Source organism: Zingiber officinale, chromosome 4B, assembly GCF_018446385.1.
Source record: "Zingiber officinale cultivar Zhangliang chromosome 4B, Zo_v1.1, whole genome shotgun sequence".
Taxonomy (NCBI): Eukaryota; Viridiplantae; Streptophyta; class Magnoliopsida; order Zingiberales; family Zingiberaceae; genus Zingiber; species Zingiber officinale.
In genome coordinates, this window is record NC_055993.1 from 120,621,671 (window position 1) to 120,691,980 (window position 70,310).

Genomic DNA, 70,310 nt, shown 5'->3' on the forward strand with positions numbered 1-70,310 from the left:
CCAGATCCTTGAGCGGATTGGTGTTGTTGTATATCGACTTGAGTTACCCCAGCTTTAGCAAGAGTACATAATGTCTTTCATGTTTCTATGCCGCGGAAGTATGTTTTGGATCTGATACATGTTTTGAAGGATCTTATAGTTCCCCTACAATCTAATGCGACATACAAAGAATTCCCTATTAGTATTCTGAATCGTAAGGAACATCGATTACGGAATAAATGCATCCACCTTGTAAAGGTTGGGTGGCAGCACCACTCCGATCAAGAAGCAAATTGGGAGCATGAGGATGATATGCACACCAAATATCCTCATTTATTTTTCCTCAGGTATCAATGCTCCTCAATTACTTAAATTTAGGGACCAAATTTCTTTTAGTAGGGGAGAATGTTAAGTATTAAAAAAAAAACATGACAACCACCATACCACCCCATACCTCTTTCATTTCTCCCTTTCTTTTCTCCTCTTCCCCCATGACTTTTCTCTTTCTCTCATTCCTTCTTCTCTTTTCTGTTTCTCTTCAACGACAGAAGAGAGATCACTGCAGCCCCTCTTCTTCTCCAGCACAAGTCCTCCTTCTCCTTCCTCTTCACCAACAAGCAAGAGGAACGCGAGCAACAACCCCTCCCTTCCCTCTCTTTCTCTTCTTCCTTGTTCTCCTACATCTGGGCAGCACCACCGGAGCTTGCTAGAAAAGGAGGGGAAGGAACCCTAGCTGTTGCCCTCTTTTGGCAACAAGAGCAGCAAGTTGTTGCTCTCTTTTCCAACCAATCACAACCGCTGTCAGAATTTCGCCAGAGCTAGCCGTGGTCACGCCGAACTCGCCAAGGCTACTGGTAAAGAGAGAAAGATCAACCATTTCCGTGTTCTTTTGTTTTCAGCCCTCCCTTCTTCTCCGATAGCTTCAACAATAGCACCCTAGATGTTGCCTTTCTTTTTCCTAGCAAATACCCACTCTTGTTGTCCTTGATTCTTGGCAGCAACCGTTGGAGCACACCGCAACTTGTTGGAGTTGCCAACAAAGAGAGGAAGAGAACCCTAATTGTTGCCCTCATTTCCAGTAGCCACAACAATCTTTAGAAGGTATACTTTATGCCTTGTATTAATCAATGTGTAGTTAGGAGGGCTATCTAGATTAGAATAGAGGTTTCTTTTAGGAATGTGAAGTGGTATGAGCTAACGAGATCAAAATAATTCACCGATTTCGAATCATAGACAATATTTAGATTTTAGGTCATTATTCTTATTAGATAATATTTTGATTATTTGAGTTATGTTTGGTATTATGTTTGTAGACATGAGCTCGAGAGGAGCACGGTGACCTACCGACACTCGAAGATTTTGCTATATATAAAGTCGGTACATCTCTCTTTGACTCCTATATTTATCCTTGTGCATGAATAAAGTACTAATGAAATTATATATATTTGTATAATTATTTTCAAAAGGGAATTAAAATGATATTACAATTAGCGAAATGAGTTAAAATAATAAAAATCATGGAGGGCAAAATTGATATTATTTTTTGTTCACATATGAGTTCATACTGGGATTAATATGGAAAGAGTTGTTTTAAAAATTTAATGAATATTCTGAATTACTCTTTTGATACCTGTCTTTTTAACTTGCTTGACCTTTCATACTCTATGCTTTTAATAATCTACCTATTGATACTTGTAGTTTTTATCTATGAACCCTAGGATGATAAATTAGCATACTTGATATAAAAATGTTAACTTGATTGACCATTTGTTATGAAAAGAGAATAATTATGATAAATGGATAAAATGGAATCCTTAAAGTGAAATAATAAAGACGGTAATAAAGAATTAAAAAGTGAAGACTATGAACCTAGTTTTATACCAGAGCTTTATATTAGAGTATTGAACCACCCACATGTTATTGTGATAGTGCGGGGGTCGCAGTCCAGAGTACCTGACCGTACATCCGAGGCGTGGTGGCGTGCTGTATCCCTCGGTCAGTGTTTATTATGTCTTCCACTGGTGAGGGCTGATAGCCCGTACATCAGATGACGTATGCAACAGTTTTATACTCTGAGGAGGTTTTTAGCTTATACATATGACATTACACTCTGATGATATTGGCTCTAGTGATTCACTTTTTAGTTGATCTATCATATTTACCCATGTTGATATTGTACCATAAATGACATGCGCGACTATTGATTAAGGGGGGTGTATTCAATGTTGGACTTTTAATTACTTTGAATGACCTTTGTGGATTTTAAAAGTCTAGATGTATTCAATCTAAACTCTATAGAAATCTAATGGTATCCAAATTGAATTTTTATAGAGTTTTAAAAAGTTATGTGATATTCAAACTCGACTTTTTAAAACTCTATGAAAATCTTTTGGTATCCAAAATGTTAATAGATTTTCATGGATTATTTTAGAATTCCTTGGATATAAATTTTAACTAATGAGAGCTCTCCAAAATACTTGGTACAAATTTAATAAATAAATAAGATTTGAGAATTTATCTTAATTGATGATAATATATGAAGATGAATTTTAATTCTAACAAATAAATGTTAGATGATCATAAATATACAATTATGTATATTATAGAACTTAAAAGAAGAAATAAAAATTGAAATAATAAATGATACCTCTTTGATTTATTAAATAAGATTAAATTCATGCACATCTTTCATGATTACCCACTTAGCCATTTGACTAATTTTCTCTACATTCCTTGACCTCTAGTTTTGTAGGCACAGAGATCCTTTTGATATTGTAGTTGGTTTTGGAATTCCATAGAGTTGCTCAGAGATCTCGACGTGCTGATTTTTCTAGTTTGTCTTACTTTTATTACGTTATATTTACATTTTGTAATTTTAATTCAGATGTCATTTATTTATATAGTCTTGTAGTCTAGAAAACTATGATATATATATATATTTGTTATTCTATTTTGATAGTTCCTAGGGGTTCTTTTTATTATATCGTCACAAAGTGAGGTACCGAGAACTAGACCCCCGATACGCGATAGCACTGTTCATCCACTGTTTCAATTCTAGAAAACCTAGAATCTATTTTCCGCCCAAAAACGACCGAAGACGCGATCAATAACCCTAGCTTCGAAGTAGTGATTAATAACTCTAAAAATTGAGATTTTGAGATCGAAGAAGAAGGAAATTGAAGTGATTTGTTTTAGTTCCCTTCAACTTTCGCGTATCTTCTTTCGCCTCTTTTTGGAAACAAATAGATAGAAAAAGGGAAAGGTTTTTTATACAGATTTCATGTTAGAAGTGTACCCGGATGTCGCTCTTACGAGTTCAGGTTCGATGTCGGATCGTCAAGATTCGAATCTAAAATATACCATGTGGTTGCCCCACTACACTCACCAGTCAAGAAAAAAATCATAAAATTAAGAATTAGTTAAAAAAATAAATTTAAATTAATTTATTTTTGAAATTCGTAGTTAGGTTGGATTTTAAATTTGAAAAAATATGAAATTATCACATTATTTATTTTCAAATCTCGAATTTTCTTTTCAAGAAAAGGAGGAGCTCTATTTTTTATATTATTTTTTTTGATAAAAATCAAAAGAGTGCTTAGTTAGCCTAATGCCAAAAATAAAGATACTATCATAATTTTTTTATCAAAAATATTTTTATTCTAATATTATTATAACCGTCATAGCTATTACAATATACTACAGCTACTATAGTTGTTGCAATGTGTCTAATAAAGTTTTTTTTCCCAACTTAATAAATATTGCTTAAACTTAAAATCATCTTAAACAATGTAATAGTCACTTAATAGCGACTATAATTATAAAAAATAATTAATTGATATTATAATGTTGTTTTTAGAAGAGGGGTATGATTTTGATTTTAAAAAGTAAACAGTATTTTTTTTTAACGATTTTCATAATCAGAGAATCTTTTAAATTTTAGAGAAATGATATTTTTAAGAAAAAATATCAATTTTTTTTTTAAAGATAAATATATAAATGATAGGACTTATAAAAATAAAATAGTGGATCCCATCATTTATGTGTTTATTCTTAAAAAATTTTCATAAGATTTTTTTTTTTTTTTTTTTTAATTTGTATCAAAACTCTAAATTTTAAGGTATTTATTTTGAATATAAAAAACAAAACTAGTTTCCTTTGGCAGGTTAACGGATTCTGTCAAGTTATGACTTATCCGACAAGGAACCCCGCGTTATCGACTCGGAACTGGCACGAGTGGACTCGGACTCTTCGAGAATCCCATCGGATCCAACGTCACTGGTGCACTTCGTACTCACCGTTGCGAGGATTCCCGCTTTTCTTCTCAGCGACATCGGCCGGCGACGACAGGTGTTTCTTCCTTCTCTTCGTCCTCCGATTTGATCCAGTGAGTTATTTGTAAATCTTTCGTGGCATTCTTCTTCGCTACTCCCTCGCACATCGTTCCATACGCTTTTCTTGGTGAACGTCATATGGTTTCTAGGGTTCTCATGCCTCCCATAAGATACTCGATTGTATTTGTTAGCGTCGATATTTATTGGTTGATAGGTTGGATTATATGTTCTTCCTACAGCTTGTTCAATGAACCCAGTAAAGCGTTTGCCGAGGAGTGTTCATGGTCCCCTGAGATCTAGCGTACTTATGTTTGACTTGCCGAGAGTGGTGGAAGAATTGGTGAACAATAGTCTAGATGCTGGTGCTGCTAAGGTGTGGCCATAGTTTCAATTTCTTACAATTTCTGTTTGTTCAGATCATGGCACGGCGACTAATTCACTGTTGCCCTTGTTCATTCTCTTGCGCGATATATGTGGTTTATTACTTTACTGTTGCCTCTAATTTACTTCTACTTCCAGGTCTCTGTTTTTGTAAATGTGAGAACATGTTATATCAAAGTAGAAGATGATGGTGCGTGAATTTACTTCTTTCATCATTTTTCTTTTTATTTCATCTTTTAGAAATACTCGCTGAAAAGGTATGTGTAACCTTTTCTCTGATTCCAGGTCGTGGTATTTCGAGAGATGAACTGGTCATCTTGGGAGAAAAACGTGGTCTGAAATTCTCTCTCTCTCTCTCTCTCATCTTATGGGCTGATGAAAGTGCATGTTTTTAGTGAAATTAGAGTTCTATCTGTATACCGGTATTGGATACCATTTGGAATTTTATTGGATAGGGTGTGAATTGAATCTGACCAAAATTTGTTGATCTGGATGAAAATGTTTTAATATATTTCTTATATGTCATGCTTCTTTAGCTCATTGGTTATACTTTTTTAGCACTATAAGCAATAACTTTTAGCTTTCAGCTGTGGTACAACATTCCTTTTGCCTGGCAGCATCCTTCCATTGAACAATAGGATAAATGGAATTCATGTTTTTATTACTTTTCTCAGTTATAAGAGTGCCAAATTAGATTTATATTACATATGTCCAATTGAATTTGATGGTTCTTGAGCATAGCTTCATTTTTACCAGTTGCCTCCTCGATTGCTATAATTCTCATTCCTATAATGTGCCAGCTCAATTCTCTATTTAAACCTCTCTCACATGAATCACTTTAGACTGTAGAATGTAGAGGACTTATTAGCTCGATATTTTGACTGCTAAGATAAAGAAGTCTTATCGTGTGCCAACAGCAACTTCAAAGTCTGCTCTCTTGGATGACATAAAAGTTGGCAGTCATGGATTAGGTTCTGAAGGAGACATGATGATCTCACTTTCAGATATTTCAATAGTTGAAATTCGAACAAAGGCACGAGGGAAGCCCAATGCATATTGCAAGATTATAAAGGTACTGATTTTGCTTGATTATTGGTTAGATAGAATTGGACTTAATTTCTTCAATAAAGTATTTTAAATTGCCAGGGATCAAGGTGCTTATTTCTTGGAATTGATGATCAGAGAGAAGATGTTGGCACAACAGGTAGTTTCCTTCCCCTGAGAGATCCTTCTAGACCCCTTAATTTTAAGGGATTAAACATAGTTGATGATGGTGATGATTATCTTTCTAGATTATCTGAATCAGAATTATCAAGTTTGTGCTATCTGTTGTAAATTTTAAGACTCAATTTATCTAATGAAATACTGAATTCTAATTAATCCAGCACCAGTACCCCAGTCCTAAAATGGTGCCTTATGGCTCTCTCTCATCTCCTGCAGTTGTTGTTCGAGATTTATTTTACAACCAACCTGTTAGGAGAAGATACATGCAATCTAGGTTGCTTTCTTTGAACTTGTGCACCTTGTCTTGTAAGTTTATATGCTTGCACTGTTGGCTACGTGTTAGACAAAATTTTAATTGGGAATCTATCTTTTGTTTCACTCATCAAGCACACAAAAAGTGATTCATTGTGTGAAGAAAGTTATTGTACGAGCTGCTTTAGTCCACCCACAAGTTTCTTTCAAACTGATTGATATTGACAGGTGCATCTTTTTACCAATAACTTACTGCATATTTGTATATTTCTATCCAGTTAAATGTTCTTCTTGTGGATTATGATGCAGAGAAGATGAGCTACTTAACACAGTGCCTGCCTCATCTCCTCTGCCTTTGGTTTCTAGTATGTTTGGCGATGTATCTTGTTCACTTCGCGAAGTGGGTTTCTCTGATGATATACTTATGCTTACTGGATATATTTCTCGACCGGGCGAAGTTTTCTCTACGAAGGTTCATACTTAACTTAAGAAAAACAACATTGTGTATCTGATGTATATTTGTTAATAACAGACATTGCACTTTTTCAGGTTCTCCAGTATCTATGTATCCTTTTTTCCTCTTTGGTTCTGGTTAAACTCTTGACAACTTGGCATTGCCTTCTTAATTCTATTCAGATGTGAACTTGAGGTTTGTCAGCAAGGGTCCAATTCATAATTTGCTCAATAATCTGGCATCAACAGTTATGTGTTCTTCAGCTCTTCATTCTGTTGATCATCTTCTGCAAGGCAGAAAGAAACGAAAAATACAAGCTAATCCTGCATTTATACTTAACCTACACTGCCCTTTTTCTCTCTATGGTATTCATTCTGAACCATCAAAGACAATTGTTGAATTCAAGGTGCTAGCTCTTTTACACGTTCTTAATATTACTTGTGCAAATGTTCAATTTTTTTCTTTAACATCTTTGACCTTTTACTGCAACAATGAAAACCTCCATGTATTGTTCATTTCTAAGTTCTACAAATTTCTAACATCATACCTGCGAGTCACTTCACTTTGGCTTCTATATGATTAACTTTACATGCATCAACACACTCAATGCCCCCAACATCAACAAACAATATTAGTCCCAGCATGTGGTTGGCCATTGAGATTTTTCTCCCTCTAGTGAAATTTATGCAAGGCTATATCACTGTTTATATCTAGATATCTTGAACCACTTCTGATGATATTTTTTAGATTTCTTTTGGTCTCTGTATATATCCTAGACCTTCAACTAATCAATTCAGTTTGTTTAACTATATAATCTATGATCATCTTTGAAATTTCTATACTCTCTTAATTTATTTTATCCTATTTTATTTTCTAGTTGATCTAATTGCTTCTGGTGATAATATATTTTAACACCATCTAAAAAAGCAGTCTAGGTGACCACATGTTCTGCAAAGGATCGTATCGCATAAAGCACATGCGGTCCCCATGTGGTTGACTTGAATATGCAGCACTAGATGGTCTATGCAGTCCATGTATATGCACACACAAAAAACTGAAAACTAGGTTTGTTCGTAGTTTCAGACCTGTTTATTTTGTTTGTCCAAGTTGAGAGAGCTCTTGAGTCATTGCAATTTCATTTTGACATTTTTTTCTTTCTTAGACCTTGAAAGGACATCTCTTATGAAACATCCCTACTTTTCTTGTGTGACCTTAAACATTAGTTATAGGTGTTGACTTTTTAAGTGTTGTTTTGAAGGATGTTATTTCATAAGATACACAGTTAAGGAAAAATTTATAATTACTTTACTTGGATGCGTTTGACTAAATCTTTATTCATTTTTCTGAAATGTTACATCATGGAATAGTCTAGTGAAGATTTATCTCTTTATAATAGATCATCAATTTGTGCTTTTTTTTCTTTTTCTTGAACTAGTGATGGGTCTGAACTCTTTATAGACCTGCTTGCTAATGCTTTCTGAAGTAGAATTTCTTTTGCATTTGACTTGGACTAATTTGGTTAAGTAATATTTACTTTTTCAGTCAATAGATGCAATTTTTGGAAGGTGTAGTTACATCTTGCTGTTTCTTTTTAGGACTGGGAAAAAATCTTAACATTCTTTGAGGAAGCTGCTAGACATCATTGGCAGCAACATTTGGCACCTCCTCAGCAAGGTGCTGCTCTTAGACATGCACTTGCAAATTTAAGGAACATGATATTTTGTAAGATGCGCCTATTGCTCATCTGTTGTTTGTCTACAGGCAATTCTTTTCCCCAGCAAAATCACAGACCTAGAACATGTAAAGCACAAGATGAAGGTGTATACAGTGTTTCTTGATAAACAAATTTTTATTTCCAATGGCTGGATGTGTGCTCGATTAGTTTAAGGCTGTATTGTGCCATTTTTTTTCCTTGAGTTTTTTTCTCTTTTTTTTTTTTTTTTTTTTTTTGCAAAATTTTCTTTAGTGGTTGACATGTTAAAATTCACATAGTTGAAGTTTGGAGTAAGTTCTTTCAATTGTTTCCACTGGATATTGTTTTCAGAAACTTCCATTAGAGATACTACGAAGGGTGTTAGCTTCATGAAGAAGAGAAGCAGTTGCCAGATACAACAGAACTCTCCCCAGACACAAATGACAATCCCACTAGGTTTTAATTCAGAAGATACTGATGTTTCTCAAGATCATGAAAGGTCAAAGAATGATCTCAATAATTTTTTTAGGAATTCTGAATCATGTCAATTTGAAATTGATAAGATCAAGGAGTCAAGTCCTCTCCAAATTTTCAAGGAAAGTGCAGAAAATTTGCTTGATTCGACATACCATAACATCACTTGCATGGACATTGATTCTTATAAGGGTTTTAGCAATTGTTTGTTGCAAAATAATGTTATTTCAGATCCCGTACCTCAGTTTGTAGATGAGCATGATATGCTAAATTCTTGTTCTAAGTACATGTGTTCTAAAGAAGTAGGAAACTCGAGTGAGGCGGCAGCTTCTGATGCTACTTCACCTAAGTTTCAGGATGCCAAAATAACATATCAACAAGTTGAGTTTTCACCTCCCTTTTGTTCTTTGCTCAGCAAATCAGGTACTAAATCTACTAATGGCTACTCGTTAATGAAAAATATGAACTATGGCTCGCCATACTACTCAAGGCATAGCGAATCGAATTGCAGTATTGATTGGTCAAGAAGTGACTTGTCTTGTGAGGATATAGATCTCATGATTTCTGGTTATAACATTAAGCATTTAAACTACAGAAGTACATTTCCTTGTGAAATAGTTGATGTCTCTATTCCTTCTTTTCCAACAGTTAGAAAATGCCAGACAATTAGGCATCCTTATGTCTCATCTAGTGATTTGATCAGCCCTTATTCCTTTGGTCATGATTGCTTAAGCAGTTCCCAGGGGTTTGATATTGGTCTAGGAGAGTGGGCAATTAGTCCCCATTATGAAATTCCTGGCTTATGTGCCTGGCCTACAAGATCAACTGTGGAGGAATTTGGTCCTAAAAATAGGAGCCCTTCAGAAAGCAAATTGATGCCTTTTGAAGGTTATGAAAATTGGCCTTGTCAGAAATCAGAATGCAAAGATGAATGTCTGAGTCTAACTCAGGATAGTTCAACTGTTCTTTTTCCACGCGAAAGATGCATGGCAACCAAACTGGACTGGAATTTCTCACCAAGTCCCATGAGTAAAACACACAGTTTTCAACTTGCAGATGATATGGACTCGGAAAATGTTTGCTCATTTCCTACAGTAGCTAAGTTGGACTGGAATCACTCTCAAAATCCGTTGAGAAAAACATATAGTTTTTGCCCTAAAGATGATATGGTATTTGACAATATTTGCTTATCTGGTAAGGTAAATGATGATATTAGCTGCTTTTCAATAGGAACTTTGGATTGCAATTACATGGAGGATAAGCCCAAATGGGATGCTGTGCAAAAGGATAGTGTGAAGGTAGGAAATTTGCAGGATGCCCAAGAATTTCAAAGTAAACGTTTACCTTTGAATTACATGGAAAGATCAAGAAGTCAGTCAGCTCCTCCCTTTTACAGAGGCAAGTGCAAGTTCTCTGTCCTTGGTTGTCCGACTACCGTAGCTGTGAAGAAATCTAGTTCTCCATTCTCCAAAAAATCAATTGGTATGACAGTTATTTTTTAAAAGTATTTTCTTCTTTGCTTAAGCCTGTTTTGGTGCTGCTGGCATTCATGGATTATAGATGTGCTTTTCATTTATTTCTGAATTATAGTAGTTTGTTTTTATATCTGGCAAATACTACATGTTCACCAGGTGATTTGTCACACCCTTATGCATCTCAGCCGCTCCTGCAGCCTTTCGCCTCTGAGGATTGCCTGCAAGATTCCATGTAACTTCCTTGTTAATAGTTTTCCTTTGATGTTTGCCACTTGAACGGTCTTTTATTAATTTCATTTTTTATTATTTTCCTTAATTAGAGAACCCAGTAGTGAAAAGATAAACATTTATGATGTAAGATACCGCTGCCCAGACAATGCAATCAATGATATACAAGAAGATTCAACATCTGTGTTGGTTAAATGGCGTCCTGGAGTTTACCAGACTAAGGTTTAATATCCCTGATTTGTCAAGTTGAGTTGATTTATGATGCAATCGATTTGTGATGAATGAACAATCTTTTCTTCATTTTTCTTAGGATGGTGGCAGTTCACAGAAATCTTTCCAACAGGCTGATGATATACTTGACATTTCTTCTGGTCTCCTACATTTCACTGGTGACTCATTAGTTCCTGAATTAATTGATAAAAATTGCCTGCATGATGCTAGGGTTCTCCTTCAGTTGGACAATAAATATATTCCAGTGATGGCTAGTGGAAATTTGATGGTCATTGATCAGGTATCAACTTTTCCTTTTGTGAAGATGTGGTGAAAATGATTGCTCAACATTGTTAATGTTGCAAATGGATTATTGTTTAGATATTGCAGAAGAATCATCTTTCTTGCTACCATCTGTGGTGAATGTTTTACTTATTCACACCGAACATTAACAACCATTTAGTGTCTTTTATTTCTCACCACTGGTCAAATCTTGATGTTCATTCTCTTGCTAGCTTACTTATTGGATATTGGATGCATAGTGATTGAGGTGCTTTGAGAGAGTAAACTTTTTATGTGCTTCAAGTAGCTTGCTTGTGCTTCAATTCTCTGTTGTACAGGTGCAGGTTAAATTATGGTTTAGTAATGCAATTTGATTTGCAGGATTGGTCCTGTTATACCAAATGTTGTTAACTTGTTTTTCTACACTCGGATATATATATTTTATTTGAACATAGCAATATTTAGGTTTATTGACGATCTTGAATTTGAACTAGAGATATTTGGGTTGGTTATAATTTGAGAGAATCTGACCCAAATGTGACAAGTCATATGGATTATGCCATCCACTAGGGAGTATTATTAGAAGACAGTCAGAAATTAAGGAGATATGTATTTGTATTGGAATTATGGGCAACTTCCATGTACTCCCCTTGGAGCTTCAAGCATTCCATGTATCCCATATCCCGAATCTCCACTTTGGTCTAGTCACTTCACTAAGCTCATGTGGCAAATTTAAATCTATAAAATGGTAAGGAAAAACAATCTGTTCAATCCATTTGAGATTTTGAAAGTGTTATCATGCAGGTTTTTTATTTTCCCTCATTTCATTAACATAATTGCCATGCCCTGGTTGTTAAGGATCAGTGGTCCAGCTAGAGGGGATGGGGAGTGAAGAGATGTTGCACAATTTTCTCCCAAGTGCGTGCATGTGATGATATCAAGATAATAAATAATATGCAGCAGAAATAAAGTAAAATAGACACAATATTGGAATAATTAATATAAAGTGGTTCAAAGACTTGCTCTTACATCCACAACCGTTGTTGCATCCGATGCTGACACCCTTGATAGAATCCACCATTGTGTTCTTTAACTGAAGCGATGGAGGAAGCCTCTAAAAATCAGGGATGAAATCTCACGAGCTAGCTAAAGAGCTCTACAGGAGGATGAAACCTTGCCAAGGAATCAAGGATGAAAACTCACGAGTTAGAAATCTCATTTGGTATCTTTGAGACTTTAAATTTTGCTTCCAAAGCTTCCTTATGATCTTTTGGCACTTCAGTATTGACGGAGAGTAGCTAGAAATAATTTTGTGCAAGTTCTGACACCAAAAGAACCACAAAAATTTGATTTAAATTCAGCTTCAACAATCATATCCTGTCTACTTAATTTGATCTATCAAATCTTAGGTCAGCCTAACTTTCGTTTTCAAATTGTTGGTGCAAACATTTCAAATCTTATATTGACCTATAAAAATCTTAGATCACCTCAGCTAATCTAGGTAGTTGACCTAATTACATTATGTAATTTAGCTGCGTAGACTGCTGTGTAAGCTGACCTAGTAGTTCCCTTGGGTTAACCTTACCCTAGTTTGACTTAGCAAAACCTATTGTTCAAGCAGTGTTCTAAAAATCGGACTAGGCGGCCGCCTAGGCGCTAGGCGCCAACCAACCGCATCGAAAACATGCTAGTCGACCGGCCTTGGTGCCTAGGTGGGATTAGGCGGCCCTAGGCTCTGATTAATTGATCGAATCGTCGATTTTCATGATTTATTTTAGTTTGAGGTTTTAAATTTAAAGCCTAATTTAAAAAAAAAAACTGAAATGTAATTTTTTTTTATAAGCTTTAAACTTTAGTCCAACAAGAAAATCGATTTGTTGGCTTACCCTAGTAGTTAGTACCAAACTTCATCTTCATCGTACTGAGTAACCAGAGCCGGATAAATTAGAGTGAATGAAGAAGTCCACATTTATGAGAAATTAGAGAGTTAAAAGGTTGGAGAAATCGATTTGAAGAAAAATTTGTTGTCGGGTCTTTCCTAGCGACTTGGACGCGATTGAATTGAAGCTTGGTCAAAGTCTCATCCATTGGAATTGTCATTTTATCAGACAACTGCGAAGAAGCTCTAGAGTGAGAGAACTTCGCGAGGATGATTTTGCATCCGAAGAAGAGGATCACAATGATAATATTGAGTTGTGTCTGATGAAAAACAAGTTGTTGAAAATTATAGAGAAATAGAACAAATTTGTGATATTTTATTAGATGTGTAATTTTATACTCATTTTAAATTTGATGTTATTGTGTTGGAATTATAGAATGTGATTTATTATGTACTTTATGTTGATACCGTGGAATCTGCCTTACAGCGCCTAGTCCCCGCTTAAGCGGCCTAGGCGCTAGTCTGGCGCCTAGCGAATTTTAGAACCTTGTGTTCAAGTTACTTCCTTCTAGGCAATTACAAACCCTCGTCAACCAAATAGAAGGTGTTGGTCGACCAATTTCTAAGCAAATGCTCGCACTCTTTAGAAAGCACCATTAAGGTCGACCTAACAAAGACCCTAGATCGACCTACCTTCATCTTCTAGGGTAGGCATCTGATAAAGACTATCTAAGACCTAAGTTGGCTAACATTTGAGCACTAGGATAAAAGGTTGTAGCTAACCATCTCTACCTATAAGTTAAATCAAATCATCACAATGTTTCTAGCCGAAACAAACCCAAAATATTACAATGATCAATATTGTGGGTCTTCAGTCCATCTCTAAACTTGATCATCCTTGAGGTTAAAGCTCTACACGGCTCCATCCTCAATCCTGTAAGTCCATCAACCAAGCTTGCTTCACCATCTCCGAGATCAATATGATTAGACATGCACACTCGTAGGAGATCATCAAATGTAAACACCTAACTGAAAGTGTTTAACAAACATCAAAGTTTTGTGATTAATTCTAATCACAAGGGAGGAACGAGTTCCCCATCACTATTGATTAGGGGGTAGGACTAAGGAATGAAGTATCGTTTCGTGCTGTTCGGCACGAACGGTTTTTACGGTTTCACCGGGGAGGCGACACATCACTGGCGATGGTCTCAAGCAGCAAGGATGCATCGCCGGAAGCTTCCGGTGCCGATGGAGTCGTCATGGGGCGCCTGAAGAGTTGTGGGCATTTGAGGCGTCGCAAGGCAACGTTTTTGGTGCTGCCAAAGGCGTCGCGGGACGGTTCCAACGCCGTCGGAGGCGTCCGCGGGGCGTCGCGAGCGTGTGGCGTTGGTGTCGGGTTTAGGTTTAGGTACTGTACAAAATTAATATTCCTATTTAAATAAATCAAACAATTCCTACCTTAAGTGTGATATTTGAAAGAGACTTTCATTAACCCTAATTAAATTATCTCAATAAAATATATTTTAAATTTTAAAAAATAATAATAAATTTTATTAAATAATATTCTGAAATTGTTTTTTATGTTTTAAATTTTATTTAAAAATTCTAATTTTTTTTAAAAAAATTCTATTTTTTTTTAAATTCTAAAAAATTATTATTTTATAAAAATTTTAATAAATCAATTTTATATTCTACTTCTTTTAATTATTTTATATTTATTTACTATTTTAATGTTTAATTTATATTTTATTTTTTTTACTATTTTAAATATATATATTATTTAAATTATTAAATAAATAAATAGTTAATTTATATAATTATTATATATAAAATAGTATTTTGTATTAATTTATATAATTATGATTATTTAATCTGGACATTGGAGAATTATGAAGGTTACCTAAGCAAAATATTACAAGAACCCTTTTAGTATTAGTAAGATAACATATTATAATGTATTAATTTTAATTTGAGTTATTGATTGATCAATTTTCTTTAAAAAAAATTATATTTAATTATTTTTTCTAACAATATTGAGTTGTTTAATAATGGGGAACTTATATAAAATCAATATACAACTTATTTTTAAATTATACACAATAAATATATTTATCTAATAATTATTATATATATATATACCGAAACTGTATCGACACGATACGATACCGAAACCGTATCGTTCCTGTCTGAAACCGAAACATTGGCACGGGTCGAGATTTTAAACCTTGAGTATGACTGACTTGGAGAGCATTGATTGAAGAGGGTTATTGCATACTGCTAAACTCTAAAGGCTAAACTTAGGGGTGCAATCGAGTCGAGCCGAGCCGAACTCTTGAATGTTTGAGCTTGGCTCATTTATAATCGAGCCGAGCTCGAGCTTTATTTAACGAATATATTCATGGCTCACGAGCTTATTCGAGCTTTTATCGAGCCTAAACGAGCTTAATAAATATAAATCATAAATTTAAATATTCATTAAAAATTAAATTATATATTTAGAGAAAATTATAATATTATTATTAAATTTTATAATTTTATTCTAATAAATAAATTTAATATATTTATCTATATTTTTCATAAGTAGAGTGCAAAATCTATAAATTCAATATTAAAACTATTATTTTTTTATTTAAAAGTTGCTTAATGAGCTTAACGAACGTGTTCACAAGCTAACGAGCCGAATATTACGAAGCTTGAGCTTGGTTTATTTATCTTAACGAGCCTCATTAAACGATCTCAAACGAGCTTTTATCGAATCGAACTTCGAATAGCTCGCGAGCGGCTTGGTTCATTTACACCCCTAGCCTAAACTCAGCTTTCTATGGTTGATAATATAAGCTACGAGAGTGAGACTTAATGGAAGAGAAAAATATGAATAATTGGCCATAGCCGTTCTGCCTTGCCCTAATTTTGCCTTCATCTTGTTCTCCAACATATTTGTATCTTTTATTTTTTATATTTTAACTGATACAAGATGGTATAATACCCAATATCAAATATGTACAACGTGCAGTTGAAGTGATAGTGTACTCACTCTTTGTTTAAGGAGGTCTTGTTAGTCTGTATTCATTTACCTGTAATGTTTTACTTGTTATCAGCATGCAGCAGATGAACGGATTCGTTTAGAAGAACTGCGTCGAAAAGTAAGTTGCATACTGCACTGAAGTGCTGAGCATTTTCAAATTATGTAAACAGATACATTATGTTGTTCCTCAAACTTATGATTATGGGCGATAGGTTCTGTCTGATGAAGGCAGAGAAATTACTTACCTAGATTCAGAGGAGGAGTTGGTGAGTTGGCATTTGTCTTATTGCTAAACTCTCTCCTTTTTCTTGAGGCTCTTCTTTGATTAACTCTTTTTGTTAGTTAATAACTTCTTGTTTTTTTTTTCACTGATAACTATTAGGTTCTTCCTGAGATGGGGTTTCAGCTGTTGCATAAGTATGCTGAGAAGATAAAGGCATGGGGTTGGATTTTTAATAGTCAAAGCCAATTGCCTGAGTTATTCCAGAAGTAGGACCTTATTTATGTTATTTCCTTATCTTTCTGTATAAAGAAGAAAGAAAGCATTTTGTTCTGTTTGTTTTGCATGAAATGTCTGTTTGTACAAAAATATTAAACGAGGTAAAATTTTCAATAATCTTTTTTTTTCCAGAGGAGATTTTTCTGTGTCGGTGCACAAAGGGAATATTTTCCCCTTCTTTGAGGCTCTATTCAGCTGATGATTGGCGGACGAGGGAGGGATCGTAGACTAGCATAGAGGGGTCATTGAAGTGAGCAAAGGGGTGCTCGACGATGCACACAGACTCGTGAACAAGGGTGGATGGTGGAGTGAATGCTCTTCTATGAGGGTGGAGGTCTCGCAGACCGAAGGGGAGCTCATCAATGACAGTGGAGGGCTTGTGGACAAGGGTGGTAGGTAGAGGGGTAGGCTCTTGGGCAAGGGTGGAGGGCTTGCAAATGGTGGGGATAAACTGCCAATAGAACTCGATTGCAAGTTCCCAACAATTTAGTTCAAAAATGAAAAGATGCAAATTAAGGGATGACAGTGAAATTGCTCCTATGGTTTAATGAGCAAGAGCCATTCAAGAATTATATGGACTCACAGTTTCCCTACCTCTGATCTTTCTTCATACTTGTTTTGTGTAACTTTGTTGCAACAGTGAATTACATATTCTCATTGTAACTATATCATGTTTTTTAATAGCATTTTTGTCCATCGACCCTAAGTTTGGTGTCATATATTTATATGCATATATGGACTAAATAACCTATTTTGTTTTTTCAGGAACCTGAACCATTTTAAAAGAAACCAATGTGGTGTTACTCTTGTTGCCGTGAGTAGCCTTGCTCTTTTAGTGCAAACAAATCAAATATATAATTCCAAGTAATTACATGTATAATTATACATTCCTTCTACACATGCATGGCTTGTTTCTTCTCATGTAATGATGCATCAATTATTAGTGAATTTGTTCTTGTTTGTAACAAATTATTGATGCTAAATTGTTCTTTTAATATTAGCAATCTCGAGTTACGCCAGTTGATATGCATTTTGATATTTAACTTCGTCTGTCTGTCTTATTTAGTGTTGAATTAGAGTTAGCCAAACCACAGGGAAGTGTTGCATTTCTGTGGATATGATGCCCAGATACTTCTTGCCTATGATTTTGCCCTCTATCTTCATATGAGATTTATGGTGTCTCCACTCTATACAAACATCAAAATAGATGAAATGAAGACTGCAAGATGTGGGAAGGTCTTTTAGTCTCTGGTCTTTGTTGTGTTCAGGGAGTTCACCTCCGTTGGAGCAAATGATGAGCTTTGACATTAGATTCTTTCCTCCTAGAAATCACATAAGAATCTCAATCTTAGTAATCATGCTGAAAATCTTTATTATCCTCAGGTGTAACAAACTTTTGGTTAGCTTAGATCTCAATACTCAAGTGGAAGTTGAGTATTGATTGACAAGATCATGTAGCTTTGCTGAAAATTAGTCTTTTAGAACTTTCCAATGCCACCTTTAGTTGGTTTTATGTTGTCTTTATTATTATGAATCCTTTTGAGTCAGTTTTTTCTTCATTACACTTTTCATAAGATTGGTATGCTACCTTCAACTGATTATGTCTATTCTCTCCCAAATAATTGCACATTCTCAAATTGTCATGCAGGTGCCTTGTATCTTAGGTATTAATTTGACCATCAAGGATCTTCTTGAGTATATCGAGCAGGTATTATTGATTCTTTTTCTAGAACTTCGTTTTATTCCAAGTTGGATTCATCACACTTTTCTGAGGTACTTTTTTATGTTTATTCTCATTACTCTTGCTGATCAGAATGAAATTGTCTTGTATGGTATGTTATTTGGGTCCATAATCAACTGAAGCAGTTCTTCCTCCTGACTTATTCTCGTCTTTCTCCCATCAATGCAAGTTAACCTTCACAACCAAATTCTTAAACAAGTAACCATTACCTTGTAGTTAACTGCACTAATTTTGCTACTTGAGAGAGTTGGTAGCCTTCTGTGAATGAATCAGAAAGATATATCAATCATAATCAAAATGATGTTTCTGTCAAATTCTATTTGCACTTGGAAATCAAAGAAATCATTTCCACGGACCATGGCTAAACTACCTGTTGTTGAGTCACTGAGGACGGGTTGGCGGGGGCACTGGGGACGAGCGTATTCGTCTTTTTTTTTTTTTGCCACCACTGAGGAGCTACCAGTGAATTGTATTGGACAAGGATTAATGTCTCCATGCCATGCATATATAAACCATTTGCCGATATAATCGGAGTCTTACTACCAAGACAAGCCCAAGTCATTTGGTTGATGATTGGATGGACCTGCCCTCCCCTGTTTTTGGAGTATTTACTAGAACCTGATTCCATGATGTTGAGGTTTGATTTACCTATGTTGAAAAGGAGAGGAAAATGGTCACAAAATTGCCTTGCCCTATACAAGTCATTTTACATTTTTTGGCACCTTCCCTCCTTCCTATTCCCTTGCTAACTTTTCATCCAAGTAACTCTTGCCTAAGAATAGTTAGGTAAAAAAAGGGCAGCCTGGTGCACGAAGCTCCCGCCATATGGGGTCCCAAGGAAGGATCCATTGTACGCAGTCTTACCCTGCTTTTTGCAAGTGGTTGTTTCCATAATTCGAATTCGTGACCTTTTGGTCACATGGCAACAACTTTACCGTTGTGCCAAGGCTCCCCTTCTTAACCGTTGCCTAAGAATAATTAGGTAAAACATATAAATATGCTCCATCTAGATCATTAGCGTACAACTTTATGTTATGGAATTGTATATATCTATAATCTCTTTCTTTAACAAACAGTTTACATAGGTTCGACAAATTATCAACAAATAAGAGAATTGTTAAGTTTGTTACTTTTAATATAACATTATCCTTAATATCCTAGAGTGCCAAATGTTTTGTGGTTGAATTGTCGCACTCAGTATTACAATAAAGATTGATATTCGAATTCTCGCATAAATAGAAGGCTGCCACCAAATTTATTCTTTTTGTTTTTGTTTCCCATGTGAGAGTATTATTGTATATTGGTAGTCCAACATTTTTTTCCCAATGTTTATATTACCAGCTTGTCGAAACTGATGGATCATCAAGTCTTCCACCTTCTGTTCTTCGGATTCTTAATTCCAAAGCTTGCAGAGGTATGCTTGTTTCTCTCTTTCCTTAGTTTGAAGGTTAGCATCTGATATTCTATGATTCAAGTTTCAAAAATAGATTCTCGCATAGGACTGCTGCATATTGTTTGGATGTGGTTATCCGCAAAAGCATTTTTATTGCCATCGTTCTCAGTTGTCTCAGTTTCCTGACTGACAGTTTTTTTCTCTAGGCGCAATTATGTTTGGTGATTCTTTGTTACCCTCGGAGTGTTCTTTGATTGTGGAAGAACTGAAAGCAACATCCCTATGTTTTCAGGTAAACTAATGACTTGTATGATTTACTTGGAAGGCTTTCGTTTTGTTCTCTTCTAATTGATTGAATAATCTTTCAGTGTGCTCATGGAAGGCCAACCATGGCCCCTCTTCTGAACATCTCGGCGCTTCATGAGCAGTTGGAGAAGCTTAAATTCAACAATGGGGGCGCAAATGAGGCATGGCATGGACTCCGCCATCATCCCCGTAGCATTCATCATGCGCAAATGCTTCTAGACTCCAGTAATAGGTTTTGCGGTGGATGATAAGTTTGCCTACTAGTGTTCGAGTTATCTTCGATATATTGTCGAGAAACACCATTTTTCAATGTTATGATTCACAATCATGATCCTTGAGCTGTTTCGATGTAAGAACCACTCATTTGCAATTGCTAATAATGATATATGTTAGTCGCAACTAGCGGGGTAAACGAGTCGAATCTCAGTCAAATAATATAAAAATATTTATATTTGAGTTTTACCTTGAAAAATATATATGATATTGGTATTTGATTTGAAGTTTAAAAATATAAATAATTTTGACTCGAGTTCAGTTTGAAATAAAATTTAAGTTCGAGTTTAATTTGAACCGTTCTAGTTGATTTAAGTATAATCAAATTATTGGACATATTCGAGTTCAGTTATAATTTAATAATTTTGAATATTTTTTTAGCTGGTTCAAAAAGTTCGATAACATGTTTGATTCGATTACTCTTTGTCTCAACTATTTTACTAGCTTCAATATGCAAAGCCTGATTCATCGATTGACGGATGCTACTAGAGGTCTCAATCAGGTCGGGCTATCACCAGCTTGGCTTAGCATGATTTGTGTCATGCTCGACATCACCCAAATTCAATTGTGACCAACGTCTAATCGGGCAAGCTGGGTCTAACATGACCTGAGTCTAATCGGTCTGAGCCCGATCTAACATGGCCATGTTTGCAATTTGGTGTTGCTGTAGGTCGCTGAATATCATATGGGGTTGGACAGGTTTCCATATAGTTGTTCAATTGAGAACAAATTACATTAAAATGATTTTATTTAAAAAAACTAAACCAAAAGCAAATTCAAAACTTTTCAGATTGAAAACAACTTGAATTAAACTTGACAATTTAAGTTTATTTTAGTTCCTTTTAACTCAATTTTTTTTTAAACTATTATAATCAACAAGGCAATACAAATGATAGACATATTAACTTAGCTATATATTTGTATTACTGTATATACATGTTTATATGGAATTTTAATGGTTTGATTTTAAATAAAATCGATGGATTAAGCTATCAACCAAATCCAAACTAATAAATTAAAATTTTAAATTTATACTTATTATTTTGATTCAATTTGGTTGAACATACACGACATTCCTTTTTTTTAAAACTTATGGAAAAAGTGCTTCATCTGTGAGTGCTCTATCTTTGGAAAGCTATCTGTCTGAGTAAGATGTCATTGTTAGACACTTCAATAATAGATGAAGAATTTATAGTTTAAAAGTCAGCTGATGGAAATCGGATTGATCATTTAAATTTGATGTATCAAATTTTTTTCCCTACTTTTGAAAAGCTGCTCCTAAAGATATGCAAAAATTATATTTTATGATTTACATATTTAAATTACTCATTGTTATTATTTAGGTAGAAAAATTAAAAAGGAGGTCCTTAAATATTCATAGTTGTCTTAGAGATATATTGTTCTAGGGTGTTGATAGTTTTGGTTATAATTATTCTAATAAAAAAAATAATAAATCTAGTTAACCTTATTGATTATTTTTGAGATAACTAACTTGGTCCTATAGAATTTTCTCACAAGGCGAGCGACTAAGAAGTTCAACCTCCTTTATTGCACGTCTCTAAAAATATGCGAAAGATATATTTTATGACTTATATATTTAAATTACTCATTGTTATTATTTATGTAGAAAATTCAAAAGGAGGCCCTTAAATATTTATAGTCACCTTAGAGGTTTGTTATTCTAGGTGCTGATAGCTTTGATTATAATTGTTTTTAGAAAAAACAGAATGCTAAACCTAATTTTTCTATTTTTTAATTATACGTCTTATTTAGAGGAAAAATTTATATAAATATATTATTTTCAGATATCTAGATGACAACCTACCTAATCTGTAATTTTTTTATAATTATTTTAAGGTAGAATACATAGGAGTATTTTAGTTATTAAAATTTGAATATAATATTATTTAACAAATTTTAAAAGAGGATTATGCTTTCGAATTTATAGATAAAAGGGGTCCCTTTTGATTTCTGTCCTATTGTCAAAAAAACTTCATTCCAGTCGCCCTTCAAGATGAAGGGATAAAATGATAATTGTAAAAATATTTCATGAAATAACACTCCTAAACGTGTGAAGGGCGAAACGTTATTAGCGAAACTATAAGGGCCATTTCAAAAAGTAACAAAAGTACAACCAATTATTTTCTTTTTATAAAAAAATCAGCAAAATGAGACTTACAGAGGAAGAAAAGCGGCAAATTCGAAAAGCAATTGAGCGAACTCCCGCGGTCCCGCGCCAATCCCTCGTCTTCGGATCGCTGCTTTCTGCTCTTCCTTCCTCACCGAGCTCTTCGTTCCTCCCTTCCGATAGGGCCGACTAATCGCTCTCCATCGCTTTCTCTTCCAGATCGTCGAGAAATCGGCGCCGGTCTTCGAAGGGGATCGGGCCATGGCCGCCTCGCCGACACCCCTTCAAAACCCTAACGCCGGCAAGGCCCGCCCCGGTGCCTACCAGATCGGAGGCGTCCCCGTCGAGTTCCCTTACAAACCCTACGGGTCCCAGCTCGCCTTCATGGGCCGCGTCATCCACACCCTCGACCGCGCCCGCCGCCAGGGCCGCTGCCACGCCCTCCTCGAGTCCCCCACAGGCACCGGCAAGTCCCTCTCCCTCCTCTGCTCCTCCCTCGCCTGGCAGCGCCACCAGACCAGCCGCTTCCTCTCCGGGCACGCCGCTCCGTCCCAGGGCCTTCCACCGCCGCCCACCTCTGATCCCCTTGTAAGTGGCGGCGGATTCATCCCCGAGACACAGCCTTCTAGTAAGGAAGAACTAGCGTTTTACTTCGTTTTGTCGCTTTCCAAGATCTAGGGCTTCGCTTACCCTTTCTCGACGAATTCTAGATGATGCTGAGCAATCATCAACGCCAGCAAGTGCTAGAGCTCAGAGAAGACAGACATCGCCTAAAATATACTATGCCACGTGAGTGATATATAGTCGATGCAATGATTAGAGAAAACAAGGCCGTTCCTAGAGTAAGATTTTTTATTGATGTTTCTGATTGGCATGTGAAGGAGGACTCACTCGCAGATAACTCAGGTGATTCGTGAATACAGGAAGACATCTTATCGAGTGCCAATGGCAGTGCTGGTTAGTGAATTTCACCGTGTTTGAACATATAATGTTTTGGATAAATATCGAGCAAAATTCTTTGCGTCAATTATCACCTGCGGGAATCTCTGGTTTCTATGCTTTAATTTCTCTATATGTAATATTTTATCTGTTTAAACTTTGGCATAAGGCTTCACGCAAACACTATTGCACCAACAAGTTTGTGTGCACTAAGGCAAATTTGGATGAAGAATGGTAGGTTCTTAATGATCCAGCGAGCCACTCTAACTATTCTCTACATTATATTTTCTATTTTTTCGGTTTTGAATCCCCTCTTGTTTTGCTTTAGTAAATTGCTTCTGAAGGGTGAAGCACTGGGATGCTCTGAATTTAAGTGAGTTTTTGTTTCTTAACATACCATGCATTGCAATTCTTTAGTAATCCCTTTAATTTAACTTGGACATCTGCATCAGAAATGCAAATAAAGTCAAAAATCATCCTTCACTTCAGAAAGGTGGCTGTTACGAGGTTCATGACATTGAAGATCTTGTAAAAGTTGGAAAAAGTGTAAAAGGTCTGTTGCCTTATTTTTATCTATGAATGAGGTCAAATGATTCTAATACTTTTTTTTTTCTGTGATTGTTGTAGGTTGTTCATATTTTGCTGCACAAACGTTAGCAGAGGAAGCTCAACTAGTTTTCTGTCCTTACAGTTACATAGTTAATCCTATAGTTCGCAGAGCCATGGATATAGACTTAAAAGGAGCCATTGTGATTCTAGATGAGGCACAGTATGCCCTTCAGACTTGTCTAGTTTATAGTTGTATCTTGCTTCTTGCATTATTAACAAGTTTATGTCTGCGCCCAACCTAAAAGTTCAAACATCTACCTATATCACAAATTTCCAGATTCCAGTATGTTCTATAAGCTGGACCTGTAAGTTTTAATCTAATTCCCTTATGGTTTACTCTTTATAGCAACATAGAGGACATTGCACGTGATTCCGGAAGTCTAGATGTGGAAGAAGATGTACTTTTTGGTAAGTCATGCTATGCAATACTTCCATAGTCATACAAAAAATTAAAAGCTACTAGTTTTCACTTGCCTTTATTATAAATGCAACATTTAATTTCATTGTCCATCCTCATAAATCCTAGCATTGCAAGCGGAACTAGGACAATTATGCATGGCTGACAATGACGCTGCAGTATACCAACCCCTGTATGACATAATTCAGGTACTTATTGTGTGAATGTAATCTTCCTAATCTAGTTAGTTCTTTGACCAAGAGAAAGTTCTCGCCAATATACAGGGAATAATAAGTTGGATGGGTGAGAGGAAGATGGGCTTGCAACAATGTGAATTTGAGCACTACTCTTCATTGTAAGTATATTCTATATGGAACTTGTTAATGCTTCGGGTTTCTGTTATTGAAATTGAGCACAGTGCCGCAATTCAGATGTAATCATTTATTCCCTTAATTTCATTTGTAACTAGATTAGATAATCTATGAGAAAAAATGTCTTAGAGAGAACTATATTGGCGGCTTCAAATCCAAATGGTGAAATTCTAACTGAAGCATAGATACAACAAAGTCTACAGAAGTACACCATTGTTTCATTCAAACTATCATAGGATGAGCTAAGCAGATCATTTCAGCAAATTATTCAACATACACTTCTAGGTTCTAGAATATGACTAAAGCAACTCCCCTCGCTTTCTTATTGGCCATATACAAGTCTAAGCTACTTCTACTTTTATTTTGGTTAAAGAAGCTAATAATCATAGTTATTAACCAAATGGGTATATAACTTGTATCTAACATACAGAGTAAAAAACTATGAACTAGTGAAATGAATCAACTCAATAGGAAAGTCATGAGATAATTAACTTATTTACTACACCAAAAACACATGCAAGAATTAGTACAATTAGATAAAAGAATCATAATTAAACATAAAAAATATGTTTGAGTTATAATTTATCTAATGTCATATTATATCCTTTGTATTTTAATTATAAGAAAAAAATTTGTAGATAAATAACAAAAATGTATGCTTTTTAAAAAACTTTTTGGTCCTTTTTTAAAAACCATGCTAATAATCTTCTAATAGTTCTAGAGATTTTTCCTAAATCATTTTTGTGTTGCTGTCTTTTTACCGTCCCAACCTTACATGCTATGACTATAAGAGTATGAAGGTATATGATGTAAACCATCATTTTGATAATGGAGCTTCATTCTATGGAATTTATTTGTTTAGAAGTTTGATCATTGAGTCACAAATATATGCTTAACAACCTAAGGTTGTATGACAGTTGTGATCAATCTCTATCATGCATATAAATTGTAGTATCGAAAGAGGGGAGAGAGAGAGAGGGGGGGATCTTGTTTGTTTAAAATCTTTTCTTTTTGTTTCGTCCTTTCGTCAAACTGAATCAAAGTAGCAGCGGAATAATGTAAAGCTAATAAGAACACAATTCGATTTTACATAGTTCATAGTCCACTATTACTCTAAGGTTTGCGATCCTTGATCGTTTTGATGGAGAATCCACTATAGCTCTTCTCTTTGAAATCTTTCAGAGAAGAAGCAAACTTGTTCAATGAAAGAGGAGGATATTAACAACATTACTATATCCTTTAAATAAATGCAAGTGAAAACAAGTATACTGATAACAAGATGTAGGAGATGAAGCGTCCTTGTTGGAGAGCATGTCGGAGTCGTAGTAGGAGCACTTGCATGAACAGAAGTGATAGAAGCAGATTAGATGACCAGAGAATTGCTGATCTACCTCGGACCTCGAGGCTTTCTTTTATAGGCTTGTTTGGTTGATTGAAAGACTGTTCGGTCGACATAATTGTTTTGTCAACTAAATCGTCGATTGATTGCCGCAGCCTTCTTGTTTGCTCCAATTTGATCGGATTGATCTCGTAAATCTCATTGTTTGATCGACTGAAAAACTTTATTATTTGTTGACAGAACCCCAGAGTTTCCTTTCCTGTGCGATCCGATCAAATCTTCTTCTATTACCATGTTTTATCGGTCGACTGTTAATTCTTATAAGTCGACGGAACCTCTTTTTTCATATTTGATAGACTTCGATCTTATCCTTGCCAAACTGTTCAGATCGGTCGACGGAACCTCATATTTAATCGATTGAACCCTCAGTCAACCCATACCGGTTTTCTGCAAAATAGAGTAGCACAATCAGAATAATAATAGTAGTCTTACAAACAGAGTTATATAATAGTATACGTGAGTAATGTAGACAGTTAAAATTGTCTTGATCTCGACTTAGAAACTTCCCTTGGTTTCTTTATTTAGATCATCGCTTAAGGTTTGTCCCGATTGGGACATGACCTCTTCACTTCAGGTGCTTACCTCAATTTACCCGCCAAACATCTGGTCCTCTAGACCTGTTTGGACTTCATTTGTTCAACATTTGATTGACCTTATCTACTAAAACTTTTCCTACAATACTAAATTAGCACAATAACAATAATAATAATACAAAATAGTGTTGGTAAAATTATACTCAGGTTTACTATTCGCTAGTTCGGTCGATCGCTAACCTTTCGGTCACACTTGCTTGGAGTTCACTCTTCCAAGACTCCTCATTACCTAGGCTTACCTTCCCCTAGGATTTTTCCTTGCTTAGAGTTCATTTTTCAAAACTTCTCATTTCCTAGGGTTACCTCTCCTAGATTTTTCCTTGTCTAGAGTTCATTCCTTCAAGACTTCTTATTATCTAGGGTTACATTTTCTTAGGATTTCTCTTGCTTAGAGTTCACTACTCCGAGACTTCTCATTATCTAGGGTTACCTCTCGTAGGGTTTTCCTCTTGTCAAGCTTTTGGTCACCCTTGACTTGTTTGGACTTTCTAGTTATTTGGTAGACTACTCACTCTTGCTAGTCATCTGGTCACCTTGACTTGCATGGATTTGTTAGTCACTAGACTACTCACCCTTGCTAGTTATCCGATCAACCTTGTCCTAACTAGACTCCACTAAACATATTATCAAATAAACATTAAAATCCTGGAAGTCGGTTGCACCAATATAAATTTCTCCCATGTTAATCTTGTACATTAAGTTTATGACCATGTTGTGACTTGCTATTGAAATTCTAACTTCATCGACCATGTTGATCACTTTGATTTTTTTTTTTTTTTTTTGATTTTTTAAAAAAGAAAGTTTGATTAGGGTAGGTTTTTTTTATGGAAGTGCTTAGTGTTGGGTTTGAATTTGAAGCCTTTTGATAATGTTCTATTGCCTCAAACACTGTTAGCAGGCATATTGATGTGTCATTTCCTTGAGTTGATAAATGCTTCTGGTCTATAACATTGGCAAGTTTGTTTTATTTGCACTTAAATAATTTTGATTCTTACAGTTGGACTGCTGATAAGGCCATAAGTGAGCTCCAACATGCTGGAATTACACAACAATGTTTCCCAATCTTGCAAGAATGTGCAACGAAGGTGCTTTTATGTTAACTAGTGTGCTCTATATCTTAGTTGTCATTCAAACTTAGCTGCACCTATTTATATGCTCTCATTGTCGCCCTAGGCAATTAAAGCTACCTCAGATGCAGAGTCTGTTGAAAGTCATTTAAGCGGCATGTCAGCAATTGCATTGGAGGGTAATGTATAGTGCATTTTTTATATAGATTTGCTCCAAATCAAAGCATGTGATCTTCTGAATTTTCTCTATAACATGCAGGCCTATTTTCCTCGCTTACTTATCTCTTCTCAGGAGATGGTACTAATGCAACTGATTATCAGCTAGGGTTGCAGCGATATGTTAAAAGAGATAACAGTGAGTAATATATAAAATGTGATGCTTGCCCTATGAAATTAATACATATAATAGTTTTGGTGAAATAAATCAAAATGCTAGCAAACCAACAGTAGTTTCTTTAAACTCTAGCAAAATGAGCAATTATCTCTCACAGGATTCATCATTAACCTTAGAAAATCTAGGCAGTTTTGCTGAGCACATCTAGGACTATTTACTAAACCAACTATTCAGATTTACTGATGTTAATTAGCACTCATCATAGTCTACTAATTTACTGCAGTTTTAATTTGGTAATTGCTTTTGATATGTTGTCAGGTAATGCTGTGAGTGACTGGATCTGCAAATTGAGCTTGTGGTGCCTAAATCCTGCTCTTGTCTTTAGAGAGATTGCAAATCTTTCTCTTTCAGTTATCCTTACATCAGGGTACTTGCTATTTAATTATATTGTTTTGCTCTGCATCTGCAAAACAGCCTAACTATTCCATGTTATCAGCAAATTTTTACACCTCTAATTATGTTGTAGATATTCCAATTCTGCCTATTTATTCTTTATATCTTTTTGCATGAATTATGCATATTTTCACATCTAGGATTTACATATGAATAATTCCATGGTTTTCCTTTGAAGTCAAAACTGGGCAACCTAGAGGTCATAGGTTCGAGTCTCAGAAACAATTTCTTGCAAAGCAAGATAAGGTTGTGTAGAATAGACCCTTTCTTAGGATCCCGCATTGGTAGGAGTTTCGTACACCGGATTGCTCTTTTAACTAATCTATGCTAAAAGACTATTTTTAGAAACTGAAATTTAAAAATATGACATCTTCTCAAAATCCCATTGGATCCAGAGTATTCTTTTCTTGTTTTTTTTTTCCTTGAAATGAAACTTATCCGAGCACTTACTGAGTGCACTTGATTTACCGAAATGATGGCATTTCATTTACAATCGTCTCATTTTTTGCATGCTTTTTCTACACAGAACTCTCTCTCCAATGGGTTCATTTGCATCTGAACTTGGAGTGCAGTTTGAAGCTTGCATGGAAGCACCACATGTCATTGACCCAGAATCTCAGGTGCATTCTTGTTCTTTAATATTTTCAGTTCTTTGCTTCCAGTCTGTGACTGGTGTCACCTGTTTTTGTCCAAAGCTTTGGGCTGCAGTTGTTTCCACTGGTCCTGGAAATTGTCAATTGAATGCCAGCTATAGAACTGCTGATGGATTTGCCTTCCAGGTAATTTACTGGGACCAGTTGTAAGTGTACTCTCTAAACTGCAACTCGATGACATTTAAGCATGCTTTAAAATGAAGGATGGATTAGGAGTTACTTTGGAAGAAATATGCAAGATTGCACCAGGAGGAATTCTTGTTTTCTTTCCTAGCTACAAATTGTTGGAAAAGCTTCGTCGTCGCTGGACTCAGACAGGTCAATGGTCTCGTTTGAATGCTGAAAAGCCACTGTTTGTTGGTATGGTCTTGGCAAATTATGTATCTATAGTGTGCTTTTCCTTTTGTTATATGGTCTTGCTTAACATATTGGTAATTTTTGTTTTGATGAGTACTCTTTATCTTATAGAGCCAAGAGGAGCCACGGATGAATTTGATTCTCTTCTTAGAGGCTATTATGATGCAATTCGTGGGAGTACAAAAGTAGTTCATGAGAAAAGTAGACTTGGTTCAAGGCGAACCATTAAACAACCTTGCAGCAAGGTGTGCTCACAAAATACTCCAAGAGGAGCTGCTTTCCTTGCAGTTTGCCGAGGCAAGGTGTGCTCTTCAATGTGCCATTATAGAGATTCGTTGCTTTATTTATGTTGGCCCAAAGATTCTTCTTCTAGGAACTTTCTCTTCCAGCACCTATTATTACTTTCAAAGGATGATATGTAAAATTTTTTAAGTTGCTTCCTTTATATAGCTCAGTAAGTAACATGATTATCATCATCTAAATAATAAATTGCAATTGCATGTAAATTGGAAGTCTAGATATTTTCATTTATTTGTTTCTTATATCTCTGCTAGATTAATTATTTGGAATCTTCTGCAGGTATCAGAAGGAATTGACTTCTCAGACGAAAATGCTAGAGTAGTTGTATCCTTCACATTGCATTCAGCTATGGATGATGTTTACGTATAGATTATAATGATCAGCCTCCTTTGATATTATTACTAACTAATCACTTGGGATAGGCTTATTATTATCTTGCCAAATAAATCTATAATGATCAGCCTCCTTTGATATTATTACTAACTAATCACTTCGGATAGGCTTATTATTGTCTTGCCAAATAAATGCTTGCGTCAACATTTAATTTCTTATGCGATTTTCATACTTTATGTTCCATAACCAAAAGTAGGTGGTGGTTGGTATCCCTTTTCCAAACAAGTAAGCACTGAGCGTCTCATTCCAAGATACCTTGAATTATTCTTCCATCACACTAATTAATTCAAACAATTCAGGAATGACATTCAGGTTATGTTGAAGAAGAAGTATAACGATACACATAGATCAACAAAGCATCTCCTTAGTGGGAGTGAATGGTATTGCCACCAAGCATTCCGTGCTTTAAATCAAGCTGCAGGTAGACATGGCCTTTTGTCTCTGATTTGTTCTTAAGCTTTCAAAGTTACTGAGCCATTTTCAAATACACTGGCAGTATTTCTGACTAGGGATGACAAATAGATGCTCTCAGATGTTCATAAGTTGTCCGTTCTTAACCTAGATTAGTTGTTGAGTGTTCATCTAGTTTCTTGTTAATTTACCATGACAAATAATTTTATGTATGATCTTAGTCATAAATCTCAGTTGTCATCCTTCAAATATCAAGTACTTTGGTCCAATTGGTACCCTTCATTATTGCTTATATATATGCCTGATTGGTTGGTTAGTTCACAGAAAAGATTGCATTGATGCTAAGCTAAGTTCTTTGACTTTTTAGGTCGTTGCATAAGGCACAGATTTGATTACGGAGCCATCATTTTTCTTGGTATGATAATTCTACTCAGCATCCATTTCCTTTTCTACTAGAATTGAATGGCTATCAGTTTATCATAGCGAATGACAATTTTTTTAAACAAAATGTATGACTAAGCTCAATGAGAATATGGACAAAGGAATTTGATGCAAATAGCTGGATTCTAATAAATAGTATGATATCCTTGAGAGGTTTCTTGAAGGCTACATCAATTTCTGAGTTCCAGTTATTGAAGATGCAGTAACTTCATTCAGCCTGAATAAATTGATCCTAGCAACAGAATTTGCGTTTAAATCTTACAATCGTGACTAATTTATAGGAAATGACATAGATCTCTAGGTGGCGCTTCAGCACTGATTTAGAGCCTCACACCTATTTACCTTTTGGTTGATGACTTTTTTTCTGTATTCATCTGTGGTGCAATGATAATTTCAAACAGGTGCAACTGATGTCTGGGTTGCTTGTGCATATAGATCATTATTATCTGTTAAATACTTGCAGGCACGATGCGTTAGTATATTCCATGATCATGGCTCATGAGTGTCACTACCAGAAGAGAATTATCCTTTGCTGGAAGCCACACATAAACAATGCTATGTAGAATTACAGACAGCAATTTAAGTTGTTTTTTTCATTTATTACTGAAATTTGTAACATTATTTAACTTGTTACTTGCAGGTTTTGGTTCATAGTGCCTTAGCATGCTGATTGCATTTTTAGTTTGTGTTTCATATCTGTTTTTCCTTTCTATTTTTCTTTTGTGATAATCTAGGTGTGAGACTTTGCCCGACTAATCCTAGAGGTAGATGGTTTTCTCCCTAGTTCACCTACATCCTATTAGAGATTTGAATTTTGATTCTCTTATTGTACTATTGCACCACACTTCCGGGGGCATCTGTCTTTCCTTTCTAATCAGTAGGAAGGGTGGCAACCATGTCGCAGCTTAGATTATGCGACAGTATACTTTTGAGTAATGCTATTTTCAAGTTCAATTAAGAGATAAAATTCAGTTGGCTGTCTCCAAATAATTGAGATTAACATGGCCTCTTGTTATAATCGTTGTATTCACTTTAAGTCATCTCTATTTCTTTGAGAGGAAAAATGAGGCTTATAGAAAAAGGGTTTACCAGCAAACTTATGGGTAAAGGAGCCATGGATTTAATGGCTTTCATCCATTGAGTATTCATGCTTTTTACAGCTTTCCTTTCCTGCCTTCTCTTTAATCACTGTTTAAGAATGAGATACTAGAAATGCCTCGTGACCTTTAGATCATATATGCGGATCAGTACTAAAAGAATGCTAACTGGGGGGCTCACATTTGAATGTTCTTGTAGACGAGCGATTCAAGGAGGAGCGAAACCTAACTTACATTTCAAAGTGGTTGAAGAACTCAATCAAGTATTTCCATAGCTTCAATGAATCCCTAGTGGGATTACAGAACTTTTTTGAATCTGCTCAGGTATTTCAAAGTGGGCATACACTATTTTTCTTCTAAGCATGAACTGCATTCTCGAGTTTGTAGTCATTGTTTTTCGGCGGGAAAGCTTTGAATTATACATTTTCTAAGACAGTAGGGTAAGCATACCCCAGGATTGCTATATTCCTAGCCTAACGTCTACATTGTCTCTTTAACAGAAGCGGTTTGGTCCTGCGAGTAGTCATTCAAGATCCGAGGATGTTTCTCTGATAGAAAAGGATCCTGATTTTAGCGAGCAGAATTCAAATTTGAACCAAGGGATTCAATTGCAGAAAACAAAAAAAGACAATGTCAACTATCAGAATGCAAGAAAAATGAGCAATCAAAATGGAGCAGTTTCTGCAAAACTGACGAAATCATCCAAACTTGACAAGAAGGGTCCTTTCCTGAAGGATCAAAGTCAAAATGGAGTCGAAGGTGCTAGTGAGACAATCATCAAATGCTTGAACCCTCATACTGATTTTGCGGATTTAAAATCCAGTACCACAATTCAGTTCCAGTAATTCAACTTGCTCACAAGGCTAGTTCTATAAACCCTTTATTTTGATTCCTTGTTTCTCATGCTATCGTTTGAATGTTATGCAGATGTTTGGAGACCATTTCTGCTAAATCATGCAAAGCCGATTTGCACCAGCCTTTAGCCACTACAAATTCAATTGTAAGAGACCACAATGCTACTCCCAAAAGTTTGGAGGTTGAAATGATTCAGCAAACTGTAGGAAATTTTTCTCCCAAGACGATCTCTATCGGAAGCATATCTGACACTGCCTGCACACCAGAGCATTCTCCTGAAGATATTAAAGAAACAGATTCCTTGAACATGAGTGTAAACTCATACAATCACAAAAGGAAAAGAATAAATTTGCAAATGTCTGTTTGCAATCAGATCGACTGTCTTAGTTCTGATACTGACTCTTTCTACCCAGTTGATTCTATCAGCAGCATATCAAGAGAAACTGATCTGATACCTGAATCACCATGCCTTGATAACAGTTCAGTTAACCGACAACGAAAGCTCATTGGGAATGTGGTTGATACATTGACAAAGATGCTAGAAGTAAGTTGTTTATACTGCAGAAGCCCACTGGGGTTGCAAGAGAATGATCTCTTAGTGAACTGTTCATTGACTTCATCCTCCAAAGTCTATTTGGCATACGTTCTGAAGCATGGACCTCCAAAGGACAGTAGTTTCAATTATACTCCTACTACACCAGAGAGAGATGTGCCTGTTGTAGTCTGCGACAGTTCATCGGTCAACCATCGTGTTTTTGACAATGGCTGCAAAGAAGCAGTTTCACATGGTATCTGGTCTGAAAAAGATAGTTGTGTATTCAGGTCTCTTATTTGCCCCTTCTGCACCGTCCCAAGGTGCTTAGGGGTGCAGATCATTGCAGCAGATGCATCCAATAGTCACTTGTTGAACAAGGTAATGTCGATATGATAGTCTGTTACTCATAATACACTGCTTTTGCTTCCAGACGAGCTAACTCATTCACTATTTTCTATCAAGGTTCTACTTTTTGCAGATCATTTGGATATAAATGACCAACAAAAACCAAATCAAAAGGTTGGTCCATCAGTTTTCTTCATTTATTTCGCAGTCATTTACTTTTCAGTACCAGTGTGAGGTAGTGAAACTTGAACACTGATATTTTGAATCATGTGCAGAGCATCTTTAGGTTTGGAAAGGTAAATCCATGCGGTTTGTGGTGTAACTATTGCATAGCACATGTGATATGTAGTGACATATGAAAGCATATACGGTCTATATACAAATATTAAAAAATTTATTTATATTAACATTTAAAATATTTAGTTAGAAAATAAAAAGGTGCTCTTTTTAATCATATTGTCAAAAGAAGGCCCTTTTAAAAATTATTAAAATGGCATGTTATCCATAATTTGATAGGTAAATAGCCTTTGTATTCTACCTTAGAGCTGCATTGTATAAGGTAGCTCCATCTAGTTATCAAGCTGCCGGTTTATGTTATTGTGGTTAGACCGGCTAAAATTAAAAGGTTGAATGCCTATCCTTTTAATAATATGTATAAAAAGGGCATAATTTTGATTTTTCATATTTATTATTTAATAACGAAGCTACAGGTTACTAAATACGGTAGTTTAAGATTTTAAAGCGATATGGTTTAGTTTAAATTTACTTGTGGATATATCATGTGATTATATGTCATTGCTTTGTGATCTCTTTCAAAATCCTGCCTACATGCGCTTTAAACTCATGAAAACGAAATCATACAGAACAACAATTTTTTTGTTCTATATATGCTATGTTTCATTTCTTCTTTTTGGCTGCTTAGGATGTGACGCCTATTTGTTCCACTGTTCCTGGCAAAGAATCAGCATCACTTGAGATAGAGAAATATGCATATACTCCAACTCTGCCCAAGCCTGACCTCAATACGAGAAAACTAAAGGTTTGCAGTTTCGAAATTATTTTAACTCGATTGGTTCTTACACATGCTGTGTGGTAATTGACTATCATCTGGTCGTAGCAGCTCAGTCTCCCCAAAAGAGTCGAGTGTTCTTTAGAGCATCAGGATGTACTCTAAGCCTTCATTGCTTTTCTCCCTTGTTTCGAGTGGAAACTGATGGTGTTAGCATTCCAGGAATAGAGAGCTGAGCTAAACAACACAAGGCATCCCACATCTTGATGTTTTCCAGAGCATCGAGAAATTCTTGTTTTTTTTGGCCCTAGATTTGAGTTGAAACTGAGTGTCGGTGCCGGTTAATATAGAGCTAATGTTAATATAAGATACTTTGTCAATGACTTGCAATAGAGAACTGCACTGTTAGAACACTCAGATTATTGCAAGGTGGCGAAAGGATCAGGTGAAGAAAACAACGCCAAAATAAGAGGAACAGTTTTTTCTTGTTGTCACATTTTCCACTGGATATATGTATTCTCTTTAAATGTGTTTTGTAAATATAAAATATTAGAAATTCCCATCCCCGAAGTTTAATGGAGAATTTGAGGAAATTATTAACCATTCATACCCTCTTTTTTTTCATTATTTTCTTGGAAAATTATAACCACTAAATTTTATCTCAGTAAGTAAAGTTGATCATGAAACAGAGCTTTGATGCAACCATTTTGAAATCATGGATTAGAGTTGTGAAAACTGTTTCTTGCAACAATCCTTTTTAAATAAAGTCGATTATATGATTTTTTTTTATGTTATTAAATTTTATTTATTAATATGTTATCATTTGTACAACAATAACAATCTAATCTTATAGAATCTAATCTTATTCTATGGGTGAGGTTGAAAAAGAAATATATTATCATTTATGTTTAAATAAATTTTATTTTATTATTACTAATTAAATCTTTGTTTATCTTCTTTGCATATTTGTAGAGAATTTTGAAGGAAATTACACATCCACTTGAAATTATTTAAGTACCAAAAGTTTCAAGGAATATATCGATTGGTGCATTTGCCGATCGAAAGGGCATTTTAAAATTTAAGCTAAACTTGAAGAGGAAATATTAATTTCCCCAAGTAATAGAAAAATGACAAGCATTACAGCAAACTACTCAAAAGGCATATCAAAATGACTTACAAGTGAATACAATGCTTCTAAGCTCGAATCACTCTACAGTGCTACCAATTAATGCTAATGAACCAAATATAACGGAATAACAGGGTGGCGGTTGTGCAACGCCACTTTTCCAACACGAAACGAAACAGTATTGATGGTTCGAGGGTGAACTTGCCACGATTTAAACAGATATCTTGATAATTTTGAAAAAAAAAAGAAGAAAAAATATAAACTAAAGAGCGAACTAAAATTTTTCTGCAGTTCTATAAGCCCTTTACAAGGATGGGTATTGAAGTGTTGGAAGCTTACTTGGGAGATCAGCCTCACTTTCTCCTAATAAATGACTTCACCGATTCGACGACCACCTGAATTCAGCACGAGAAACATCAAATTGTCTCACAACAAGAAGGGCATACGTAGCAACCAATGCGATGCTAAAATTCCAACATGCTACCGCTTTTGTTGGTCTATTCTCAATTTTTGAGACATACAAATATGAAAAATGAAAATTTTCACGAATCAAATGCAGCCTGAAGAACTCACCGTCAACTTCCAATGCGAAAGGAGATTGCTAGTACAGAAATTTATGAATTTATATTGAAAACAACTGTGATTGACTCCAGGAGAACAAGAAAAAAAAGTTGCATTCTTTAAGAAATAATGTCATGGAGATCAATTTAAGTAATTTTCATGTTGGAGATGTATTATTATAATGCCAAACACGCTAATCTGGAGCAGTTGTTACTGGTTAACGCAAAGATTATTAACATGAGATGAGGAGATTAAGATCCCATTTTACGATTCCAATTCAAACAGGATTGGGAAAATAGATTGAAAATATTTAATAAAATAAATAATAATCCTAGCCAAAAACAAAATAAGTGAAATTAACCTTCTTCTACCAAGACTTTTCTAGACTCCTAGACTTAAACATCTAAAAGCTTTTAAAAAATAAATCCTAAATTTGCATTTCACGGCATGCATTTTAGGATAAAAATCATTAATTAGTAGATTTCTTACCCGGCCATCATAGGACAATGATGCAAATATCAAAGGTTCCCGTGTGCTCCATGCAAGACCTACATTTTTGTCACAAATTAGTCAACAAACTTGATCATGTTTTACATACTAAGAACAGGCAAAAAATGAAAGTGAATTACCATAAACGCTATCTTCATAGTCAGTATATGAATTGATTAGTGAATTTTTCAACTGCTCCGATGAGACAAAAAGACTGAGGGAAAAAGTATACAAGAATAGGGGGAAACAATTAGCCTACTGGTCAACAGCAGTTCAGTCAGTGGTATAGTTAACAATGGACCTTTCATTCGATAAATCTTCAGTGGCAGGAAGGTCAGCCAACCACAAGTTGACGGTTGAATCTGTGCCGGCACTCTGTATGAAACCATTGTCATTAGTGAATAGGAAAAGTGTGCAACTTACATGCATGGGAGAGAGAGAGAGAGAGAGAGAGACCAAAATGAGTTCATCGTACTCTGGATTATGCCTGACCGCCCATGTCCTGCAAACTTTGACGTAAGCCTTATTCGGAATCTTAGATCTGATTATTCCAAGTAACATACATAAGTAAATTGTGCAATAGAATACAATAAGTACCAATGTGCATGCCCAGGGAGTTCTTTTACAGGAAACTTGGGTCTTCTAAGATCCCATAGTCGAATGCCAGATACATCTTCTGCAGTCACCTGCAGTGTCAACAGGTTTAGAAAAAGCAGCATAACATGAGAACTGATAATTTAGAGAGCAATCAATTGCTTATATATAACTATAAAACTTTCTGAAGGCAATTATATTACAAGCTTCAATCATGAAAAAAAAGTGATCCATTGTTAACTATGTATGATAAGTTTCCTAATTCGGAATGGTTAATTGTGTCCAAATATGAATATGAATATGATGTTGATGAAATGTCAGATTTCTTTTAGAAACACTGGCATAAAATATACAGTAAATAGGAAAATTAGCCATTCTTAGAAAGAGACGACCGCCGATGATCCGAATGTGCATAGGATAAAAGAGTTCACATCTTAAACTATATAATTATCGGATGATGCAGAATGCCATTGCTTTGGCTAATTTTGGAGACAGTAGAGCAGTGCAACCGATAAGCATTTTTATGATGTACTCACAAGCATGGAAGAGATGTGAAGCCTGCTAAATTAGTTAAGGTTAAAGATAAAAGATCAATTATATAACCTCTTGATTACTTCCTCCAAATCTAAATCTCCAACAAAGAAATGCAGAGTTCATAGAATATGCAACAAAAAAATAAAGCTTTTCCAACAAACAAAAAGAACACGGGAGCAACTTTTTCTCATTAAAATTAATATCTAACGTACTATCCAATATAATATTACAAAGAGAACTGAACTCACAAGAAGATGCTGCTTTTTTGGATTATAATCAATATCCCTAATGTGTGCTTGCTCAATAGAAGTAGTCTTCCTGGATAAGACAGTTACATCGTTAAGACAATACAACAACAACAACAACCAAGCCTTTTCTAGAGGAAACATCGTTAAGACAAATAATAATAAGTTACATCGTTAAGACAATCCAAATCCAAATTTTGGAGGAAACAAGCTGCACAAAAATCTTTGAGTAATAAATTTACTAGAGTACACACCTACTACAGGAAGTTAAACTTCCACCATCTTAAAGCATGCACAGAATAGCAATTCATGATATTTTGAAAAAGAGAACAACTGCTCATGAAAATTGGCATACAGAAGTTTCATAGGTAAAATTACTTATTAATAACACACAGGAGTAAAACCATATTCCCTTATGGTGTAAATCTAGCACTTTATTCTACAAATAAGATCAGTGAAACCTGAATGTACATGCTGAAAGGAGAAGTTCAGCAGAAGACAAATAATTTCTAAAAATATTTTGAGAAAACAACTTAGAATTGCATATAAAACAACTTCGTATGAAGCATAAACATAATGAATTGAGAAGATGGTATACTTCATTGTCCGGAGATCCCAAAATTGAAATGACGAGTCACATATACCGGCAAGAGCATTTCGATCATGAGGATCCCATGCACCACCTGAAAGGTTTTGAAGCATACCAACAGATTCTTGTGATACCACCTACGTTTTTTAGCAGCAAAGTGTAAAGATGGCTAGTGATCACCAACACATTGAATATTAAGAAATTAAATCATCTCGATGTTTTATTTTGTTTTGGATAAACTTTACTAATAAGGCAAAACAACATAACAAAGACATCCAAAATTTTATCTTAATGATATCCAACTGTATTTCAACCTACTAACTAGTAAACAAATAGTTTCCTCTGACATTCAAGATGATTTATCTATTTTACTTTTGAAAACAGGCTAATGGTAGTCTGTGACATATTTGTTGCAAACCAAAATGGTTATATACTTTGAAGATTTAATTTTAGACAATTTTCAACAATTACCCTAAAAGAATAGGTGGGTCTTGTAGAAAAGTCTCCTAATGACGCAGAGTTCATCAAAGTTAGTCATCTTTGGAACAAATATTCAACAACTTAACACCCTTTCTTCTAGTTTAAGTATATTTTGGACTTCGCAATACACTCTCACACACTAGATAATGGAAAACAATCAGAATAGTTCAGACTAAGAAAAGTTTCCATTTTCCCTAGGTGGGAGACTAGATCTAATTTTCCATGGCCAAGAACTTGGAAAGTTGTAGTATTCTATGCTAAAGCTCATACCTTAAACTATAAACCATGCGCCTGATGCTTCTGCAAACCAAAACTAAATCTGCTTAAAGCATCAACATTATGAGTTGACAAGTAAATTTGTAAAGCTTTAGAATTGTCCTCATAATTTTTTTCTATATAACAGATTCAAAATTTTACAATCAGCTGAAATATACTAATATAAACCTAAAGCAATAGACAACTATCACATTGCAAGGTTTATCATTCATATCACAAAGGAATCTAATAGCACAACCATTAGTCTTTCTAAAGATAATAGAAGGTTCTTTAAGGAGCTTACCTTGGCTACTTTATTCGACGAATCTATACTCCAAAGGAAAAGATTTCCTTCATCAATGCTGATTAGTCTATCATACTTCCCAGATGGCCACCAAAGGACGCTGACAAGCATACCAATAAGGAGTCATTAAAAGGTGCTTGGAGCCCAAGTATCTTCTTTTCTTTTAATATCAGAAATAACTGGAAAACACAAACATGCCAAAATGAGATTACCACTTGATCTTAAAAGAATGCTTGTCAAGGGAGACCAATTGTTCGAGTTGTGGGGCATTCGACTGTCCATAGAGCTCAGGAATCTTCCAAACAGAAGCCCCATATGCTTCACCTTTAGTTCAATGCAAACTTTATTAGTTTTAACACATATAGGGCTGGAATCATTTCACAGAAAAAGATCAATACCCTAAAAGTATTAGCATAACTGTACTTCATTCAAATAGAAACAAAAGTGCTCAAAAACAAATCATAGGGCAGAGTATGAGTTTTAACTCATTCAGACACAACAAGAATGAGAGAAGTGCTAAACAAGATAAACAAAATAACAAATATTTCCACAATAAACTATAGCTCCTCGAACAAATTTTCCCCTGAAAGAAATTTTTCATGTAAACCTGTATATACTGTCCCTTTTCTATAATTCAAAAAATTAAAAAGGATTCAAAAGTTAGATATATGATGCAAGGCTAAATCTCATGAGTGAATAAACCATACATTTATCATTCCATTTTCGAACACCTTATGTGGTTAAACAAATTTCCTTTCTTTCCTAGAAAAAAAACCAATTACAGAACTACATCGAGACTAAACATAAGGGTCATCTAGCTTAGCTTATTCGCATTCAGAAACACTCACTTACTTACTATTCTACATTTCTGAAGAACACACTGCCACCCATTAATTCAAGATCAAGTTACTACGGCTCCAAGTCATCGTTTACTCACCAGAAGTGAACACTGTAGAGAAAATCCTGGGATCGAATGGGCAAGTCTTGAGATCCCAGATCTCGTTTGGGTGATAGAAGAGACCATCGCATATGAGCTCCGATCCTGACGGCGAAAGTCGGATCAGATGCACCTAATAAACAAAAACACCGAAATCACCCACAAAATCATTAGATCGAGATCGACGAGAGAGATGAACCTCGTTTTCCTCTTTGAGGCTGAGAGTTCCGGCGAGGAAGCTGGTGTGGTCAACGTCGGCCTTAACGTCGGCGATGCATCGGGCCTGGGGAAGGAGTGGAGAGGAAGACGAATTAGTAGAGTTCCAAAGAAGAAAGGAGTTGGAGTGGTTACCGCCGTTGCGACCTGGTACTTGAGGCCGCCGTAGACGATTCCGGTGGAGGCCCCCCGCATTGTGGCGCGAGTAGGGAAGGTGGTTTCCGATCGCCGGCGACGGTGCAGGTCTTGGCTCGATCGGCTCCGCCGGGGCAGTTCCGCAGCGATTGGGTCGATGCGATGTTCGTCGAGGTGGAACCTGAACGTTAGCGGCTCTGATCGACAGCTGTGATTGGATCAGTAATTTGAAATGAGACCCTGAATTTATTCTATTTAACTTTGAGACCCTTGAGGGTATGAGCAAAATTTAGATGATGTTTGGTTTAGGAATTTGGGAATGAGAGAATGGATTCATTTTCAAATCTTATGTTTGGTTGATGAGAATGAAAATAAAAACCATAGGTATTGATGAAACCCATCTCCTCGAATTTTGAAGGGAATGGAAATGAGAGTTAAGGGGCGCTTGGTATATATTTGGCAAGGAGAATGATAATAAGTTTTAATTGAGAGGTTAATGACAATGGGAATGATTGCAGAGTTGATGGTGCTTGGTATAGATACTGGAATAGATATTATTCCCATTAATATTGCTTGATTTGACTTAAATTATAGAATGAGAATCAGCCAAAATTCTCATTTCACCCTTACAAGTTAAATACAAAAATAATCACACGGAATGATAGACAAAACCATTTTATTAAAAAAATGTAACATGGTAGCAACAACTCCGTCAATGGTCTTATATAATTAAAACATCTACCGTAATATCAAAAATGATAGAAGCAAAAAATATTCATGATATCTAATGACAACACAAGCATACTATTTCAAGCAACTGAGTATAAAATCGGAAACTTTAGAGAGAACCAAATTAAACAATAACTCAATCTTCACAGAATCTTCACAAATTATTTGAGCAGCCTTATACTTGTTCTTACAAACAAAATTATACTTTTTCAACATCTCAAGAACTTGTGGCATTTTTGAGGATGTACCTTGAACCCAAGATGACATTGATTCAAAGTGTGAGCTAACAATTTGCATAAATCCCTCAACCTGATTATTGAGTAACTTGAAGTCAGAATTGACATTTTGCACAGCTGAGTCTTTGCCCTCTTCAAAACTTTTTGAACTCTATCAATAGGTGATTTTTTTTCTCCTTAGAGTGAGATGCCTTTGATGTAACAGAAGGTTGTTAATTTGACATCGAATCAACTTCAACTCCTTTTTCAGCAAGTGAATTGTTATCCAATATGGTCAACTCAACATCCACATCAGTGATGTTTTGTGTAGTCATCATAAGATCTTCCGCAACAAGACCTGTTGCTCTATCTTTGCCATATACCATCTCTAACTCCGAAAAATAAGGAAATGATACATTACAGAGACTTTTGGCGTCATTGTGATTCTATCCAAAAACAAACCATACCAATCAATTTAACAAAGTTTGATAGCATGTAATTTGAAAAAAAACAAATAATGACTAATACACGTACCTTAATCCATTTAAGCTACTATGTTTCTTCACAAGCCGTGTTTATTGAGCAATATGTTGTGCAGTTGTAAAATTGCTCGAAGTCAGATTGAAATGACGACTCATTGTCTCTCGACTTCGTTTAAAAAGGAGACTCATCATTCGATTTTTTTTATGATGTGCCACCACGTAGACAAATAAGGCTACAATTTCATCAATAGTGATATTTTTTGTGGCTTTTAAACCTCCAACATCTTGAACCATATCACACAATATCTTGAATGTTCTCCTATCCATTCAAAGTTCACTAATACTTATTTCATTGCTTACTTTTGTAAGGTTGAACATCCATTCCACACGTGCAATCGATTTGTCTTCCCTACTTTTTATTTGACGAATCCTATTTCGACGATATACAAGTATTGTAATTTGATAAAATATGACAACCAAATAACTCATGACCATTCCATACATATTCTACAAAGTGCATAATAATCTACGTTTTCTATAGTTAAACGGTGGTCGTGCCATGTTTATCTATATTATATAACAACCGATGGCACCAATAGTAAGTCAAAACCAAAACCATACATGAATAAATATTAAAACAATTATGCATACATAAATAAATACAGAACCAAATCAGAATAATACTCAACATTTCAGATAAAAAACATGTAACTACAAGGTAGCATACTGTTGGTAAAAACTTACCTTTGCAATCACAGCTTCTTTAATTTGCAAGGAGGAGAAGAAAGTTTCTACAATCACAGCTTCTTCAATCTGTAGAGAGGAGAAGAGAGTAGGAGAAAGGAAGAAAACGAAGAAAAGGAGGAAGATAAGGGAAAGGGAGTGGAGGAGCTCGGACTGCTGAGCAGGGAGGAGGAGGAGAAGAGGGGGGTAGGCCAAGAAAAAGAGGGAGAAGAAATGGGGCGGCCGAGAGGAAAAAGGGCGCGGGCGGTCAGGGAAGAAGAAACGCGGGCCGGCCGCCGGCCGAGGAAGCAGAGCCGCGAGTTGGGTCGGGGAAGAAGAAGCATGGGCGATCTAGGAAGAAGAACCGCAGGCTGGCAGGCAGCTGGGGAAGAAGAAGCGCTAGTGGAGTCGGGGAAGAAGAAGCACCGCAAGCGAGCAGGCAGCCGGGGAAGCAGAGTCGCAGGTGGGCCAGCTAGCGGGGAAGCAAAGACGCGGCGGCGAGCGAGGAATAAAGGCGCAGAGATGAAACACGAAAAGCAAAATAGAAGAAAAGAAGAAAAAAGGTTCGAAGGCATGGGACTGAGCCGTCCAAAAAAAAGACCACACGAATAAGGAGGAATGAGTTTAGTGATAACCTAGAGGGGGTGAGTTATGAAATTAGGGGTATCAAATCCATATTTTAATTCTGATTCTCATCTACTAAGCATCAAGAATGGGAATGAAACAGATTTCATTCCCATTCTAGCCTCCTAAATCCGCATACTAAGCACCCCTTAGAATTTAGACAAAAATATCCTTAATATATTTGTTCAATTTTTCTTCCATATCACTTTCTCTCTCATCATACTTTCTATCTTCTTAATATCTCCTATCATATACTTTCTCTCCTTATTTTCTTTCATCACATATTTTCTCTTTTCATTTTCTTCTATTACACTTTCTCTCTCCACATCCTCTCTCACCATGCTTTCTCTCTCATCACACTCACTTTATTCATTTTTTCTCATCATATTTTTTTTTCTCAAACTCTCCCATCACACATCTCTTTTCTCATTTACTCTCATCACACTTTTTCTCTTTTTATTCTTTTCTATTACACTTTTTTTTTCTTTCATCTTCTCTCATCATACTTTCTCTCTCATCATACTTGAGATATGAGATTCGAATATTGGCATAACTGAGGTAAATGCCTCTCTCATGCGTCAATTTCTATTCCAAGGCTAATAGCCACTCATGATTTACCTCATCTGTGTTGACTCTAGGATGAGTTGACAAGGACGCTGGGAGCAAGCGTAGTCGCCTTTTGCCAACATGCTTCCTCTCCCATCACACTTTCATTTTTTTTTCTCATCACATTTTCTCTCTTCTCAATCTCTCCCATTACACACTTTTTCTCTCATCATACATTCTCTCTCCTCAATCTCTCCCATCACACACTTTCTCTCTTTATTCTCTCTCATCACATTTTCTCTCTACATTCTCTCTCATCATAATTTCTTTCTCATCGTATTTTCTCTCCTCATCCTCTCTCATTATGCTCTCTTTCATCACACTCTTTTTCCTCATTTTCTCTTATCATGCTCTCTTTCCTCATTTTCTCTCATCACATTTTCTTTTTCATCATTATCTCTCATTTATTTTGATAAAAAATATGTACTAACCAAATATTATTTTTAAGGATATCTATACTCATATTTATTCTCATTCTAAAATACTATAATTTCTATTCCCATTAATTCCTCAAAAAGTTTAATTTCACCTCCATAGTCATTAGAACACTTCGAAGAAAGTACTCTTTATGCATTCAATCTTGAAGAAAGGCAAAACGAACCGAACCGGTTCGTTCCGGTCCAATTGCACCTCTGCAGTCGAACCGCTGAGGAACGTCAAGAAGCCTGTTTCCTGTCTCCGACAAGACAGCGTGTCGTCCAGCTCTCAGTTGCTGCGGCAGTTGATGAAACCACATCGATCTCGCATTTTTGATCTCAACCTCCTTCGGCGACCGTCGGATCGTAACATACTCCATCTAGACCGTCCGTTCATTGCTCCACCACCACCCCAGAGGTTCCGTCTCATTTTCCCGATCGGATATATAAACGGCGGGAGCCATCGTGCGAAGGGCGAGAGCAGGAGAAGGCGCAGGCGCTGGCGGAGGCGAGACGATTTCACCTTGTCTCCCTCGATTCGCCATCGAATTCTTCGTTTTCTCGTTCCTCCATCGCCCAAACGGTGCACCTTTTCTCTTTCTTCTCGATCGATTTGGTGCTCGAATCGCTCTTTCGTGAAGGCCTCCGATCGATTTAGGTTTGAAAATTCTGGTTTTTTATTCAAATTCTTTAATCCATTATAATTTTAGATTTCTAGGGACTAGGGTGATCCAGCGTGATCGTTGCTTTACAAATATTCAAAATTCTTATTTGCTGCTTTTGTGCATTTTATTCTCTAATTCTTTGATCTTTGCAAAACATTGGGTGAGTTCCATAATGTTGCTGCACTTTGAAGCTACAAGTTTTGATTTGGTTCACTTGTGCTTTTATCAATGTTAGGTCTGATGAGAAGTAATCATTGAGTAGTTGCTATACGCTCCTGTTTGATTTCGCGTCATCATGATGGGCTCCTTCCTTAATAGGGTTTTGATGTAAGCAAAGCCATTAAGCCTAATGAAGTTAGGCAAGACAAAAGGCTAAATTTTGATTTCTTACAACAGTTTTCCTTCAAAAAAAATTACCACTTGCAGATTAGTTTTCGGGTATGCTTACCCTGCGTATCAGTGCTTCAAGACTGTGGAATTGAACAAGCCTGAGATAGAGCAGCTACGCTTCTGGTGTCAGTATTGGTCAGTCCATCTGATCTTAACCGGAAAATTCTTTGGTTTTGTTGTGAGTTTGGCAATATGATCATTGGTGATTTTTCAGGATTTTGGTTGCAGTATTAGCAGTATTTGAGAGCTTTGGTGATATTTTTCTTTTTTGGTGAGTATTCAACTTGTTTAGGGTTAATCCCTGTGATTTAGTTTCCTTTCAATTTAGGTTAATCACTGTTTTTCTTTTCTTACATATCTGTTTGAAGGTTGCCAATGTACAGTGAAGGGAAATTGGCACTCTACATATTTTTGTGGTATCCAAAATTAAGAGTATGACATTTTTTGATTTCTTATATTTCTGCCCTTTTCTGGTTTCCTCATCTAATTTCATAAAGAGAAATTGTTTTAGGGAACAAATTATGTCTATGATACCTTCTTCAAGCCATATCTTACAAAGTACGAAAGTGAGATCGACTGCAATTTGCATGAGCTGAGAGTAAGAGCTGCAGATATTATGCTGATGTACTGGCAAAAGGCTGCTATCTATGGCCGAACAAGTTTTTTCGAGGTCTTGAACTATGTTATCTTGATGGTACAAACATCAAGAACCTGCGTGATTCAGGTATGATGTATCGATCTAAGGTTACTTATATTTTTCTTTCTTAAACCATATTAATGTCTAGATTTGCTTAGTATTGTTTCTATTCATTGTAGCCTTCCTTTAACCCTCGATATGTTTCACTTTAGTTTGAATGTAATCTCTTTCGACTCATGGTAGAATGCAGAAGATGCTTGTGCCTAGAGTCCAAAAAAAATCAAAATTGACTTAAGTTTCAAATTCTCATAGTTCTTTTACTTTATGAAAAACAATATCTCGAAGTTGGAAAGGAATTTGAAGTTGAAGTTACCGTCTTGTTTCTGATAAATTTTCGATAATTGACTCTTACAAGAGGCACATTAGGATTACTAGCATCGATCTGTATCACTCTTTGCTTGGTCCTCTTCATAAACTTACATTCAAGTATGTGATTGCAGAAAACTCAGCAGCCACAACAACCCGAGCAAGCTCAACAATCAAGTCCTCCATCTTTACCTGCAAGTCATCAAGAACCTCAACAAGATGCAAAAATGCCATCCATCCCCATCAAGCAACGCGTCCAAGAACATCCAAAAAGGTCAAGCAGTGTCCATCACCGGGCATCTTCTCCAGCATCGCCTTCTCATCAAGCTACAGCATCCCCGCAAACACAACAGGAAAGAAAAGTGTCACATAGCCCAGTCAAGAAACGCATAGCTCTGAAACCAGTATCACCAGCTCAGCCACAAGGATCAGTCCATGAATCAGATGGCACGGAGACTAGAAACAAGCCACCTACTCCACTAGAAGAAGCCGAAGATGACTCGAATCTGCCAGCAGATGAGTCTCATATCGATGAAGCGATACATTCTGCTCGGAGTAGATTGAGGAAAAGAGGTTCTAATGCTGCTGCTCATGCAGTATCAGTCTAGTTGTTTCAGAGCTTCCAATTCTTAATTCCTTTTTTTATTTTTGCTGTTAATTTTCTTTTATTGTTTGATTCATCAATGCGTTGATTTGTTGTTGGAGGATTTAATATAATTGTTTTGTTCATAAACATGTATTTGTTGTTTTTTGCTGTACATAAAGATGGACTTTGATGATGCCTAACACATTCGAGATTGATGATTTAGTATTGTTGGAAATTGTTGATGTTGATTCATCAGCTCGGCCAATCAGCTCATCGATAAATCGACAGCTCAAACCGTAGAGTTTGGTATCACAATGTAGATGGTGCAATCTTGGTCAATATTGCTACTCCAAGTTGGTGCAGTTTTAGTTAAGATTACTCTGAGATGATGTAGGTTTAGTCAAAATTGTTTCAATATAGAGTGCAAAGAGATATTTAAGATCTTTAATTATAGACGGGCGTTAAAAAAAAACAATAGCCCAGTATGCGAACTTCCGTTATCTGGAGTCATGGAAAGGATTCATTGTACATAGTTTTACTTTACTTTTTGCATTAGGCTATTTTCAAGATTTGAATCTGTAATCTTTTCATCATAAAATAATAATTTTATCGTTACGTCAAATCTCCCTTTCTTAAATTATAGATGGATTTTCAAGGAAATATTATTTTAACAATGTGAATAATTAAGGAATCCTTTTAACTTTTTTAAAAGAAATTAATCTTAAGTCCAATATTATTATTTTTTTAAAGTCTGTCCATTCGTCATTGTTTGCTCACCATTTTGATGTTAAGTTCTGGGTGCAAAATGCAAAATGGCAAACAGATAATTGATAAAATTCTGAGGGTTAAAAATAAAAGTAGAACGCTACGGCTTCTTAGGAATCCCCATAAATCGCCGTCGACCTGTGCTTCCGCTTCTGCCGACGCCGCCACCGCTTTGCATCGCTCCGCTGGCGATGGAGAGGAAGTTGACCCTCCTTCAGACCGTCCTAACTGCAGGCGTCTTCTCTTCCCTCACTTTCTGGTGAGCCTCTGCGCTTTCTCCATGGAGCTTTGCTTAGGGTTTGTAGGATTTGTTCCTCACTTGGATTTCCTCAGGTACGGATTCATGTTCGGGAGGGAATCGGCTCGGAAGGAGCTCGGAGGCCTGATCGACGATCTCCGGCGCAGCAATGCCGCGGCCTCGGACGACACGACAACGGACGCTCGGGATCAGAGGTCTCTCTGAGGTACTTTGGCCATGCTGGATCAGGATTTGAGTACAATTGGCCCCTTTTCCCTTCATTTGAAGGAACATGTGATGATTGGAAGCAGAGGTCTTCTTGTTCAAGATTGAGTCTGGTGGAAAATGATTCTCTATAATTTTTTTTTTTGTATTTTGGTAGTTCTTGGTGTTTTTGAATTGCATTTTGGTATTAATATTTACTTATTCACTGCTTTTCTCTGAAATTTTGGAGAAATTTCACGATCATATAGCAAAACCTAGTCTTGGCTTACAGGTTGCCTTATGCTCTTCACATATCTAAATGCATGACAGTAATTTTGTTAGTTTTTAATGTTTTTCAAGTGAGTCTCAGTATTAATATTTTTATGTTTCTCTATTTCCTCTGAAAGTTTGGAGTTATTTCGCAATCATATAGCAAAACCTAGTACTGCGGTATGTTCTTCTCATATCTAAATGCAAATAACTTCATGTCTAAAGGGTGGTTGCTCTATGTTCTTCACAGTAATTTTGGTAACTTTTAATGTTTTTTCAAGTGAATTTAGGTATTAATATTTTCATATTTCTATATTTCCTCTGAAATTTGGAGCTATTTTGCAATCATACAGCCAAACCTAGTATTATTTAACAGGTTGCTGTATGTTCTTAACATATCAAAATGCAAATAACTTCATGTCTAAAGGATAGTTGCCTGATGTTCTTCACACTAATTTTGGTAGTTTTTACTGTTTTCTCAAGTGAAGGGATATTAATATTTTCATGTTTCTCTATTTCCTCTGAAAATTTTAGAGCTATTTTACAATCATACAACAAAACCTAGTAAATTATTTAACAGATTGCCACATGTTCTTCACATATCTAAATGTGAATAACTTCACGAGGTTGCCCTATGTTCCTCTTCCTCACAGTAATTTTGCTTCTTTTTAATGTTTTTTTCAAGTGAATTTAGGTATTAATATTTTCATGTTTCTCTATTTCCTCTGAAAAGTTTGTAGGTATTTCACAATCATTCAGCAAAACCTATTGCTGTTTAACAGACTGCCGTGTGTTCTTCTAAATGCAAATAACTTCATGTCTAAAGGATGGTTGCCCTATGATTTTCACAGTAATTTTAGTAGCTTTTAATGTTTTTTCAAGTGAATTTAGGCATCAATATTTTCATGTTTCTCTATTCCTCCCCTATGTTCTTCACAGAAATTTTGGTAGTTTTTAATGTTTTTCCAAGTGAATTTAGGTATTAATATTTTTATGTTTCTCTGTTTCCACTCAAAGTTTGGAGCCATTTCGCAATCATACAACAAAATCTAGTTTTACCTATCAGGTTGCCGTATGTTCTTCACATATTTATATACAAACAATGTCATAGTTAATTCATATGATTGAGGTATCCATACCAATTTTAGGATATTCTTTTGGAGACAATGTCATAGTTACCTTCATGAGTTAGAACCGTTACTCGTCATTGATATGGTTTTTAGATGCCGAGTTCTATTATCTCAATGAGAAAATGTTTAGATCCTTTTCATTCAAATTAGGAATTGTCGTTTAGAATCAGGTAGTTAAATAACTTGTCTCTTTCCCTAGATGCCAATGATTGTCTAGTGAAAGCAAAAGTTGCTAAACCATATTGATGGACAAGTAAGCGATCAACCACAATTAGGATTTTGCTTTAAGTAATATTGGACTGGTTTTAGTGATAGAAAGAAAACTAGCATTGGTTCACTTGAACTTCTTGCTTTCCATAAATTGCACAATCAGCCTATGCCTACAGGAGGGTCGTATATCATATCGCATATGCAATGTGGTCTCCTCTCCAAACTTCCTAGGGTTGCCTTGGCTGCTTTATAGAACACTTGGTGCATCTTTCATTTTGTTCGAGAACCCGGAAGCTATTAGTTTTGTTCTATAAGTTTTTACTAACAGAATGCTCGTTAAAATTAACTAAGAGTATGGTGGTGAGCTCAAGCTCCTTGTTATTCTGCTTTAGCTAAGAACATAGCTTATACCCCTTAAGAAATTGGTACCTTGATCAATCTGCGGTCCTCAGTAGGTGGTTGTCAGTCTTGCGGTTGCGTTTCACCGTCTATACACAATACTTGCCTCACGAAGGATCATAGCTTGTGAAATGATAATGTTACCTCTTTGATGCAACATTAAAATTGAACCGTCAATCATTTTTTTTCTATTTCTTTTTTATCACACATCAGCCAATTATCTGTTATTTATCTTTAATTTTTTTAAAAAATAGTTTCTTTTCTGCGATATTTCTTTTCTTGTTAGCTTTAATTTCTTCGTGGAAGCATGAATGCTATGACAAGCCATGATCAAGCATGTTTCTTTTTCGTTTGTACACAAACTTATCGCTAATCCAATAACCAAAGTCATGTAAAAGGACTAGAACAGACTACCTAGAGATAAAGATATTTCTAAAGCGATTTAACTCGAACTATTGTATGTATAAGTTCCGATGTCTAAGTTATGCTCGTGAGTGCCAATTCTATAGTGATTTTCTTTTATCACAATTTAGCTACCAAATGGGCTATGCCATTTGTGGCTCGATTAGGCTAAACATGGTGACAAAAGGTGACTATGCTTGTCCTCAGTGTCCCCGTTAATCTGTTCTAGGGTAAACATAGAGGAGGTAAATCTCGGGTGATTAGTAGTCTTTGGAATAGTGATTGACACATGAGAGACGTATTTACTTTGACTATATCGAGATTCGAATCCATACTTCATGGTAGCAGCACCTCATGCGCTAGCTATTAGACCGTCCCGAGGGGACTCGGTCAGGCACAACACGACCAAAAAGAAAATGGGTTGAGCTAGGTCTAAGTCTAATGGTGGGTCCATGCTAAGTGAGGTGGTCATGATAAGTAGGGTTGTAAATCAATCAAGTATTCGTGAACAAGTTTAGTGTTCAACTTGGTAAGAGCTTGTTTATGTTCGTTTAATATATATAAGATTAATTAAATAAACAATGTTGAACAATTCGTTAAGTTAAATAAACAAGCTTGAACACATATATGTTCAGCTCGTTAACGTTTTGAACAACGTTCGTGAACAATGTTCATGAATAACATTCATGGTCAATGTTCAGGAACCATATTTATGAACAAACTACTTTTCAATGTCCTAAATAAACAATAAAATAAGAAAAAATAATTAAATAAATTTAAATTATTAAACTCAATAATCAATCAAATAGCTAAAAATTTCAAACAATCAAACGAATTTGAATTGACAGCTCAATAACATCTAAACGAACTAAGTTCAAACTAAACTCAAGTCAAGCTTGAATTAAGTTCAAGCCAAGTTTGAATTGAGAGTTTGATAACATCTAAATCTAAATGAATCAAGTTTAAGTCAAGTTTCAAACAAGCTCAAGTTCATAAAAAAATAAATCAAGCCAAACTTGAATAATCATTTAAAAAGTTTGATTCATTTTAAGCTCGATTCGACTCGGTTACCTTATAAAAAAATTTGAACATCCCAAAAGTTTAGCTCGACTTGACTTGTTTACTGTCCTAATAATAATTATGTTAAGTCGGATTACAAGGTTAGTAATAACAGTGATTAAAAATAGTGAATATATATCAGTCGATAAAGCAATATGTATCACTCGGTGTGCAACAGTAGGACATTTAGTGGATTCTTAGAGCACTGGTTCGATCCTCGGCTAGAGCATGCTCATTTTCTTATTTGGTGGGAAAATTATGGGGAGTGACATGAAGTACATTACTCAAATGGGGTCGGATGGCCCTCATTTGGTGTAGTGATCGTGTTTGCAACCATGACTCTAGTATTCAGGTGGAGCATAATATTCTACCGTGACATTATGAAGGGATGTCTCATTGAGCAAATTCAAATTAATTTCATTTTCATTTGTAATACTCCAAAATCCGGGAATCAAGTTTTGAGATTATATATATTAGCTTGTACATCCTTATCTTACATAATCATTCGGAGATAACACTAAATTTGAGATGGTTGGTTCGGTCATATCGCAGTTTTCTACTGGCTGTTAGCGGCAGACGGTCCAGAAGTAGGCCTGGACCCAAGGTGAGGCCCAAGAGGCACTCACCTCATGTCCACTTCTTAGAGAGGTCTAAAAATTAATAATTTGTTTTGTCATTTAATAATTTGAGAAGTGTGGATCCTCATTATCCTAATTTTGTAGTGAGCTCCTCTTCAAGGCTGCTTCCATGCTTGTCTCCTATATGGTTGTCTATAGATTCATCTTCTATTTTGGTAAATTTCTGTTTGATTTATCCAACTTTTGCATTGGTATTGCTTCTTTCCAATTTGGCCCATAGATTAGGGGTTTCTTTTGTTATCTCTTTGGTGGATTGAATGGTTGCTCGTGAATGTTTCTTTGTTTCTAATTAGATATGCATGTGATAGATCAGATCCCCCGCAAAGTTGTATTTACCTCACTACAAATTGAGTTTTTTCGATTTGGATGCATTGTTTTGTAAATATTTATTGTCTTGAAATGTAGATTCGTTATATTAACGGCTTCCTAATATCGGCTCCACGCATATAGAAGGAGATATATATAGGTACATAGACGTTAGGTGCATGGTGAATAAATCTCAGATCGTCAGTTCTTAAGAATCGACCTTTGATTATTATATCAAATATGTTATGCATTTATCGTTTGTGCTATGCTTTGGAGGCATCCTTATATTGTCTAAAACTTGCAACGAAAATAAAATGGACCAATCCGGCATGGTCAAAGAGTTCTTTCTAAATTACACATGACTATTTTTTACCTTAAACGCGGATTTTTATTTTTTATCTTTCTTTAACTTTCTTATATTTTCTTTTAATCATTTAAACGGTCTCTCTCTTATCTTTTATTTTAATCATTTAAACTTTCTCGTTTACATTCTTATTATTTATTTATTTCTTATAATATATTCTTACTTCTTAGCTTTTACATATTATTTTTTTAAAAATATTTTTAGCTAGAATACATAATCACATCTTCAAAATATTTATAAGAAACACAAAGAAAAATCATATATTCAAAGAAGACAAGAAATATTAATAAATGTTTTAATATTAATAATAAAATAGAAAAAGAAGATTAAACAGATGATGGTGTTGAACGGCTTGAATGAAAAAAGGATGCTAATATTTTTGATGTTCAGTTTAAAATCTAGAATGTGTTCTCAGCTAATGTTAAAATTAGGATAAATATTTAATGAATGAATTTATTAAATTATTATATTAATATTAGATTATTTTTTAGAAGAAATGTATTACAGGATCTGATTGTAATGTCTCAGCAAGACCGTTACGTCTTCATAACTCGGGTGTAGTGTTAAATACGTAAGAGTTTATGTTATAGGGTTTGACTGTAACGTCTTAGCAAGGACCGTTATATTTTTATAAGAACTTGGATGTAATGTTAAATAGACAAGAGTTCTCATATCATAGGTTGGATAAGAATAAATATGATAGGAAAATTAATAATATAAGATTTGGAACATGAAACATAGAAACTTTCATTGGTAAATCAATGAAGGTAGTAGATATGACGATTAGGAGAAGAATTAGTATTTTGTGTGTATAAGAGACAAAATGAATAGGTGAGAAGACAAAGATGATAGAGAACTTAAGTTTTAAGGTATAGTACACTAGAAAGAGTAAAACAAGAAATGTAGTGGGTATTATTGTAGATAGTTTGTTAAAAGATGAAGTTGTAGGAGTAGTTAGAAAATAGTATAGAATTATAGCTCTTAAGATAATAATGACGAAAGAAAATATGAACATAATTAACTTATATGCATTGTAAGTAGGATTAGATGAAATTACCAAATCAATGTTTTGGAACGACTTAGATGAAATATTACAAAATATTCCATGAAATGAAATGAGTTTAATAGGAGGTGATCGAAATGGACAAGTCGAAACAAAAATGAGAGGGTACATGAGAGTTATGAGTTTGGAACGAGAAATGAGGAAGAGAAAATTATATTAGATTTTGCGATATCATATGACTTTATATTAGCTAATACATTTTTTAAGAAAAGAGAAAAACACTTAGTCACATTCAAAAGTGGAAATAATAAATCGCAAATTGATTTTCTTATGGTTAGAAAAAAGGATAGAAAGATTTGTAAAAATTATAAAGTCATCCTTGGAAAAAGCTTAACTACCCAACATAGGTTAGTATATACGACTCAAACATAGTATCAATAGAAAGAAAATATATACGATTCTTAAATCAAGTGATCAAAGTTAAAGGATGGAAAACAAAATATATTTAAGGAGAAGGTAGAAGTACAAGTATTAGGTGAAATATATGATGACTCTAATACGACATGGGAAAAGATGATATCAAAGTTGAAAATAGTAGCTAAGATTGTACTTGGTGAGTCAAAGGGACATGCACCACTAAGTAAGGAATCTTGGTGGGGGAATGAGAAAGTATAAGAGAAAGTAAAGGAAAAATGAATAACTTATAAGGAATTATATATTTGTAACAACGAGAAAAATTTTAAAAAAATATGCAATAGCTAAGAAAGAAATTAAGAAAGTAGTGAGTGAAACAAACAATGAAACTTTTGAATAATTATATAAAAAATTAGATACAAAAGAAGGGAAAAAAGACATTTATAGAATAGTTAAAGTGAGAGAAAGGAAAACAAAAGATCTTATTCAAATAAAATGTATTAAAGATTAATGTAATAAGGTATTAGTAAACGATGGAGAAATAAAAGAGCAGTGGAAGAGGTATTTTTATCAACTTTAATAAAAGTTTAGGTGACCAACTTAATTTAGGTAATTTAAGTAGGTCAAATGAGCATAAAATTTTTAATTTTTATCGTAGAATTCAAACTTCAGAAGTAAAATAAACTTTAAATAAGATGCACAATGAAAAAGTTGTTGGATTAAATGATATTCCGATAGAGGTATAGAAGTATCTAGGGAAATAAGGTATTGAATGACTTATAAAATTATTTAATATGATATTGAAAACGAAAAAAATGCTTAATCAATGGAGGATAAGTACTCTAGTTCCCTTATATAAGAATATGGGAGACATATAAAATTATATAAATTATAGAGGTATTAAATTAATGAGTCATTATGAAACTTTTGGAAAAAGTAATAGAAAAAAGATTAAGGAAAGAGACCATAGTGATCGAAAATCAATTTGGGTTCATGACTGGAAGGTCAACAATAGAAGCTATACATCTACTTAGACAATTAATTGAAAAATATCACGAGTAAAAACAAGATCTACATATGGTATTCATTGACTTAGAAAAAGCTTATGATATAGTCCCAAGAGAAATTATATGAAAAATTCTAGAAAAGAGAGTTGTTAACGTAACATATATTGAACTAATTAAAGATACGTACGAGGATATAATGACCAGAGTAAAGATTTCAAGCGAAGTAACTAAAGTATTTTCAATAAAGATAAGATTACATCAATGATCAACTCTAAGTCCTTATCTTTTTATACTAATTATGGATGAACTTACTGCGCACATGTACTTAGAAAAGAGAGTATTAGAAAGAAAGCTGTAGTTGCATATATTGAGAAAACTCCGAAAGACATGTTTAAGATTGTACGAATATATACTTAGATGACCAATAAATGCTTCAGTTAAACGATGTGAAACTATGATAATCATTCATATCAAACGAGGTAGAGGAAGATAAAAAAAATGATTTGGTTAATAATAATAAAATAAGATAAAATTTATTTAAATATACATGATGATATAGTAGGTGATAGAGTTAATGACATAAAATGATGCATACAATCGATCATATCTAGTGGGTTAAGACTTAGTTGTTGTTGTTGTTATGCAACCTAAAAATATATCAAAAGATTCTTTTACATTTGAATATCGATGACATTATAAAATAGAAAAAAAATTGATCAAGATTATAAGGACTATTTAGTGGAAAAGGATCCAACTATAATTGATGTTTTCTAAAAAGAAATTGCTAGGCATTTTGATGTTATTACATTATAAATGGATATTATAAAATGGAGAAAAAAACAAGGTAAGAAAATGTCTAGTTTATTTATCTTCTTGGATATAATTTTTTACTTTTACAGTAAGTTGTTCATACATTACAACAAATACAATTAATTAATTAGCTACTAAAGTTATAATGATTGATATAATTTGACTCGGTGTCTTACCAAAGATTGACTATCAAGATTAGCTACTGAAGGATATAAGGATTGAGTACAATTAATTGGTTATAGTGACATCTATAAAAAAAAAAAAAAAAAAGTTTTTTTAAGTTGAAGTTTGTTTAAATATATTTTTGATCAATCATGATATAAGAAAAATCATGATATAAGAAAAATTAAATGATTGATAATATTATCTATTGAAAAGAAAATAGTTGATAATTTTAATTATATAAGTTTAATTGATATTTTTATTGTTAAAATATTAGGTAGTGTTGTATTTAAATGATTAGGGATAATAATTATTTTTTTTATTTGATTATGTTTTGTAATATTAAATGTTATTTAATTTTATATGTTACTTTACGAAAGCAATATGCAGGGTACTTTTACAATTAAAACTAAAGTAGGACATATTGTATTAAATAATTATAGATAACATTTAGTTTTCTTAATTATATGTTAAAATACTTATATTATTTAACTTTTTATATATTTTATAGGCTTGTTAATAAATTTTAATGTATGGATGATTCTTAAGTTGAAATAGTACTAAGACTTGTAATGGGACTCTTTTGTAAAGCTCTATTTAGTTCATCAAAATTTCATATACACCATTGTCCAGAAATATCCCGTGGTCTATTCGGAGAATTTTTTTTTACAAATGTATCATAGCTAACGATTGGATCGTGGATGCTAATTTTTTTTTAATGTATTGTAACTGATGATCGAGTGACGGATGTTGAATGATAATTTTATGCCTTTCTTACACCGTTGTGCAGTGCTTCACTGTTCTGTTATAAATAATACATTGTAGTGATATATTATAAATAATACATGTGGCAAGAGGTGATTCGCTCGCTTTTAATGATCAAGACATGGGGAAATTATCCTTAGGTCAATACGAAAGAGATAAATCACGGATGACTATTAGTTATTAGTACAAATGATCAAGACATGGGGAAATTATGTTCAGTCACGTCAAATTTTAATCTCAAGATTTTATGTGATAACACCTCGTGTCTTATCATCCCGAAGGAGCTATATTATAAATAATACATACTAATTATGATAATGGTCCCCATGACAATATATAACGGTCCAGAAGGACAATTTTGACGTTAATTATGATAAATAATATTTTAATAGTATTTATGATGTCGACTTATTATGTTATGTCGGGTTACACGGTTTAAGTGTACTAATGTAGTGAAAATATAACGGTCCACATAGCAATATATATCACCGTTTTATTAGCTACTGAACCTCTGTCGAACGCAAACAACAAACCTCTCTAGCTAAATAAAATGTCTTCCCCTCTCGACTCCGCCACCTACCCACCGCCGCCGCCGCCGCCGCCCTTCCCAATCCTAACCTCCGATATCTCCGGCGATCTATCCCCTCCGCCCACCTCCTCCTCTTTCAGCCCCAGTCTCCTCATCATCGCAGCAATCCTCGCCGCCGTCTGCCTCACCTCCGCCGCCATCCACTTCCTCCTCCGCTTCCCCTACCGGCCTTCCTCTTCATCCGCCTCCTCCACCTCCTCCTTGCCGCCCCTCATTCGATCCACTTCCCAAGCCTACGAATGCGCCGGATCTGGATCCGGGCCCTCCACCTCCTCTGACTGCGCCGTCTGTCTCTCCCGCTTCCGCCCCGGCGACGAGCTCCGCCTCCTCCCGGCCTGCCGCCACGCCTTCCACTCCCCCTGCATCGACACCTGGCTCCGCTCCCCCGCCGCTTCCTGCCCCCTCTGCCGCTCCCCGGTCCACCTTCCTTCTCCTCCTCCACGGCCGCCCATAGCGGAGGTCGAGGGGAGCCAGAGGGCGTGGCTGAAGAACTACGTCGACCGGTTGGTTTCCTCCGACTCATCGCGCCGTTTCTCCGCTAGGTGGATCCGCCGCATCGACGGCACCGGGAACCTGGACGCATCGGCCGTCGGCACCAGCGGCGCCCACCACGCCTCCCGATGGACGACCGATCCAGTGGCAGTACCGTAAATAAAAGCAAGTACATGGGCGAAATCGTGCAGGTGTCCTCTGCGGTGTGGCCGCTCCAGGTACCGAAGCTTCTTCCGGATTAGTGTTGCCCAAAGAAAGGACACGGTACGCTGATTATTTACGATATTTTGCCACTGAGGCAGTTCCGCAGTTCCGCAGCGAACTCGATGTGTTTCTATTTTGAAATCAAATTATTATTATTATTACAAGTAAATAAATAATTATATATATAGAAGCAAACCGTTACGTCGTGTCGTGATCGAGAAAATATCACTTCCCCCAAAGTTTGAAAAGTCAACAGTATGTTGATAAAATATAATTTTTTTATTAATCATGTTTACTATCGAGGAGGAAAATATGGGTTTAACTTGTTTAATGGATACTCATAAGTACTCTTGTTTACTATGACTGTTGGATTTGTGCATAATAGGTTGGATATTTATAGGTATGTGTGGATATTTAGACGTGTGTGATTATCAACAACTACTCTCGATAAAAATATATAATATGTATTAAAGTTATAGTTTAATTGTGGTTATAAGAAATCTTTTCAGGGGTGGATCCAGGGGGCGGCATCGGCTGTCGCCTCTCCTTCCGGCAGTGGAACCCCTAGTATTATAGGGTTCTACTAGTGGAGATAGAGGATACCGTCTCTTGTTCAGTATAAAAATCATCCCTCCGTGTTTGAATTTTTGGATCCGTCACTGAAATTGATTCAACTTGATAATAAGTCTTGTTCCGTCTTTCATCGTAGCTTGATTACCATTAGACTAAACAAGTGGAGGTTATTATTTTTTGGCGAAAATCAACAGAGCGTTCTTTCTGAAATTACCTTGTTGAATGTTATTGTAGCAGCTTTAGCTAAATTAAAGCAAAGTTCTTTCCCATTGGAATAGTTTGGGTTGCTTTATAGTAGTTTTAATAAAAGTGTTTCACGTTGTAGTGGTTTTAGCGAAACATTTTCTAATTATATTCGATCAATTTTGACTAAATTAGATCACTTTTGATATAATTGAAATCGTATGACCAATGTTAAATTACTAATTTTAAGCATGTTTGAGAAACTCTGATTAAAAGGAATAATATTGGAATAAAAGTATTTTTAGAGTATAGAGCATCTTTAGATATAAATTTGATATCATGTGAACCTTGGGCTGCGGATTTGTCCAGACAGACTAGACTCGTTTGGAATTAATCCAAGCATCCTTGGGTAAAATAGTTCGAAGTGTCTGGACTCTTCAGTATTGTTTTTTTTTAAAAAAAATTGTTTTATTTTGAAATATATTATATGTATTTAGGATTAAAAATTTTAGAATTTAAGAGTTGAGTTATAAGAGATTTGAATCAATAAGATTTTTACTTAGTGTTCAACCTTTTTTCTTGGATTATATTTGATACGGTTGACAATGGAGGGACCCAAGAGGAAAGGGTGAGAAGGGTCAAGGTCATGTAGCGGTCAAAAGTCAAGAGGACGTGACGGTCAATAGTCAAGGTGACGCGGTAGCCAATGGTCAGGCTGACGGGGTGGTTAGAGGCAAGCACGTGGGGTAGTCAGAGGTCAGGCAGACTGGTTGATCAAGGGGGCAAAACAGTTGAAAGACGAGGGAAGACGGCAGGCGGAACACCAGTCACGGGTCGGGATCGGCAGAGCTGTTTAGAGGTAGCCCGAGCTACAGGCCTGCGAGCCAAAGGACTGGAAGTATAGGCCATGGGTCGGAAGCGGCAGAACTGATCAGAAGCAGCCCGATCTACAGGCCTGCGGTTGAGAGCCAGGAAATACAAAGCGCAGGATACAGGTCAGGATCGGCATAGCTGTGTAGAAACGGCTCGGTCTCCAAGTCTGCGACTCAAGGGCTCGGAAGTGCAAGCCACAAATCAAAGGTTGTACGCAGCAGGGCTGTGTAGAGACGGCCCTGTCTGCGGGTCTGCTACTCGGAGATCCGGAAGGGTAAGCCACAAGTCATAGGGCTGTGCAGGGTCAGCCCGACTAACAAGCGAGAGCTGGTCGAGGCGTGCGAGGTAGATGCCGACCGCGATGAATAGGATGAGCCAAGCTGTGCAGGAGTGGAAGGATCACAATTGTCCGTCAAGGTTAATCATTACATACCAGTGAGACGCGCGAAGGCAGAGGTTTCCAAGGGAGAAGATGCTCTCATGACCAATAACGACCTGACAGGTGTCCCTCACTATAAGACAAAATCCATGTGTAAAGGCGGAGGTTCCTAAACAGGAAGATGCTTTCACAACCAATAGCAGTGAGACAGGTGTCCAGCACTACACGACAAAGCCCGGTGTTTAACGTTTTCTGACAGGGTGGCAGGTTCTAGGAGAGGAGGACGCATAAAAAGGGGAGAGATCCCTCGTACGCAGGTACGCGCATACTTCTTCATCACTTTTTCCACAACTTTTCACTTTCAGTGGTTTTTTCTCTTTTCTCTCTGTTCTTTCTGGGGAAAAAGGACCTGACTTAAGCGTCGGAGGGCCTAATCCGGGGACTTTTTCCCTGGGTTTCGGTCTCTAACGTGGAGGGGGATATTGTCTGAGTGTGCGCAGGAGCCTGCAGCAGCGTCAGCCTTCCGTGGGAGCCGGATCACCTACGACTTTCCGTCAACAACCGGGCCACCTCGACCAGCCTCCGTCCGACTCAGCTTCCGGACGGGATCAAATTTGGCGCCGTCTGTGGGAAACACAACATCCTGATCTGGAGCGTGAAGATGGAGGACTCGGGTCGAAGCTCTAGCCGGAGGATCAACGTGACCATGACTGTGGGGGGGGAGTACGAGCTCTTCAAGGAGGTCAGGAAGCATGCCGCCTCCGAAAAACAAGGAACGGTTTCGCGACCTCGCTTGGCGCCCGAAGCATCTAAAGAACCAACTCCTGCCTCCGACAGGGGCTCAAAGAGGAAGCAGCAGGAAGAACTCCCTCGTACTTCATTCCGAGAGCCTCGCCGCAACTATCATCAGCCTGGACCTCGCGATCATAGTCCGAAGAAAGAAGAGCCACAGGCGTCGGTGGCAGAGAGCTCTCTACATCCACCCCGGGATGCAGGAAAGGGAAAAGTTATAGCCTCTGCCAGAGATCTGCCTGAAGATCCGGACGACAAGGTACCTTTCTCGGCTCAGATCCTGAGGGAAAGCCTGCCTAGGGGTTACCGAGCCCCGAACATTGGAGAATACGATGGGAGCAAGGATCCGGAGGAGCACCTGCGAAAGTTCAAGAACGCGGCTATCTTGTATCAATACAGCGATGCTGTCAAATGCCGAGTGTTCCTACACACCCTGTCCGGGTCGGCGCAGAAGTGGTTCGATGGATTGCCCCCAGAGTCCATCAATCGCTTCATGGATTTTAAAACGGTCTTCTTACGTCGTTTTGCCAGTAGTCGTAAGTATCAAAAAACCGACCACTGTCTTTTTGCTCTCAAGCAGGATTCGACCGAGCCTTTGCGAAGCTACATCAACCGGTTCAGTCAGGTGGCCAATGACGTCCCCTCCGCCACCTCAGAAATATTGATGAGCGCCTTCTCCCACGGATTACGAGAAGGGGAGTTCTTTAGGGACCTCATCAAGAACCCCGCCCGGAGTTTTGATGACATGGTGGAGAAAGCTTCTTGCTACATCAAGGTGGAAGAAGCGCAGGCCGCTAGGCGGAAGGCCGAAAAGACGGTGGCCCCAGGCAATAGACCTGAAAGGAGAACACCACAGCCAGCTCAGCCCTTCCAGCGCGGTCAACCCAGGCCTGCCCCTCAGCCCGCTCAGGGAGTCAGACCAGCTCCGCGAGTTGCTGCTATACACGCACCCAGACCTGGACCGAGGGGAGCACCATATTGCACATATCATCGGTCCAGGATGCATGAGCTTAGTAACTGCTTCCAATTCGCCCGTGATTCCAGGAGAGCTGCCGAGCAGGGGCGCCCCGGATACAGAGGATGGAGGAGGAACGGGCCGCAGCTGGACGTGCTCGTCGGACCCGGCCCGACCTAGCCGGCCCAGTAGCGGCCTCGGGAAGACCGAAGAGCTGGAGAACCGGGGTAACGTTGTTGTGCGAGAGATCGGTATGATTTCAGGAGTGCCCACTGACGGGGACTCAGGCCGAGCTCGTAAGTCACACGTTCGGCGGTTGTATGTGGGAGCCGTGGGATGCAGTCACGAGCAGGCCTCCGGCCTTGTTATTAGCTTTGGGCCTCAAGACCTGGAGGGTCTGGAGCTGCCCCACGACACCCTCATAATCAAGGCCGTTATTGCTAATAGCCGAGTGGCTCGGGTCTTTGTGGATACCGGGAGCTCGGTCAACATTTTATTCAAAGCTGCGAGATGCAGATCGACGCCGCTGAGCTCCAACCTGTAACCACTTCCTTGTATGGGTTCACAGGTAACGAAGTCAAACCCATGGGTCAGATCAAGCTGGCCATCTCCATGGGCACCGAGCCATTGGTGCGCACCCGGAGGAACACCTTCATCGTGGTGGATTCGCCTTCCTCCTATAACGTCATCCTGGGAAGGCCAGCCCTGCATGAGTTCCGAGCTGCCGTCTCCACCTTTCACCAGAAGATCAAGTTTCCGGTTGGCGAGCAGGTCGGAGAAGTCAAGGGAGAGCAGAGGGTGTCTCGAAGTTGCTACATCGATATGGTCCGGGTGGAGGCGCGCAAGAGCCGGCGGACTCAAGATGGCGGTGTACATGCTATCCAGGAGGAGCCCTTGCCTATTGCTGAGGAGCCTATCTCCTGCGAAGATATTCAGTTGCATCCTGACAGAGCAGAGAGCATCACTCGCATTGCTAGTGACCTGCCGCCGGAGCTGAAGTCGGAGCTGATACAGTGCCTGATCCGCAACAGAGACGTCTTTGCTTGGTCCCCGGAAGAACTGCCCGGAATCAAACCAGAGATAGCCGAGCACAAGCTGCATCTGATGCCCGAAGCCCAACCAGTCAAGCAGAAGAAGAGAAATTTCTCCGCCGACCAGAATAAAATTATCCGAGCTGAAGTAGATCAGCTCAAGAAGGCGGGGCATGTTCGGGAGGTGCAATTCCCGTCCTGGCTTTCTAATGTGGTGTTGGTAAAGAAGCCTAATAACAAGTGGAGAGTGTGCATCGACTTTCGCGACCTCAACAAAGCCACCCCCAAAGATTGTTACCCACTCCCGCGGATCGATCAGGCGGTGGATTCAACTGTTGGCTGTGAAAGGATATGCATGATGGACGCTTATCAAGGATATCATCAGATACCCTTGGCTAGGGAGGATCAAGAGAAAGTCAGCTTCATAACGGCCGACGGTACTTTTTTCTATACGGTCATGCCATTTGGACTCAGAAATGCTGGGGCTACCTACCAAAGGATGATGGACAAAATCTTTCGGAGTCAGATCGGGCGGAACGTAGAGGTCTATGTTGATGATATCCTGATCAAGTCCCCCCTGACGTCCAGTCTAATAAAAGATGTAGAAGAAACCTGTGGGACTCTGAGGCAACATGGGGTAAAGCTGAATCCCCTGATATGTCTGTTTGGGGCCAAAGGAGGGAAGTTTCTGGGTTACCTGGTGACTGAACGAGGGATAGAAGTCAATCCTGAGAAGGTTCAAGCACTTCGGAACAAGCAGATCCCTCAGAATCTGAAGGAAACACAGAAGCTGGTCGGCCGGATAACAACACTGTCCCGATTCATCTCCAGATCTGCAGATCGAGCGGCGCCCTTCTTCAAAGTGCTCAGGAAAGCGACCAAGTTTCAGTGGACGGAGGAGTGCACACAGGCCTTTGAGGAGCTAAAGCAATACTTGGAGTCCTTGCCATCACTGTTCAAGCCCGTCGTGGGAGAACCCTTTGGGTCTACTTGTCAGCCACCCCCGAGGCCGTGGGGGCCGTGCTGGTTAAGGAGCAGGACAATGTACAACGGCCAGTGTATTTTTTTAGCCATTTATTGAAGGGGGCTGAATCTCGGTATTCAACTTTGGAAAAGTTAGTTTACGGACTTGTTCTCATGGCTCGACGCCTCCGACCCTATTTCTTGGCACATCCTCTTACCGTCCTGACAAATAGCACGATGGGGCGGGCTCTCACCAAGGTGGAGGTAGCAGGTCGACTTATCAAATGGGCAACCGAGCTAGGGGAATATGATATACAGTATCAGCCCCGAACCGTGATCAAGGCGCAGACTCTGGCGGATTTCCTTACAGAGGTTTATCAAGCGGATTCGGAGGAGGTTTGGAAGATTTATGTAGACGGGTCGGCTACCCATCATGGAAGCGGTGTAGGTGCACTTCTAATATCTCCGCAGGGAGACATTATGCAGTTGACTGTGCGGCTAAATTTCAGAGCTACCAACAATGAGGCAGAGTATGAAGCCCTATTAGCAGGTTTGCATGCAGCTAGGTATGTGGGGGCAAGCCGAGTCGTAATATATTCAGATTCGCAGCTAGTAACTCAGCAGGTGACCAGACATTTCGAAGCAAACAACGAAAAGATGCAAGTTTACAAGGAGGCCTATGAGAAGATGAGGAAAGATTTTAAAGAGGTCACAGTCACCAAGATTCCCAGGGCTAAAAATGAAAGGGAAGATGAACTAGCTAAGATGGCCAGTTCCCTGACTACTTGGGTGCTTGACAGATCTATAGCGCAGGCCTTCCTTATAGCTCAGATCGATCTGCAAAACAATCTGGGAGGAGTAATTGATTGGAGGGCGCCCATAATGAGTTTCCTCCAGGAAGGAATTGTACCCACTAACCTAGAAGAGACACGTATGCTCCGGAGGCAGACCCATTCTTATATCATGATTGGAGATCAATTGTACAAAAGGTCTTTCTCTCGACCTCTGGTCAAGTGCTTAAATATGGAAGAAGCAGATCAGGCCTTACGGGAGATACACTTGGGATGCTGTGGCAATCACGCAGGGGGGAGAACGCTGGCTCGGAAAGTACTATTGGCCGGATATTTCTGGCCTACCCTGCAGAAGGATGCACAGAAGCTGGTGAATACTTGTTTGTCATGCCAAAGGTACCAGAACCTGACGCACCGACCTATAGAGCTGCTGAGAACTTCCATAGTGTCTTGCCCTTTTGACCAGTGGGGTATGGATATCGTAGGACCTTTCCCGATGGCTACGGGGCAAAGACGTTTTTTGCTGGTAGCAGTAGATTACTTCTCCAAGTGGGTGGAAGCGGAAGCTCTGGCCAAAATCACTAAAGATGCTGTGATCTAATTCTTATGGAAGAATATCTTTTGCAGATTCGGCTTACCTCACAAATTGGTGTCGGACAATGGAAGACAATTTCAAGGACGTAAAATACAAAATTGGTGCAAGGGGTTCGGCATAACTCAGGCCTTCACGTCGGTGGCTCATCCTCAGAGCAATGGTCAGACAGAGGTGATCAATCGGGAAATAGTGCGAGGGCTCAAAGTTAAGCTGGATCATACGGGGGGCAGTTGGGTGGACGAGCTGTCGAGCATTTTGTGGGCTTACCGTACGACACCCCGAGAGAGCACAGGTCTGACACCTTTCCACTTGGTATATGGCAATGAAGCAGTGGTACCTCTGGAGGTCGGGATACCATCCGTCAGGAGAATGATGTACGACGAGGGGAACACGGAACGACGGCTGGCCGAACTAGATTTCATCAGCGAAATTCGCGAGCAAACAGCTGCCAGGCTGGAAGCCTATAGACAGAGGATGAGACAGAGCTATAATAGAAGGGTGATCCCTCGTTTCTTCGGAGAAGGTGACCTGGTCTGGAAGCAGGTGAAACCCTTGGGGGAAGTGACAAAGTTGGCGCCTCAATGGGACGGACCTTACAAAGTCGTCAAGAAGTTGGCGTCGGGGGCCTATTATTTGCAAGACGCTCAAGGAAGGAAGCTAGACAGACCTTGGAGTGCTAACTACCTACGGCCCTATCGGGTGTGAGGGATGCCAACCCTGTTGCTGTAAGCCAGGTCGGCCGAGGGGGCTAGAGATAGCGCGGTAGTCAAGCCAAAATTCAATGATACATATGTACATGTAAAAATTTCATCAGTTTAAGCAGTTGGTACAGATCATTTGAAAGGAGCAAAAATATCATCTGGAAAGCCTTGAATGATTTGATGGCGATCCAAGAAGTCTGCGGGGGGGATGGAGCTCAAGAAGCCCTGCGCGTGCAGCTGATGGATAACCCCGGCTGCCGTGTATGGTATGGTCGCAGAGAAAGGTGCCCCAGCTTGGGATAAAAATTTGGAAGAGGTCAGATAGGACATTCGACTTCGCAGGCAGCGGTCCTCCTCTCCTTCTTGATAGACGGCCAAGGCGGTGGATACTCCCGACAAAGCCGTTCGGGACTGGGATAGTTCTGCTTTCAGAGCCCTCAGTTCAGCTGCTTGAGTCTCCAGTTGAGCTGCCTGAACCTCCAATTTCTCGCCCCTCTCCTGTAGAAGGGTATCTTTGGACTGTATCTCTTGAGCTTGGTGGGCTAGTTGTTGCTGATAACCCGCCTCAGATGCAGTTCTCTCCTCCCTCATGGCTCGGAGCTCATTTTTCACTTGTATCAGGGACCGTTTCTGACGGTCGGTCTGATTGGTTAGGGCTTGAATCTCAGCCTGCAAAGCATAGCTGGCTTGGGCAGGGTCGTCCAGTTGCAGCTCTAATTCGGAGACTCTCTCCCGGAGTTCTTTGCTTTCATGATGGAGGGTGTGGAAGGATTGGTTCAGCACCAAAGATTCGGCGTGAGTCTGGTCGGAAGATATAACCTTCAGTTAAGGCAATACAATAGCAAGGGTAAGGTGAGGAATACGTACTTTGGCCCAGGACTTCGAGAACCTATCCATCTGGACTAACGGCGGCGCATTACCCATTTGATCCATGCTCTTTGCCCACAAACTGCCGAGGCAGCCTTTCATCATCAGAAGGCTCGTAGGGGCGTCAGACCGCCGAGCCAGAGCAGCTTCAGAGGGGATGGTGGTCCTGTAACGATGGCGGGTGGAGAAGGAAGGTTGAGAAGGGCCAGCGTCAGCACCAGGAGGAGCGAGAGGTGACTCGGGAACAGGCTCAGTGGGCACGGGGTTTTGATGATCGCCTGGGCTGTCTCCCTCTGCAGTAGTAGGAGCAGAGCGGAACGTAGCTGGTCGCCCCCTATAGGGGTTGGGAGAGGCTGCCAGATAAAGAAAATAAAACTGAAGAGGGAAGTGATGTCAAAGCTAGTCACGACGGCAGCAAGGGGCAGTATGGTAGTATAAGGAACAGAATCAAGCGTTAATAAAGTCAGACCTGGTCCTCGGCGCCGCCTGTGAAGCAGGGGCTGGTTATCAGAGTCAGAGTCATCATAGCGAGACTGACCCTGTGAAGAGGCTGCCGCACCCCTGTCTGTGGCGCCCCGGCCGGATGAGCTTAGACCTGCGCGATGAAGAGTTGCGCGACCACGTCTGGAGGCCCGGAAGGCTCCTCGGAAGACACGTCTGGTCGGGCGAGCAGTTTGATCACGAGCCCGACCTCGGCTCGAGGCGGCAGGCGAAGGAGAAGCGGCGTGTGAGGCAGGGCTGGGAGCAGGCTGGGTCGCTGCCCCAAAGGAGGCGGATCCAAGATGAGGGAGTAGCCTCCTATCCAAGATTGCCCGACCGCGCCGCAGTATTTCCAGGTCATCGAGGGGCAGAGGCAGAACCTCTGAGGCGCGATGCAGAACCTCCGCTGTAGGCACCAACACGAAAGGCCATTCTCACAAAGAAAACGGTCGAAATTGAAGGAAAGGGGACTCAACACGAGCTTACCTAAGGAACGCGGTGTGTCAGAGGTAGAGTGGCTCAGCCTGAAAAAAGAAAGTAGGTCTTCAGATAGCAGTCTGGTCAGATTCAAGCGCCAATCCTCCATTCGAGTGGCAGCCGTAGCATAGGGGAGGTCCATGTGGAATTCATCCAGCGCCGGAGTCAGAGGCAGCGCAGATTGCCAGCGCAGAGGCCAATCCACTTCTTCGGGAAATCGGAGAAAAAAGAATTTTTTTCCTCCAGTTAGCACTGGGAGGAGGAAGAGGAGAGAAGAAAGCGGTATGATCGCGAGCTTGGAAGTCAAAAAGACCATCAGCGTGCCGAGCAAGAGCAAAGAAGCAGTGAAAGAGGGGAGCGGACCAGGAAACCTCGCAAACTTCGCAGAGTATTACAAAGCCACACAAAATCTTTATGGAATTGGGAGTTAGCTGACCTAAAGGGATCCTAAAGTAGCGGCACACTCCAGACAGAAAAAGATGCGGGGGTAGACGAAGACCAGATACAAATTGCTCAGTAAAGAAAGTGCAAAAATCAGGCGGGGGATCCAAGTACAAGTTCACACCAGTAGGGATGATGGGGCGAAAGCTAGTAGGGATTTCGTAAATGTACCGTAGATCATCCCAATCCAACTCAGCGAAAGTTGAAGCACCTGGGAAGTGTTCCGCCAACAAGGAAACCCAAGAAGGAGAGACCATTGCAAGGGAGATTCTCTCAGAAGGTAGAAGGAACAAACGAAGAGAGGGGGCTAGGGAAAAAGGAAGGAGCGCGGCGTGATCTCGGAGAAAGTCAGTCGGCGGCGGCGGCGGCGGCGGCGTTTGAGTACTCCGTGGTGATGGCGAAGCATAACAGAAGGGAGAGAGGAAGAAGATACTTATAGGTATGGTGGAGGAAGGATATTCTCGTACGTTAACAACGAATGGTGGATACAGGCGCGGAAATAGACAAGGAGCGCTCTACGATGAGCTTCGAGAATATAACCAAAGGGCATTATAGGAAAGGCAAAGGCTCGGAATACGAGGTGCCTCATGAGGTACAAAAAAAAGAGGAAAGAGAAAAAAGGGGAGAAAGGGGCACACTCAGTTCAGTCAACTTTTCGCCGAACAAGTGATTACCTCGTAAAGACAAGCGGGGGCGGATGCAGCCATCAGAGAGAAAGGGGGAGCAGATCAGCGAACTGCATGGACACGCGTCAAAGACAAAAAGTGAAAACTGGCCCTCGCCAGGCTCGGTATAAAAACGACTATTGGGAGGAGAGAGACGTCGCAAAGGCAAAATAAGCAAGAGCAAGCTAAGTACAGCCATCCAAAGTTCGGTAAGACCACGCGAATAAGTACAATCACGGAAGGTTCAGCATCAATACATAAAAGGCGAACACTACAATACATCGCTCATCATACGACACCCGGGGGAGAAGGCGCAGAATCAACGGAGGTCAGCGGAAGGAGCCCGGGGTCGGCTGACACTATGTCGGGAGACGCAGGATCAGCGGGCGCATCAGGTGCGGCAACAGGAGGGGCCTGGGCAGAA

The 70,310-nt window shown here is 37.7% G+C and overlaps 5 protein-coding genes across 15 annotated transcripts; 4 read left to right on the forward strand and 1 right to left on the reverse strand.

The window, feature by feature from the left end:
- Window positions 1-4,200: 4,200 nt before the first annotated feature.
- LOC121976293 (DNA mismatch repair protein MLH3-like) lies at window positions 4,201-20,225 on the forward strand. 8 transcript variants are annotated; one of them, XM_042528395.1, is made up of 25 exons: window positions 4,201-4,326; window positions 4,550-4,683; window positions 4,830-4,881; window positions 4,977-5,024; window positions 5,609-5,763; window positions 5,838-5,895; window positions 6,132-6,189; window positions 6,303-6,395; window positions 6,477-6,639; window positions 6,717-6,732; window positions 6,804-7,027; window positions 8,217-8,295; window positions 8,383-8,439; window positions 8,666-10,270; window positions 10,420-10,495; window positions 10,584-10,713; window positions 10,802-11,002; window positions 15,961-16,005; window positions 16,100-16,153; window positions 16,270-16,376; window positions 17,152-17,200; window positions 18,035-18,094; window positions 19,469-19,541; window positions 19,727-19,812; window positions 19,889-20,225. In XM_042528395.1, exons 2-25 carry the CDS (start codon window positions 4,558-4,560, stop codon window positions 20,072-20,074), a joined length of 3,801 nt encoding a protein of 1,266 aa, XP_042384329.1. In that variant the 5' UTR covers window positions 4,201-4,326; window positions 4,550-4,557; the 3' UTR covers window positions 20,075-20,225. The 8 variants fall into 8 exon arrangements, 7 of the variants coding, with proteins under 7 accessions (XP_042384329.1, XP_042384333.1, XP_042384332.1 ...); XM_042528399.1 differs by having other exon boundaries at window positions 4,217-4,363; window positions 6,077-6,221; XM_042528398.1 differs by having other exon boundaries at window positions 4,217-4,363; window positions 6,077-6,189.
- A 2,073-nt stretch (window positions 20,226-22,298) lies between these two features.
- Window positions 22,299-35,279, forward strand: LOC121976294 (Fanconi anemia group J protein homolog). 2 transcript variants are annotated; one of them, XM_042528403.1, is made up of 28 exons: window positions 22,299-22,855; window positions 22,938-23,016; window positions 23,109-23,184; window positions 23,336-23,400; window positions 23,495-23,539; window positions 23,619-23,719; window positions 23,794-23,935; window positions 24,122-24,183; window positions 24,302-24,381; window positions 24,457-24,527; window positions 27,533-27,620; window positions 27,709-27,781; window positions 27,862-27,957; window positions 28,255-28,363; window positions 28,916-29,009; window positions 29,085-29,168; window positions 29,246-29,402; window positions 29,511-29,701; window positions 29,979-30,023; window positions 30,289-30,317; window positions 30,392-30,513; window positions 30,871-30,918; window positions 32,241-32,365; window positions 32,542-32,882; window positions 32,969-33,809; window positions 33,894-33,950; window positions 34,699-34,815; window positions 34,894-35,279. In XM_042528403.1, the coding sequence occupies exons 1-28, from the start codon at window positions 22,489-22,491 to the stop codon at window positions 34,948-34,950; spliced, it is 3,762 nt and encodes a 1,253-aa protein (XP_042384337.1). In that variant the 5' UTR covers window positions 22,299-22,488; the 3' UTR covers window positions 34,951-35,279. The 2 variants fall into 2 exon arrangements, with proteins under 2 accessions (XP_042384337.1, XP_042384338.1); XM_042528404.1 differs by having other exon boundaries at window positions 34,897-35,279.
- A 590-nt stretch (window positions 35,280-35,869) lies between these two features.
- Window positions 35,870-41,457, reverse strand: LOC121976295 (WD repeat-containing protein DWA2-like). Of its 3 annotated transcripts, XM_042528405.1 has the most exons (14): window positions 41,251-41,457; window positions 41,099-41,182; window positions 40,900-41,032; window positions 40,175-40,286; window positions 39,963-40,062; window positions 38,933-39,060; window positions 38,338-38,407; window positions 37,559-37,647; window positions 37,418-37,463; window positions 37,263-37,336; window positions 37,102-37,175; window positions 36,962-37,020; window positions 36,251-36,306; window positions 35,870-36,134 (listed from the first exon to the last, which is right to left on the reverse strand). In XM_042528405.1, the coding sequence occupies exons 1-13, from the start codon at window positions 41,308-41,310 to the stop codon at window positions 36,265-36,267; spliced, it is 1,071 nt and encodes a 356-aa protein (XP_042384339.1). In that variant the 5' UTR covers window positions 41,311-41,457; the 3' UTR covers window positions 35,870-36,134; window positions 36,251-36,264. The 3 variants fall into 3 exon arrangements, with proteins under 3 accessions (XP_042384339.1, XP_042384340.1, XP_042384341.1); XM_042528406.1 differs by having other exon boundaries at window positions 35,870-36,306; XM_042528407.1 differs by having other exon boundaries at window positions 35,870-36,306; window positions 41,263-41,455.
- A 4,066-nt stretch (window positions 41,458-45,523) lies between these two features.
- Window positions 45,524-47,880, forward strand: LOC121977898 (HVA22-like protein i). The gene is made up of 7 exons (XM_042530303.1): window positions 45,524-45,703; window positions 45,946-46,037; window positions 46,137-46,235; window positions 46,315-46,371; window positions 46,469-46,532; window positions 46,612-46,824; window positions 47,238-47,880. Exons 2-7 carry the CDS (start codon window positions 46,006-46,008, stop codon window positions 47,709-47,711), a joined length of 939 nt encoding a protein of 312 aa, XP_042386237.1. The 5' UTR covers window positions 45,524-45,703; window positions 45,946-46,005; the 3' UTR covers window positions 47,712-47,880.
- Window positions 47,881-58,331: 10,451 nt separating this feature from the next.
- LOC121977899 (RING-H2 finger protein ATL46-like) lies at window positions 58,332-59,455 on the forward strand. The gene has a single exon (XM_042530304.1). The coding sequence runs from the start codon at window positions 58,386-58,388 to the stop codon at window positions 59,073-59,075; it is 690 nt and encodes a 229-aa protein (XP_042386238.1). The 5' UTR covers window positions 58,332-58,385; the 3' UTR covers window positions 59,076-59,455.
- Window positions 59,456-70,310: the final 10,855 nt, after the last annotated feature.

What these genes read in the sequence shown, in the direction of transcription:
- LOC121977898 (XM_042530303.1), top strand. Translation starts at nt 46,006, where the DNA reads ATGATGGGCTCCTTCCTTAATAGGGTTTTGAT. An exon ending in CGCTTCTGGTGTCAGTATTG is followed by an intron (nt 46,236 to 46,314) that starts GTCAGTCCATCT and finishes GTGATTTTTCAG; the next exon opens with GATTTTGGTTGCAGTATTAG. An exon ending in CAAGAACCTGCGTGATTCAG is followed by an intron (nt 46,825 to 47,237) that starts GTATGATGTATC and finishes ATGTGATTGCAG; the next exon opens with AAAACTCAGCAGCCACAACA.
- LOC121976294 (XM_042528403.1), top strand. Translation starts at nt 22,489, where the DNA reads ATGGCCGCCTCGCCGACACCCCTTCAAAACCCTAACGCCGGCAAGGCC. An exon ending in ACGAAAATGCTAGAGTAGTT is followed by an intron (nt 30,024 to 30,288) that starts GTATCCTTCACA and finishes AACCAAAAGTAG; the next exon opens with GTGGTGGTTGGTATCCCTTT. An exon ending in CGGAGCCATCATTTTTCTTG is followed by an intron (nt 30,919 to 32,240) that starts GTATGATAATTC and finishes ATGTTCTTGTAG; the next exon opens with ACGAGCGATTCAAGGAGGAG.
- LOC121976293 (XM_042528395.1), top strand. Translation starts at nt 4,558, where the DNA reads ATGAACCCAGTAAAGCGTTTGCCGAGGAGTGTTCATGGTCCCCTGAGA. An exon ending in AGAAGATGTTGGCACAACAG is followed by an intron (nt 5,896 to 6,131) that starts GTAGTTTCCTTC and finishes CATCTCCTGCAG; the next exon opens with TTGTTGTTCGAGATTTATTT. An exon ending in TTCTTGAGTATATCGAGCAG is followed by an intron (nt 18,095 to 19,468) that starts GTATTATTGATT and finishes TTATATTACCAG; the next exon opens with CTTGTCGAAACTGATGGATC.
- LOC121976295 (XM_042528405.1), bottom strand. Translation starts at nt 41,310, where the DNA reads ATGCGGGGGGCCTCCACCGGAATCGTCTACGGCGGCCTCAAGTACCAG. An exon ending in CGTCGAATAAAGTAGCCAAG is followed by an intron (nt 39,061 to 39,962) that starts GTAAGCTCCTTA and finishes TAAAAAACGTAG; the next exon opens with GTGGTATCACAAGAATCTGT. An exon ending in AGTACGATGAACTCATTTTG is followed by an intron (nt 37,337 to 37,417) that starts GTCTCTCTCTCT and finishes GGTTTCATACAG; the next exon opens with AGTGCCGGCACAGATTCAAC.
- LOC121977899 (XM_042530304.1), top strand. Translation starts at nt 58,386, where the DNA reads ATGTCTTCCCCTCTCGACTCCGCCACCTACCCACCGCCGCCGCCGCCG.